The sequence below is a fragment of the Camponotus floridanus genome, unplaced genomic scaffold (assembly GCF_003227725.1).
Source record: "Camponotus floridanus strain SB8 unplaced genomic scaffold, Cflo_v7.5 scaffold285, whole genome shotgun sequence".
NCBI classification, from domain to species: Eukaryota; Metazoa; Arthropoda; class Insecta; order Hymenoptera; family Formicidae; genus Camponotus; species Camponotus floridanus.
The window spans coordinates 56,320-119,372 of NW_020229420.1; the positions used below are offsets into that span (position 1 = coordinate 56,320).

General features: G+C 38.6%; 1 protein-coding gene and 1 pseudogene across 1 annotated transcript; one reads left to right on the forward strand and one right to left on the reverse strand.

The window, feature by feature from the left end:
* The first annotated feature begins 35,642 nt into the window (after positions 1-35,642).
* On the forward strand, positions 35,643-36,239 carry LOC112638313. The gene has a single exon (XM_025409814.1). It carries the CDS (start codon positions 35,643-35,645, stop codon positions 36,237-36,239), a length of 597 nt encoding a protein of 198 aa, XP_025265599.1.
* Positions 36,240-39,795: 3,556 nt separating this feature from the next.
* LOC112638314 lies at positions 39,796-52,281 on the reverse strand (annotated as a pseudogene).
* Between the last annotated feature and the right edge of the window lie 10,772 nt (positions 52,282-63,053).

A 63,053-nucleotide genomic window follows, 5' to 3' on the forward strand; every position in this document is an offset into this window, starting at 1 on the left:
TAAACTCAAGCTAACGCAAATTCCGGTGCCCGGATCAAAAGAGTCAGCATAGTGCGACACCAACACACCGGTCGTCCGACCATACATACCTAAGAGCCTACGGAGAAACGTCTTCCAATACCTACACGGTTTATCACACCCAGGAATGAAGGCTACAGCCAAACTCATAGCGGAGAGATACGTATGGCCAGGAATCTAGCGAGACTGCAAAGAATGTGCGCGAGCGTGCAAAGAATGTGCACGAGCGTGCATCCAGTGCCAAAAAACAAAGGTGACCAGGCATAATCACACGCCGACTGGAATTTTTACGCAGCCAACGCAAAGGTTCCAGCACATCCACGTCGACATCGTCGGCCCTCTACCTATGTCCGAAGGATGCAGGTACTGCTGCACCATGGTTGACAGATTCACGCGATGGGCAGAGGCTATTCCAGTACCGAACATCACGGCAGAAACAATCGCCAGGCACATCTTCACGGACTGGCGGTTCGGCACACCAGCCCGAATTACGACGGACCAGGGCCGCCAATTCGAAGCTGAACTTTTCAAGGACCAGACTAACTGGCACTAAGCACATCCGGACAACAGCGTGCCATCCAGAAGCGAACGGAATGGTGGAGAGGTTTCATCGCCAACTGAAAGCCGCAATCAAATGCTACGAGACGGAGGCATGGACCCAAGTCCTACCCGTCGTACTACTCGGTATCAGGGCAGCCTGGAAGGAAGACGTGAACTCCACTCCAGCAGAGATGCTATACGGAGAGCCAATACGCCTTCCAGGACAGTTCTTGGACAGCAGCAATTCGCTCAGGCAAGGAGAAGAAGACACACTAGTAACAAGGTTGAGGAAGGCAATGATCCGACTTCAACCAACGGTCAAGCATCATGCCAGGAAGACCACCTTCGTCTTCAAAGATATGGAGACAGCATCACACGTATTCGTGTGACACGATGCACCAGCCGGAACTCTTCACTTGCCATACGACGGATCATTTGAAGTACTGAACCGAAGCGACAAGACGTACAAACTCCGAGTCAGAGACAAGGCTGTCAACATATCACTTGACAGATTGAAGCCAGCCTACATCTTGGATGACGGAACGCCAACCCACGAGGTGCCAAAGACGGACCCGGAAGCTACATCCAAGACGGCAAGAGCAGAACGAACAGTACGTCAACCAGTACGGTTCACAGCCAATTAGGACCAGTTCTACCACAACCAGGTGTACCCCTTAACCTAACCAGGGGTGTCCTGTGGCATTCTGCCATACGCCACACAGGCGTAACGGCGTACAGCGCCGAGCGCCTGAACGCACGGCAACCTAGGCGCGCAAACTAGCGCGCGGCAGCGCGAGCATACAGGCGCCGATCTTCGCGCAAGTGAGATCCGGCAGGACCCGTATATAAGGCCGACTGCGGAAGGCCGAAATCGAGTCTTAGCTCGCGAGTCAGCAAGAACGGATAAACTGCTCACAAGACGAACAAGCTCGAGTACTCTTTTGGAGTTTTTGGAACTCTCAATAACCGGCAGGTTTCGCGATACTGCGCCAGCGGAGCCGCATACCTCGGCCGACGTCGACGCCCCGATCACCAGGGCCCACCCGACAGCAGCCGATCTACGGAGGCGCCGAACCGGAGAGACAAGTTTCCTTCGAACTTCTGCCTGGAAGCTGCACCTGATAGACCTGGAGCCACCCAGATTCACCAGGCCTCCTCGATAACTTCTGGAAGTCTGGGACATGCACATCAGGAGGCCCTTTTCAGGGCCGTTTAAACCAATAAAATCTACAAATACAAACGGTCCTTTTCAGGGCCCATGTAAATATTGTAAATATACGTCGTTAAACTTTGATAACGTGTCATTACTCAGAGGTTCACCTACACACTCCTGCGGCCATGTTTCTCCTGCCGAATTCGAGAACACGCGATTAAGGCGGATACACAACGAACGAACCGCCATACTTATATATATAATTTATATATATATACATATATATATATATATATAAATTATATATATAAGTAACATACATATAAAATATATGTATATATGTTTTATTTAAAGATTTATTATTAACATTTATTAATTAGTCTTTATGAAGTACAAAATTTCTAAGACCAGGAAATAAAAAAATTAAATTTTTAAAAATCAATTTTATTATATTATGTTTTAGGAAAACAAAGTATATGGTATATGGAATCTTTTTTATAACATATAACATATATTATAGTATAACATATATTAATTTAATTATGATAAAGAAAAGGATATTTGATTCTGCCACACAGAAAATAACAGGTAAATAAAATTAAGTAAATCAATATCAGAACTAACAAACAATTTTATCAAATACTTTGTTCATAAATGACAAAAACATCCATTAAATTAAATGAGTTAATATCTATATGTGTATATACATACAAATATATATAAATACTTTTATCAATCTTTCTCTATCAATTTTTCTACTTTTCTCTTTTTAATCTATTCTCTTTTTTTACGAATCTTTTTCCTACCTCTTTTTTTCTCTCTTTGTTTGGTTTTCTCTTTGTCTTCTTTTTCTTTTCTCTTTTTTAAACCAGTTTCCAGCTTCTTTTATTCTAAATAAATAGCAAAAATGTTAATAATATATTTTTAATATTCTTTTATTATTTCATTTTTTTCTCTCTTTCTTTCATCTTTCTTTCTTGTATCTTTCAAAACGATCTCATTCTCTCTCCCGCCCTCTCTCTCTTAATCATATACGGGTGAGTTTTATTTTCCGTGTTAATCTTTATATCATGCGGAAAATTATCGACTGCATAATAAAATGATCGATACATAAATGTCAATTATTTGGATCGACCGTATCAGATGCTAGAATATAATGTGTAAAATTTAATTAAATTAAAAGCTGAAGTATGGATTTATTATTATTATTAAAGCTACAAATTTATTTTTATATTATTATTATACACATTATATTCTAACCTTTGATACGGTCGTTAAAAAGAATATTTATGTACCGATCAATTTATTATCCAGTCGATAATCTCCCGCATGATAAAATGATTGACACACGAAATAAAATTCAACCTATATATATATATATATATATATATATATATATATCCCTATACACATATCTATACATAAAAATATATACTTTTCTTTATTTCTTTTTCCTGTTTCTCTTTTTCAATCTCTCTCAACCTTCCTTGTAATCTTTTGCTATTATATGTTTTTCTTCCTCGTCAGATAACACGAATGAAATAAATCACAGCAAACTTGACAGTTAATTAATATTGCGGAAAGATGAAAATGCAGTTATTACCATAGTTACTACATTTTATATTAATTTTGTATCAGTTCTTGTGTATTTAAATAAAAATAAGAGAATTTAAAAATAAAATGTTTAGAAATGCCGAAAAAGCCGCAGGAAGCAACACACACTAAAATGCAAATTGTAAGTATGAATTTTTATTATATCTTTGTACAAATACATACATATACACGCACACAACCAAATATATGCAGGCACGCACATGCACGCACGCACACACAAAGACACACGCACACGCACGTACGCACGCAATGCAAACGCACGCACGCATACATTCACGCACGCGCGCACGCATTTACGCATGCACGCACGCAACATACACGCACGCACACATCCATACACAAACAACACGCATTTCAAATGCATATATACATTCACATGCAGAAAGAACGCACATGCACGCACGCACACACGTACGCGCACGCACACAAACACACAAGCCCGCACGCATGCACGCACGCATTTACGCATGCACGCAAACAATACACACGCACGCACACACACACACACGCAACGCATTTCAAACGCACATATACACGCAGAAAGAACGCATATGTACGCCACACGCGCACGCATACGCACACAACACACACACACGCACGCACGCATTTACGCATGCACGTATGCAATATACACGCACACACTTTCACGCGTGCGCACAGAAACACGCACACGCACACACACACACACACACACGCATCCAAAACGCACATATACATACACACTTAGAAAGAATGACTGAAAAATATTAAATTATAATTTTTTTTAGGAAGAAAATTTAGAGGAAATATGTCTCGCTATCGAAAATGAAGTGTTAAAAGTAGAGGTGGCAGACTTACAACGACAATTAGCAGCTGCGACCATAAAAATGTAGCAGCAACAAGACAGCTGCCACAAAGACAAACTTCTTTGCAAACATTGCAAACTCCGCAACCTCCACAACCTCCGCAATCTCCGCAATCTCCACAATCACTAAAAATGAGGCATCCAAAATGTCTCCGGAGAAGAATAAATGTTAGTATAAAAATTCATTTGAAGAAAAATATTAAATAATAATAAAAAATAAGATAAAGTAAAAAAAATAAGATAAAGTAAAAAAAAATAAGTATTAATATAAAAAAAAGGAATAATAGAGTAAATAATAATAATAAAATAATAATAATGCAAATTAGAAAAGGAAGACCGTCGGACTGTGACGTAGGATGTTTCGTACGAAAAATTAATTAACAGTTGAAGGCGTTAAAACAGAGCTGCTAAATTAAAAAGTGATTTAATAAACCAACCTCTGTCATCACAAAAAGATTATAAAAATACAATTTTAAAGACAAACGCACGTTTCGATCTTCTACAGATCCTTATCAATGTCATATAAATAATCAAGATATAAACTCTAAATTAAAACAAAGGAGGTCATAAGGACCTTATAACGGATACAAAAAATTGAACGCATGAATTAACGGTCGGTATAACGCTTGTTAGAAAACGCAATTTCTGAGAAAATGTCAAACAAAAAAAATTAATAAAAAATAATAAGAGACATGAAATGCTGTAACAGAGCACAGCTCACCTCAATATCACAAATATTCTATAAAAGAAAAGGCGTCCGAGATTCTAAGCTCCCTCGATGAAACCATCCAAATAATAAAAATTAATAAATTAAAGATGTCCATAGGAAAGTCGTGATGATAAAATTGATAAAAATAATCCATAGAGATAAATCACTCTGTCAAAGGAGCAACAAGAAATTGAAGTTGATAAAAAGGTGGTAGCCTGCAAAAAAGAAAAAAAAACAAGAATAAAGAGCAAGCTCAATCGAGACAGCATCTCTTGTACAAAAAAAGTTCACAACAATTTATGTGTCAATTAAAGCAATTGTTAAGGATTGTGTAAAACGTAAAGGAAGTACGTACTGGCCAAAAAGCAGAAATCGAAACGACGAAGCCAAGTCCAGAAAAATGGGAAGAAGTGGAAATCAAGAAGGTCGAGACTAGACTGGGTGAGAAATAAAAAGGATATAAGAGGAAAGGGATATGAAAAAAGGGGAAGGGGGAAAAAGAAAGAGAAAGGGAGGAGAATCGAGGGTAGGAAGAGAAGGAGCAAGGGATTTTTTTAAAAAAATGAGAAAGGGAGGAAAAAGGGAAGGGAAGACAGAGAGACGGGCAGACGTTTAATTACTAGAGTGAAAGAGCACCGTTCGAACATTAACAAATCGTTTGAAAATCTCTCTGTTATTTCAACACATAGATTGTTGGGACATAATTTTAACTGGGACGATACGACAATTTTAAATCAAGAACCTTCTTACAGAAGGCTAGTTTCCGAGATGCTACATATTTGCCAACAAGATAATAGTCTTAATATTCAGAACGTTGTTTGTTTGAACTTTGTTTCTCGACGATTCCTACACTGAAAAAAGAATTTAGTAGTAAACACTAAAATTTAATAACAATTACTAAATGATTTAGGTAAATAGTGCTAAATAAATGTGTGGTAATAGTTTACAAAAAAAATTGAGTAAATAAAATATTTAGTTTAGACTACTTAAATTAATTCATTCAATTACAAATTTTATTGGTTTAACAAAGCTTTAATAACTGTAACCAAATTTTTGTAGCAGAAAATAATATATTGTATATAATAATTATTATCACATATTTGATAATTAATAGTATATATTTAATAAGTATTATCACATATTTGATAATTATAACCAAATTATGATAACTAGAAATTAAAAAACATGGTAATTAAATGTTATAATTAAATGTTTGATACCAAAAAGTAATTTGACAAATATTATTTGATAAGTATTATCAAATATTTGGTAATTATAACTAAATCATGATAACGAGAAATTTAAAAATCTGGTAATTGTAATTAAATAGTTGATAGTAAAAGATAATATATTTGATAAGTATTATCAGATATTTGGTAATTATAACTAAATCATCTTAAGGAGAAATTAAAGCTGTGATAACTACTACTAAATGTTTAATTTAAAAGAACAAGCAATTTTATAATAGTTACCAAACATTTAATTACTAGAGCTACATATTTAGTTAAAACAAATGAGCAATTTATTTACTATCACTAAATATTTAATTGAAATAAATAATGATTTGGTAATTATTAATAAATATTTAAATAAATAATCATAATATTTTTAATATTATGATAAAAAGTGGTAAAATATGTTGAAATAAATTTAAGACACGTCAATATTGAAATATTGAAAAAGATTTATTATAATATTTACATAAGAACCGTTTTTTTAAATATTAAAATAACATATATTTATGTATATTTTTTTTTTTATAATTTATATTTTAGAATAAGTGTTTTAGCAGAACATTAATATTATCGCTAAGATATTATTTCTTAAACATCGAATATTGAAATAAAATATCGACCTTCGCCTGAGATATGAAAATTGCATGTTCTCACATTGAATTCTTTCGAAATATCAATTGTATAAATTTCATATGTGCTATTCTCACGTGGCAATTCGATTTCATAAGCTTTAAAATGAGTATCTAAACCTAAAAGTAATACCACTTTTTATATATAACATAAAAAAATTCTCTGCTCTTTAAAATAATACATTATTCCGAATGACAAATTATTTTCATCAGCATTAGAAATGATCACATATTTAGGTCTAAAGACAACGTTGTTATATCGAACCCATGCAACTTCCATTAAATTGTTATCATCTACTTGGGATACATTCGTAAAAATTGAGTTGAAACAAGTTGCCAATGTCTTCCTACGAATTCCTATAAATGTTATTAAATGCGCATTCGAATCACTTGATACTAAATCTTATTTCTGGACCTATTTCAATTATATCGTTAAGCCCTCTTTTACAAAGAAATCTATAACAAGAATGCAATTGCAATTTGATTGCTAATGTTAATGTTATATGTTTCCTTGATGTTACGATAAACGCATAATTCTTCGAAATTTTATGAAATCCCTCATATCGAATAGAAGATAAACTTTTAAGAGGTCCCATTCTTCGAATAATTTCTGGATAATGTACCATAAAATGAAATTTGGGTTTTAGATGATCACTGAATAATCGTATATACATTTCATGATGAGAAATTATTAACCCTTTAGGAAATTTATGTATGAAATAATTGTATCTGTTACGATATTAATAATTTCACAAAGTATAAGATAGAAATCCCAAACTTCATTATCATAAGGAATTAAATCTCCTATAATAAAAGTTAAATCAACAAATCATCGCAGACATTTCTGATGCTATCATTATTAGATATCCTTTTTTTGATCAATTTTTATCAATGGCATTTTGTTTCCCTTATCGAAATTTGATTGATGATTAAAGTATTTAATTCTTTCATTTAAATGTTCCATTGTGAAAAAATTCTCCGTTAGGAAATATTGTATTATTTTCGCAAGATCATATCTGCAAACACCTTCGAAAAGATCATGCATTATATCGCAAGTTATATTTATCGAGCAATCAAAATGAGGGATTTCATTGAATATACATTCTTCGTTTACACCGTATGCCAATTTTGAAACATCTTCGCAATAATTTTGTGGGGTACGTAATAAACTTTCGTCTTCGAAAGTTGTGTATTTGATTTTACAGCACGACAAATTCTACAAAAATAATCACTGGAAAAACTCTCATTGAAACCTAAAAGACCATTAAGTCCCAAATTATCACCTAAAAGTGCTATCATAACAAAATAAAGAATATGTTCATTACCATTTGTATCACGAATAACAATTCCTTCGTTACTTAAATATTTCAATTCCTCTATTACATATCGAAAACATTTTGCGTTCCCGAAATACATACGATCTGATGAATTTATCAGTTGTACTAAAAAAATATTTTCTAATAATGAAGCATATTGCGAAGGCAAAATTGCGATTGAGCAATAAGGTCCTCCTACTTTATAAATCCCTGCTGCAGATCCTAAAGGATTATTCATTTCGAAATCATCGTAATATAAAAACAACGGTATAAATGTTTTATTTGGATAATGCTCTCTAATAGATTTCCAAATAGTACCATCGCAAACACTTGTATATGTTTTAGCAGTGTATGTTGCAGCGATATTTGTTTTAAGAACGGATGATATTTTTCATAGTAACCAGGTAATTCTAAAAGGGTCTTTAATGTTTCACGCATAGGTGATTTGACCTTCACATTTTTGAACAGTGAGAATTGTGTTTTGCTCTTTTCTTTTATTACCGTAGTATTCTCCGATAAAGAATGATTGTGGAGAGATAAAATACTTTGATTTTTGGAGATACTGGAATCTTTTATATTCACTATCAATATTTTCCAATATAGATATCTTACAGTTATCAAAATTGTATAAATTAGAAGGTAATTGTGATTTTAATTGTTGAAGAAGATATTTAGAAACATTCTGAATTGTATCTCGAAACTCTTCTATAATTTTTTGAATTATTAATTGGGCAATAGGTTTCTGATATAATTGAGCGACGAATTTTAGCACACAATTTGTAATTCGTTAGATGAAATATTTTTTTTCAATTATAAAATTATTTGTATTAGTAATTACATTTTTTCTGTTACGTTTTCCATTTTAAATATTACAGACGTCTGTAATGATGAATTATCATCTTTATTATCAGAGTCTTGTAATTGATGTATTTCAAATGAACATNCCGAAAGTCCAGAATTTCTTACGAATCTACATATATTTTTCATGTATAATATATAAGGAGTTGGGGAACCTGCCATCTTGTTTTACCATATTTCATGGCAGCCCGCCATTTTGTGAACAACTTTTAATAGTACATCGCATATTCTTATGAAGCAATTTGCCAATGAATTAATTCACTTTTATTAACTTTATTATTTTATTTCATTTTAACAAATTAATTAATTTATTTTATTTAAAATTATATTGTATGACTCATCGTCGTATGACTCATCATATAATTTATTGAAATATTCTGTTAACGAACACCTGCTGTATGACTCATCATCGTATGATTCATCATTGTATGACTCATTTTTATTTTATTTTATATTCGTATGATTCATCATTGTATGACTTATCATAAAATTTATTATAATATAATTAAATTCATTTATTAAATTAAAATCTTTTATTAAATTGAACATTTGGCAATTTGAATTATTTTAATTTGAATTATTTTATTTTATTATATGAAACATTTTATTCAAATCAATTGATTTCTTGTATTTCATGAACTGTTGCCGCATCTGCGCGATACTTTACCGCTGCATCTGCGCAACTCTATTTTAATTATTTGCGATGGTATATAATTAACATGTCTCCTTATATGATCTTCTCTCTCTAATATGCTGGACTGCTTCATCTCTCTTTGATCTGCTATATGCGTATAAATATTTATTTGCGATAATACGTCACTCTATTGCAATATTCATTTTTAACAGGTTTCACTTAACATCAGCAATCGTGAGTATTCATCATACATCCCCATGGATAAATATTCGAATTCTAAATAACAATTTACCCCTAGATGGTTAGAGTCAGGCAGCGCAACTCGAATAATAAAAGATCCCTTATTCCTATACGGAATCCGGGCGTACAGAGACGCTCCCTCTTACGCGAACCCCGCGAACCAATCATCAGTCATCCGTCAGGCGACACAGAAACAGCCATAGAAATTGTCCAGGCAAGCGAAGACAATACAGTTACCCTTACTGAAAGTCCCCCTGATTTCCCTACTACATCGGAGATTCTCCCCGACTATCAAGAGTCAGAACCCGAGGAAGAAAACATAGAAATAACTAGCGACGTCCATAACGACAGCTTCCTCCTGGAGATTAACATCGGACAGCCGCACATACAAATACCTGTGGAGACATTTCTCGCCTGGGAACGAGAAGCCGAGATCAGACGGACTCCAGTTACGCACGATAAGCAGACGCAGTGCCCTGAAATCTCCCTTTCCCCTAGCCATGCGCCTGCATACTCTAGAGAATACTCACCAGTTTTGAATTCGCACCACAGATGGTATCTTCTCCCTGAAGAAGACCCTGAGCAGACATTAAACAATATTTTCTACGGCATAGACGAGGTAGATTAAATCCTTTATTTTATATTACGCGCCCACGATCAAAGAGAGAAGACCAAAGATTAAAATGTACTAGAGGATATTAAATAAATCTATATAAATTTGTACTTTTCCTAAAATAAAGTGAATCTTTATTTCTTAACACGCACGATCCACAAGCATAATCCTTCGGAAAGCAGATAAATCCAGCGATCCAATCAAAGCAGTTAGGTCCAGAGCTCCCGGCGATCCCGAGGTATAGCCGGCATTGCGCAGGTTGCCTCAAAAGATAAATTGGGAGACGCACTTCGCTCATCTGTATGGTAAGCCCAGCAGGTCTGATCCTAGAATCAGAGAGTGAGGGAATAGTTACCGAAAACTGGAGAAGTAAGACGTAACAACGGACAGTAATTCGCTCACCGGTCTTACTGTAACACATTAAGTCGCAACTGCATATCATTTCATTCCTATCAAGTATTCCGTACGAGATCACGCACTGAGAGAGCTTGCGATACCCCCGCGGGTATGTGCCGGCAAAGTTCAATCGCGCTTACCCGGTTTTACAAAATTCGCGAATCGAAAGCGCGATCCCGAACAATTCCGATAATTCTTATGTAATCGTAGCATGTCATATAGCGACAAAAGCTAACAAATTATTGGAGTAAATTACACTGATCGCTGACGACTTTTTTTGATAAAACCAAGCTTCGAATGTATGATAGCCTACCCGGCTGTGTAATGTCTATTGGTGACTAAAAAAAATTACTTTCATTGCCGTTGCCTAAAAATAATATAATATTTGAAAAGCTTCAACTTGATAGCATATGCTGTGGCTTTCCTTACACTACTATAAACTATAGCCTTAGAAGGAAATCCTTATAAGGAAAAATATTTCAATAATATGAAATGTACAAAGCAACATTTTTTTTAAATTATAGCAGAAAGTAAATTGCCTTTTCTAAAAAATGATAAATTATTCATATATTTTAAATTTGACATATATCTTACATTTATCATATCTGATCAAGATATTCCAATGAATATCATTAAAAAAAGACGCTTCAGTACAAATCTCATTTGCATATATCAGGGAGACGAAAAAAATATATTATGGTTGCGTCTGCAAATGGACGATGAAATCCATTATATTATCGATATAAATCTATTATTTCGATGCTTTGGAGACAAAGAATGTATTATGAAAATATTTATATTATTTATAAATTTTATGACATTACATCAATTTGCATAAAACATTTTATATTGTTAGCTTTTGATTATATCGATTTAACAAACGTCGTGCATAAATTATAATTTGTAGAAAGTTATATGCAAATATCTTTTTTATTGTATATACAGAATGTCGCAGAGTACTATACACATATAAGCGTTTGTAAGGAGCGCAGTAAATTGAAGAAACAAATCCCAGCATTTTACAATTTTCGCAATAATAGAAAGAAATAAAATAAATAAATTAATTATATAATAATATTAAATAAAATCGATCGAATGTGTATCTACATATGTGTGTGTGAGAGAGAGGGAGAGAGAGAGAGAGAGAGAGAGACAAAAAGCTCGGCAGTTCGAGCTATTGAATGATTCAGTGTATTAGGCATTTTGTCGGCGCGCGGCAAGGAGAGGGACAGCGCGGCGCAGCGATGACGTTGTAACGATTGACAACGGCTTGTCTCTCTCGCTGTTTCTCTCGCTGTTTTTCTCTTTGCCACGTGCCGACGACATGTCTAATACGCTGGCTCATGCAATAGCTCGAACGGCCGAGCGTTTCTCTTTCTCCCACCCTCTCACACACGCACGCACGCACGCACGCACGCACGCACGCACGCACCGCACGCACGCACGCACGCACGGCACGCACGCACGCCACGCACGCACGCACGCACGCACGCACGCACGCACGCACGCACGCACGCACGCACGCACGCACGCACGCACGCACCGCACGCACGCACGCACGCACGCACGCACGCACGCACGCACGCACGCACGCACGCACGCACGCACCACGCACGCACGCACGCCACGCACGCACGCCGCACGCACGCCACGCACGCACGCACGCCACGCACGCACCACGCACGCACGCACGCACGCCACGCACGCACGCACGCACGCCCACGCACGCACGCACGCACGCACGCACGCACGCACCGCACGCACGCCCCCCCCCCCCCCCCCCCCCCCCCCCCCCCCCCCCCACGCACGCACGCACGCACCCGCACGCACGCACGCACGCACGCACGCACGCACGCACGCACGCACGCACGCACGCACGCACGCACGCACGCACGGCACGCACGCACGCACGCACGCACGCACGCACGCACGCACGCACGCACGCACGCACGCACGCACGCACGCACGCACGCACCACGGCACGCAACGCACGCACGCCACGCACGCACGCACGCACGCACGCACGCACGCCGCACGCACGCACCGCCACGCACGCACGCACGCACGCACGCACGCACGCACGCACGCCACGCACGCACGCACGCACGCACGCACGCACGCCCACGCACGCACGCACGCACGCACGCACGCACGCCACGCACGCACCGCACGCACGCACGCACCGCACGCACGCACGCACGCACGCACGCACGCACGCACGCACGCCGCACGCACGCACGCACGCCACGCACGCACGCACGCACGCCACGCACGCACGCACGCACGCACGCACGCACGCCACGCACGCACGCACGCACGCACGCCACGCACGCACGCACGGCACGCCAACGCACGCACGCACGCACGCACGCCACGCACGCCACGCACCGCACCACGCACGCACCCGCAACCGCCCACGCACGCACGCACGCACGCACGCACGCACGGCACGCACGCCACGCACGCACGCACGCACGCACGCACCGGCACGCACGCACGCACGCCCCCACGCACGCACGCACGCACGCACGCACGCACGCACGCACGCACGCACGCACGCACGCACGCCACGCACGCACGCACGCACGCACGCACGCACGCACGCACGCACGCACGGCACGCCACGCACGCACGCACGCACGCACGCACGCACGCACGCACGCACGCACGCACGCACGCACGCACGCACGCACGCACGCACCCGCACGCACGCACGCACGCACGCACGCACGCACGCACGCACGCACGCACGCACGCACGCCACGCACGCACGCACGCACGCACGCACGCACGCACGCACGCACGCACGCACGCACGCACGCACGCCACGCACGCACGCACGCACGCACGCACGCACGCACGCACGCACGCACGCACGCACGCACGCACGCACGCACGCACGCACGCACGCACCGCACGCACGCACGCACGCACGCACGCACGCACGCACGCACGCACGCACGCACGCACGCACGCACGCACGCACGCACGCACGCACGCACGCACGCACCGCACGCACGCACGCACGCACGCACGCCCACGCACGCACGCACGCACGCACGCACCACGCACGCACGCACGCACGCCACGCACGCACGCACGCCCACGCACGCACGCACCGCACGCACGCACGCACGCACGCACGCACGCACGCACGCCCACCCGCCCACGCACGCCCACGCACGCACGCCACGCACGCACGCACGCACGCACGCACGCACGCACGCACGCACGCCACGCACGCACGCACGCACGCACGCACGCACGCACGCACGCACGCACGCACGCCCACGCACGCACGCACGCCCACCCGCCACGCACGCACCCCCCCACCACGCACGCACGCACGCACGCCACGCACGCACGCACGCACGCACGCACGCACGCCACGCACGCACGCACGCACGCACGCACGCACGCACGCACGCACCACGCACGCACGCCACGCACGCACGCACGCACGCACGCACGCACGCACCCGCACGCACGCACGCACGCACGCACGCACGCACGCACGCACGCACGCACGCACGCACGCACGCACCGCACGCACGCACGCACGCACGCACGCACGCACCACGCACGCACGGCACGCACGCACGCACGCACGCACGCACGCACGGCACGCACGCACGCACGCACCGCACGCACGCACGCACGCCACGCACGCACGCACGCACGCACCGCACGCACGCACGCACGCACGCACGCACGCACGCACGCACGCACAATGAGCGCTAAAAATTCTGTAACGATCAAATATCTCAAAAATAAATTTTTTTAGAAGAAGATAACTTTTAGGATTTAATAAGATATATTAGCTGATGGAGGTTATTTGATCTCAGAATGACTTTGAAAACTTTGCATCAAGATCAATATAGAAATCTTAAATGGATACCCTTATTGGATATTTTTAATGGATATCTATAATAGATATTTTTTATTGCATATTCTTATAGCTAACGTAATGTTTTTAAAAAGTTATTCTATTTTAATGAAAACTTGTCGAGTTAAAAAATATCAAATTTAAGAGTATAAATTTAATATACAGGGTGAGCCATTTTAATTTATCCACCCCAATAACTTTTTTATATTTGAATGTACAACAAAATGTTTCAAATAAAAGTTGCTTGACTTCGAGGGGGACAGAAGATGGGTGGCAAAAATTTAACCTTGAATAGTCATTTGAAAGTCGTATAAAGGTTACCTTCAATTTCTTAAATGAAACCCCCTGTTTTTCATTCCATATTCTTGTAGCATATCTCGAGAGCTTTCTAAAACACTATAATTAAGTACCTTTTCATTAAGTACTTTTTGAGTTATAAGGCTTGAAATAATTTCTTAATTTTACATAAACGTTAAAATATCTAGTAAACCATTCATTTTTCGATTTCTTATCTTAATACTTTTATATACAAAATAATGAGAGGAATTGGTGTAAAGAAAATACACAGTTGTTTTTAAGAAAAAATATGGAATTGTGAATTGCAAATTACATATTTTTTCTTAGAAACAACTATGTGTTTTCTTTACACCAATTGATTCCTCTCATTATTTTGTACATAAAAGTATCAAGATACATTCAAATATAAAAAAGTTATTGGGGTGGATAAATTAAAATGGCTCACCCTGTATATCTCCCAATATTAAATAAGTCATAACTTTTTTTCACTTCAGAAACAATATTTATCTAAAACATTTTGTTGAATGTTTCGAACTTTCGTTTTTAATTAAGAGCCACGGTCACATCAAGTAATAGAGCAGTAACGCAGCAATAAAGACGGATCTACAATAAACGTAGTAAGCCTTAAGCCGTAAGAAATTAACCAATCATATTCGATTATTTCTCTCACATTTAATTGTGATTGATAAATTTCTTATAGCTTAAAGTTTACTACACTTATTGTGGATTGTAGATTCGGCTTATAAGTGAATAAAAACTATCGATTTGCTTACTGTTTACGTCTTACTGCTTACATTTATGTATGTGTCACTAGCCTAAAGCCTGTCAGATTATGCGTTAAAGATTAAAATTGAAAATTGAAAATTGTTTGACTAATCAAGACAAAGAAATAGGTTTTTTGTTTTGATTAGTCAAATTTCAATTTTTAAGCTTCAATATTCAATTATAGTTTAGTACAGACTTAATATGATTGATTTGAATGATATTCAATTTGTTCTTATTTTCAAGATCACCTTAAATCTGTGTTCGTCTTGACGCTAAAAGCTGAAAAACGATGTTGAAAACGTTTGATTGACTAATCGGAACTAAGAAATTTATGCTATGATTAATATAATTTAGCATATAATAATAATTTTTAAAAACCACCCCTTGGGGGTGAAATCCAATATTTCAGAAACGGTGCACTACAAAAATATGAAACCTGTACTATTAGTTTTGACTTGTAGAAAGACTAATTAAGCGTATAATAACAATTTTTAAAAATAAAAAAGATTATTTCTAAAAATAATTTACTAATATTTTTCTCAAAAAATAATTTACAGAAAGTACATAAAATTTGACAAAAAGATGTGAAGTCCCTCTAAAAAACCTTGCGAAGATAAAAAAAATTCACCAAGTACATAAAAAAAATTTTGCTTTGTATGCAACAAAACGTTTAATTAAAAAATGTCCTTAAAAATAATTTACAAAAATTTTTCCTCAAAAATTAATTTGTAGAAAAAATATAACATTTTACAAAAAGATGTGATATCTCTCTAAAAAAAACTTACAAAGGTTAAAAAAATACGCCAAGTACATAAAAATATTCTACCTTATATGCAACAAAATGTTTAATGAAAAAAGTCTTTAAAAATAATTTATAATAATTTTCCCTTACAAAATCATTTTTCAAAAATACAATACTTTAACAAATAATTATCATAAAAGAATATAAAAAAATGAAATATCAAAACTAAGTAGGAAATCAATAATTATCATTAGTCAAGTACTTAAGAGCAATTTGTAAATTTGATATAATATTTGCCATGAAATCAATTTTACATCGTAGAAATATTATACATAAATTCTCCTTAAAAATTAAAATGCATTTTATATTTATTCAGAGAAACTTGATTTTTAAAATATTTAAAATCAACATTAAATTAGAATTAGGATCCTTTTCATTTCTAAAACATTTTTTATATAATGTATATAATTTAAAAAAAAACGTTATACGCAAGTTTTAAATCGCACAATCTTTAAATCGAAATAAATTATGAAAACTTGGCGTGTCCGGATCGTAATCAAGTAGATTTAATATTTCATTGTATAATGTCTACGATTTAACATTTTTACTGGAGATATATTCGTTTATAATGTAAACGATTGAATCTGAATCATTTTTTTCTACAATCAAAATTAAAAAAGTTATGAGGTTGGAACTTTTAAAATGGGACATATATATATATTGTGACGTGGCCGTCCCGTCGCGTCTATCCGCCCCGGCAATTTTGACGGGGCGGGAGCCGAGTGGCCGCGCCAAGGGTCTAGAGCGAGAGAGAGAGCTACCGTATTCCCCGGAGAGACGAGCGAATTAGAGTAATTGTGTATCCGATTAATTGTTTTTTTTTTGTATTTCTTTTAATAATTGCGTCGAGTCTGAGGCACCTCACCACCGAACACCGAAGACCTGGGGAGAACAGCATCACCTCCCCACGACAGCGAGGAACGACAGCCAAAGGACATTTCTGAGAGCGGAGGATCCTGTCCCGGAAAGCCCGGCACCATGGGTCCGGACAGGGGAAGACAGCATAGCCTCCCCCTCGACAGCCAGGAATGACAGCCGCGGCGATAGCCATCCTCCTGGAGAGGATACGTCCGGGAAGGACCTCACCCGGGCCATATAAGGGCCCGCGGCCACATTCAAGTTTGGCGCTATTTCGCGCGGGGCGCGATAATGCGTCGCGTGGCGCGCGAGGCGCCAGGACCTCGCGCGTGTCGGCCGCTAATTGGCCAGGGGTCCGCGCATCCCCCTGCGCGGCCAACGACCCCGCTATCGACCCTGGATCGAGAGATCCAGGGCTCACTTTGTCGCAGCCGCTCGACTCGTATAGGCGAAGAAGTATATTATATACTGTGTTGTCGTGTGGGCTCGAGACGATACCGAGGACGAGACCGAGGATCATCCCCGCAGCCGGGAGAAGACTTCATCGGTGAGGTTGCCCACGAACATTGCGTACCGCGTAAATAATTGTGTCCGCTCGCCGGCCGTTCTGTCGCCGTCGCCATTACGGCTTATCGCGACCGCTCGAGCCTTCTGCCGAGTCGGTCGATTTTGGTGTATTTCGGGCGACCGGAGACAAGCGACCGAGAAAGCGCGGACACTAGTGACGGAAGTGCGATCGTAGGGTAATTCTCGTCTCTCTCCGGGTATCAGAGTGCGTAATACGCGTAGCATTCGACCATTGGGTATCGACCGCGTGCGTCGTAAATCGCGAGAAATGCGTAGTTCGCACGGGCTGTCGTTGGTTGTCGAAGCCGCGTCTCGCACTTCTGAAATATGTCTCAGAGCGAGCCTGTGGAAGTAATTAATCGTGATTAATGAGTCTTCGTGTATTCTAATGGTCGTTCGTGAATCTTGTGCGAAACTGAGTATTAGTGTCGCGTTTATTGTGTGCGTGTGAGTTATCCGTCTCGCAAGAAGGAACGTAATTCCTCGAAATTGTCGCGGTGTGCGGGTATCGCACGATTCTAAGTATTGAGATCTGAGGTCGGGAAATTCCTGGCGAATATCGCGGTTATCGAAGGAGGCGCGGTGCGGGGCTGTCGCCCGGTCTTCCTTATTTCCTTGAGACGAGAAGATACTTAATTCTCACGCTGTCGAAGGCATCGGGGGTGTGACACGACATTGTCGTATCGCCCCGATTGCCAGAAATATTTGAGTTGCGAGCGTCGCCGAAAAAGGCGGAAAAATCTCCGACCGCAGCCGGCTATCGAACTTCGCCGGTATCGTCCGCCCATCGTATGCGAGATCTCTCCTCGTGGAATTGATATCTCTTCGCTTATTGCGTAACAAATCGGCCGTCTTATTCCTGGGTTGTCGACTTCGAGTACGCTCGGAGGAAATTGCGAGGTACACAGCTAATTAGAAAGATCTCCGCGAGGCTGTCGAAACTGCGCATGATAGGCAGGTATTATCGCTCTCTCTCTCTCTCTCGCGTATGATACGACCGTTAACGAGAATTCGACATATCAAGGGTCCAAGAAATTATTGTTCTCAGGAGCTTCGACTTCCGGAAGCTTTCGTAATGGACGCTCTTTGGTAGACCGCCGTAGAATATCGCGCGTTTTTCGAGCGTTTCGCGAATTATTGTCGGTGCACGGCTAGTACCTTATTTCTGCTTCTATTCGGTATCGACTGTTATTTCTTTTGTTAATCAATTCTCTTATTATTTCCTTCTTAATAAATTTGTTATTTATTTTTACTAAATCTCGCGTTCTTTATTTGACTAGCGATCGTCTGTAATTTCTGTGTTCGTCTTTGTCTGTTAATTTAGTAAGCTCGCTCAATCAATTGACTTTTTCTTCCAAACCCCGCCCCTCTACCGTTAGGCGAGCTAGCCAGCCCGTGGTGAAGCGGGCTGTCGTATTCTTTCGCGTTTTCCGAAGAATTCGTGAAAATTGGTACGTGAGAGACCGTACCTGGCGCCCAGTTCTGAGATAACGAGACGGCCTTCGCTCCGCCGCGGCTCGCGCGTGGACACCCTCCATCCCCGTCCCGCCGATCGCGAGTACATAAACCCTTGTGTTTTTGACGGCGCTTCCGCTCCCCCGCGAGAATAAAACATTTAGTATTGAAAAAGCGTCGCAAAAATTTGGCGCCCAACGTGGGGCCACGTTTCAAAGAAAATATCGCGCATACGCTACGTAATTTTGTTTGTTAACATAGGTCAGGTCGCGAAAGTTTAGCGTAGAGCCACGTTGCAAAATTCGACATAGAGCAACGTCGCAAAAATTTGGCGTAGGTTTCGTAGCAAAAATAAATCCAATATTACGACGGAGATTATTTTGCGAAATTTCAAGTTTGAGAAAAACAAGGACTTCGCGTTAAGTAAGAAAAAGTTCGGGGAGCTTGTGCGAGCTAAAATTATTTATTGAGTTCGTTCAAAGTCATTTTTTCTTTTCGATCGTGTATTCGTTTCGTGCGTGATTATTATTTTCGTTAGTCGTATATTCGTTTCTTGTTTGAGTTAGACTTTCGTTGGAAATTTCTTTTGCCAACTTTCGCATATTTGTTGTCAGTTCTAGGATATTCGAACAATAACGGCTTTGTTTCGTGTTTTCGAGCTGTCGACGGTTATCATAGTGTTGTCGAGGCCACATCTGGCCGAGTTCGAACATATTTATTTTGTTCAAGTTTTTCTGTCGGGATCGTATGAGTCAAGTCGATCCAGAGGACGACTGGATTTTCGTATTAAATCGCGAACAATTATCCGAAGAATTAGAGCGGCGGAAACTTCCAACGGAAGGAAGTTATTCTATTCAGACCGCGCGCTTACTGCGTCGCGTAGGTAAAGAGCGAACCTTTAAAGCACTTGAAATGTCGGACGAGGAACTTTTGGAGGTCCCCGTAGACGCGATGGCTAGACCGGATAGCCCTATGGATCAAGCGAGATATCGCGCACCCTCAGGCTCTCGCGATACTCCTCGCTCCGAAGGTCGAGATTTTTCGCGCGACCATAATGGAAATTCCGCAATGACTGCGTATAACGTCATGCGGAAGTGGAACCTGAAGTTCTCGGGTACGAAAGGGGAGGACGCGGAGGCGTTTTTGCTGCGCATTGAGGAAGGTCGCGAGTTAGTTCCTGTATCGGATGAGGATATTTTGCGTTGCTTGCCTTTTTTTCTGACGGGCATGGCTCTCTATTGGTTCCGCAGTAGGCGTAATAGGCTGTCGAACTGGGCTGTCTTTAAAGACGCGTGGAGAACGCGCTTTGGCGACCCAGATTTTCAGTACGCTCTGCGCGAAGAAATAATGAGAAGGACTCAGGGTGAACATGAGCCTGTTACCGATTATTTTACGTGTCTGAGAACCATGCTAGATAGATTATCGCCGCCGTGGACGGAATCGGAGCAAGTCAGCTGCGCGTTTAGGAACTTATTACCGCGACTCCAACAATCTCTTCGTCGCGATGAGGTGCGAGAGTTAGATGCCTTGGAAAATTTAGCGACTCGCGTCGAAGCCAGTCATTCGCTATCGCAACGATATCGGGCTCCTCCGACTCCGGAGAAATCGTTGTTCCCCGATCTCGCTTATCACACGCCGCGTAATACAAAGCCGGCGACCCGAGGCCGCGAGACCCTGGCCGCGTTAAGCACTTCGGAGGAAGGGACGGAGGCCAAATCAAGGTCACGACGGAATAAGAATCGTACAGCTCAAGCCGCGACCGGGACGGAGGCCGCGACGAGTAGTTCGTCGTCGTCAGGGGCGACAGCCGTAGAGTCGACAGCCACGCGTAATTCCACGATCAAATGCTGGAATTGTGAGGGTGTCGGACACATCTCGCGAAATTGTAAAGCCGCTCCGCGGAAACACTGCTATCGTTGCGGTCGAGCGGAGGTAACTTTACGTACGTGTCCGGACTGTTCGGGAAAAGAATAAAGGAGTCGAATAATGGGGGGGACCCGACTCCTGAACAACCCCAACCCCCTGTTCGTGTCGTTAATTGTCAGGAATTCTCGTTTAGTGCTTTTGGTTGTCGTGACATTCCGTCTATGTTATTTGTTCAAATTAACCTATTAGGTAAAGAAATTGGCGCCTTAGTGGATTGTGGTTCGACTCGTACGTTTTTGGGCTCTAGCGTAATCGAATTAGTAAAGAAATCGAATGTGAATTTTCGAAAGTCAGATGGCCGACGAGTCGTTACGGCAACCGGCCAGACGACACGGGTTAGGGGGGAGGTGGATCTTCCTTTTTCGTTGAATAATAGAACTCATAATGTGAGAGCGTATGCGTTGCCGTCATTAGCTAGTCCGTGTATAGTAGGGCTAGATTTTTTAAGTTTATTTAGCATGACGGTCAATTTTTCGCGACAAGAATGGTACTTCGAAAATGAGCCAGCCAAGGTGTATCGCTTTCAGAATCAGCCGTTAGATCCCGTTTTTCATTTGAAGGTTATTGAGAATACTGCCACTCGTAATTTAAGTAGCTCTTTCGTGTCGATAGGTGAGAGCGTAGCGGAAACGAAATTAGACGATGATAGGCCGGAAAATGGGCTGTCTGTCGCGAAAGCGACGCGTAATCGCAAGACAAAGAAAGTTCGGTTGTCGAAATCTGATCCGCTTATTTGTTGTGGTTTAAACGAATTATCGTCGCGCGAAGATCAGATATTGGCGAAGTTTCTAAAGAAACATATAACAGGCGATCCAGATAAACCGGGAGCGACGAATTTGACGGAACATAGGATCGATGTAGCCGGACATCGTCCAATTAAACAGCGATATTATCCCGTTTCGCCGAAAATCCAAGAAGCTATCTACGCGGAGGTAGATAAAATGTTAGCGGCAAAAATAATAGAACCGTCGAAGAGCGAATGGTCTAGTCCGATAGTTATGATCAAAAAGCCGAATGGTAGCTATAGATTCTGTCTGGATTTTCGAAAATTAAATAGCGTTTCGAAAAAGGATGCGTACCCGTTACCGTACATGAACGCCATCCTGGATAAATTGCGATCAGCAAGTTATATTTCGACGATCGACTTAAGTCAGGCGTATTTCCAGATTCCGCTGGAAAGAAATAGTCGCGAGTTAACGGCATTTACGGTACCGGGGAAAGGATTATTTCATTTCACCCGCATGCCGTACGGGCTCACCGGTGCCCCCGCGACATTTCAGCGATTGCTCGATCGACTTATAGGTCCCGAGATGGAACCCCACGCTTTCGCTTATTTAGACGACATCGTGGTCGTAACGCGTACTTTTGACGAACATTTAATTTGGCTAAAGCGTGTATTAGATCGGATTAGAGAGGCAGGTCTAACAATAAATCCAGATAAGAGCAAATTCTGTAGATCTCAAGTTAAATATCTCGGGTTTCTAATTCAACAGGAAGGGCTTAAGGTAGACCCTGACAAAACCGCGCCGATAGTCGAGTATCCGCCGCCGAAAAATATAAAGCAGTTAAGACGGTTTATTGGAATGGCGTCTTGGTATCGCCGGTTTATACCACAATGTGCAACTCAGTTAGAACCGCTAACTCGTCTCCTCCGAAAGAATTTCTCTTGGGAGTGGGGGGATGAACAAAGAAATGCATTCGAAGCAATCAAATCGCGCATTACGTCACCGCCTACGCTGTCGTGCCCGAATTTCGGACTACCGTTCACCTTGCAGACGGATGCGAGCTCGGTTGGTCTAGGAGCGGTCTTAACGCAGGAATCGGACGGCGTAGAACATGTCATCGCGTTCGCGAGTAGGGCGCTGTCGGAAGCCGAAAAGAGATACTCCACGACAGAACAGGAGTGTTTGGCTGTCGTTTGGTCCATCAAAAAGTTCAGACCGTACCTCGAAGGGTATAATTTTAAAGTTATCACGGACCATAGTAGCTTGAGATGGCTTCACAACTTAAAGAATCCGACTGGCCGTTTAGCGCGATGGGCCTTGGAGCTCTTAGAGTACGATTATAAGATCGAACACCGGAAGGGAGCGTTGCACCATGTTCCCGACGCGTTGTCGCGCATGTACGAGGATACCGCGGAATTATGCGCTGTAGCGATTACCGGAGACGCTTGGTATGATGCACGCGTTCGAAGCGTGGAAAACGAGCCGCGTAAAAATCAGGGCTGGAAAATTAATAACGACCAGCTGTATTTCCGAAAACCGAGCGCCGTCGTTTCCCAGGTTGTCGACGATCTCGAGCAATGGAAATTAGTCCTGCCGAGAGAAGCGCGCGCGAACGTTATCAGAGAGGCTCACGACACCCCACAAGCCAGTCATCTCGGAGTGGAGAAAACATATCAACGGGTAGCGACGCGTTATTTCTGGCCGCGAATGTTTAAGGAAGTTGCCGGTTATGTTCGACATTGCGATGTTTGCCAACGGACTAAGGTGGAACAGAATTTGCCGATGGGTTTGATGGGGCGTAGGGCTGTCGAGACTCCGTGGACGGTGGTCGCCACGGATATTATGGGGCCGTTTCCGCCGAGTAAGAACGGGAACGCGTACATCTTGGTCATGCAAGACCTGTTTACTAAGTGGATTGAATGTTGCCCCCTGCGAAAAGCGACCGGCAAAAAGATCCGCGAGCTCTTGACAGAAGTAATCGTAAATCGATGGGGCGCGCCGCGAGTGCTTCTGACGGATAATGGCACTGAGTTCATCAATCGCGAACTGCAGGCTTTTGCGGAGGAGCACGGCATAACTCACACGACTGTGCCTCCGTACCATCCTCAGGCGAACCCTGTGGAGCGCGTGAATAGGGTAATTAAGACAATGATAACGGCCTTTCTGGAAAGCGATCACCGCGAGTGGGACCTGCACTTGGCTGAGTTCAGATTCGCGTACAATACGGCGTACCATACTTCGCTACAGGCAACCCCTGCGTTCTTAAATTTTGGTAGGGAACCGCAGCCGATAAATACCGTGCGTGGAAGGCACGAGCAGGCTGTCGAAGTCGCGGAGACAAATCCCGCGAGTTGGAAAGAACGCATGGGGAGGATAACAGCTTTACGCGAATGGATCATCGAAAATTTAGAAGCTGCGCATGAAAAGCAGTCGCGATACTATAATCTGCGAAGGAGAGATCAACGATTTGCGATTGGCGAGCGAGTTCTGAAGCGGCAACATATCCTATCGTCGGCTGCTCAGAACATATCGGCTAAGTTAGCGACAAAATTCCACGGCCCGTTCACTATCGCGAAAATCTTATCGCCCGTGGTTTATGAGTTACGTGATGACGCGGGTAGATCGTTAGGTAAGGTGCATATAAAAGATTTAAAATTGTATAATGTACCGCCTCCTACTCTTCCCTTAGGCAATTAACGAAAAGAGAGAAAGAGAAGCGACGATGTCTCGCAGGTTCCTGGAGCAGTACAGGGACGTATTCGAGGCTGTCGACGATGCGCGTCCAGGGTTCTGGACGGCGCTAGCCGAGGAGGCGCGGCAGATCATAGAGGGCCGCACAACCACCCGAGGCGCCGTAGTGCGCGAGTTCCCGGCCCAATTGGAAATCGGGATACAGGCTGTCGTGGCGACAAGGGACGCTGAATCCCAGGTGGCTATCGGGAGCCGCAGTGAGGTGGCGGTACAAGTATCGCCGAGGCACCCCGAGCCGGACTCCACGTCCCCAGATGGGCGGGAGACTTCTTCCCCCGCCCGGGAGTGCGTGGGTCCGGTTACCGGGCCCTCTTCTTCCTCCTCATCGGTTCCGGCGGCGTCGAGGCTGCTGGAACTGCGGCTCCAGGAGGCATGTAGCCGGTGCGTGCCCCAAGGCGGAGAAGAGGCTTTTCTGCTTCCGCTGTGGGACTCCGGGAGTCACCATTAAAGCTTGCCCCAATTGTCGCGAGGAATGGCGGGTGCAAGGCCCGTATAAAGAGGGAAAGGGCCATGACAGGCCCCGTCTGCCGAGCGGTCAAAGGACCCGGCAAAGGGATCGCCCGAGACCCTACTGAAGGCTGTCGTCGCGTTGCCTGCGGGCCGCCTCCAGGCTATCGACCCCCCTGTTTATCAGGCGAGGGACCTGTAGGATTCGTCTTGTTTTTTTTAATAAACCTCTTTCTCAATTGGTATTCGGCGTTGTTTGGGTATTTTTCCTTTCTTTCTTCCTTTTCACCTAACTCTCCCTAAGTAGGTTAGCGTAGGCGACGGAGCAGTCGTCCCGTAGCAATCCCGCGAAGTAAGGCGCGGTATAACGGGCCCGGAACCCTAACAAGAGACAATATCGCGACGTAAGCTCGAAGGAGGCCGGGTTAAACGGCTCTCTAGTCATTATTGAAACCAATTCCGTATCTAAAGTTAATTTTTTTTTGTTCGATTGTTTTGTCTGTTCTTTGTCGTGATTCCTCGACTCCGGGGACTTCGGCCGCCCGAACGGGGGCGAGCGGACGGTGCGGTCCGCCTTAGCGGCCGCCGTGGGTAGTCGAAGCTAATGGGCTCTCTCTTGGCATGGGGGGATGTGACGTGGCCGTCCCGTCGCGTCTATCCGCCCCGGCAATTTTGACGGGGCGCGAGCCGAGTGGCCGCGCCAAGGGTCTAGAGCGAGAGAGAGAGCTACCGTATTCTCCGGAGAGACGAGCGAATTAGAGTAATTGTGTATCCGATTAATTGTTTTTTTTTGTATTTCTTTTAATAATTGCGTCGAGTCTGAGGCACCTCACCACCGAACACCGAAGACCTGGGGAGAACAGCATCACCTCCCCACGACAGCGAGGAACGACAGCCAAAGGACATTTCTGAGAGCGGAGGATCCTGTCCCGGAAAGCCCGGCACCATGGGTCCGGACAGGGGAAGACAGCATAGCCTCCCCCTCGACAGCCAGGAATGACAGCCGCGGCGATAGCCATCCTCCTGGAGAGGATACGTCCGGGAAGGACCTCACCCGGGCCATATAAGGGCCCGCGGCCACATTCAAGTTTGGCGCTATTTCGCGCGGGGCGCGATAATGCGTCGCGTGGCGCGCGAGGCGCCAGGACCTCGCGCGTGTCGGCCGCTAATTGGCCAGGGGTCCGCGCATCCCCCTGCGCGGCCAACGACCCCGCTATCGACCCTGGATCGAGAGATCCAGGGCTCACTTTGTCGCAGCCGCTCGACTCGTATAGGCGAAGAAGTATATTATATACTGTGTTGTCGTGTGGGCTCGAGACGATACCGAGGACGAGACCGAGGATCATCCCCGCAGCCGGGAGAAGACTTCATCGGTGAGGTTGCCCACGAACATTGCGTACCGCGTAAATAATTGTGTCCGCTCGCCGGCCGTTCTGTCGCCGTCGCCATTACGGCTTATCGCGACCGCTCGAGCCTTCTGCCGAGTCGGTCGATTTTGGTGTATTTCGGGCGACCGGAGACAAGCGACCGAGAAAGCGCGGACACTAGTGACGGAAGTGCGATCGTAGGGTAATTCTCGTCTCTCTCCGGGTATCAGGGTGCGTAATACGCGTAGCATTCGACCATTGGGTATCGACCGCGTGCGTTGTAAATCGCGAGAAATGCGTAGTTCGCACGGGCTGTCGTTGGTTGTCGAAGCCGCGTCTCGCACTTCTGAAATATGTCTCAGAGCGAGCCTGTGGAAGTAATTAATCGTGATTAATGAGTCTTCGTGTATTCTAATGGTCGTTCGTGAATCTTGTGCGAAACTGAGTATTAGTGTCGCGTTTATTGTGTGCGTGTGAGTTATCCGTCTCGCAAGAAGGAACGTAATTCCTCGAAATTGTCGCGGTGTGCGGGTATCGCACGATTCTAAGTATTGAGATCTGAGGTCGGGAAATTCCTGGCGAATATCGCGGTTATCGAAGGAGGCGCGGTGCGGGGCTGTCGCCCGGCCTTCCTTATTTCCTTGAGACGAGAAGATACTTAATTCTCACGCTGTCGAAGGCATCGGGGGTGTGACACGACATTGTCGCATCGCCCCGATTGCCAGAAATATTTGAGTTGTGAGCGTCGCCGAAAAAGGCGGAAAAATCTCCGACCGCAGCCGGCTATCGAACTTCGCCGATATCGTCCGCCCATCGTATGGGAGATCTCTCCTCGCGGAATTGATATCTCTTCGCTTATTGCGTAACAAATCGGCCGTCTTATTCCTGGGTTGTCGACTTCGAGTACGCTCGGAGGAAATTGCGAGGTACACAGCTAATTAGAAAGATCTCCGCGAGGCTGTCGAAACTGCGCATGATAGGCAGGTATTATCGCTCTCTCTCTCTCTCTCTCGCGTATGCAACGACCGTTAACGAGAATTCGACATATCAAGGGTCCAAGAAATTATTGTTCTCAGGAGCTTCGACTTCCGGAAGCTTTCGTAATGGACGCTCTTTGGTAGACCGCCGTAGAATATCGCGCGTTTTTCGAGCGTTTCGCGAATTATTGTCGGTGCACGGCTAGTACCTTATTTCTGCTTCTATTCGGTATCGACTGTTATTTCTTTTGTTAATCAATTCTCTTATTATTTCCTTCTTAATAAATTTGTTATTTATTTTTACTAAATCTCGCGTTCTTTATTTGACTAGCGATCGTCTGTAATTTCTGTGTTCGTCTTTGTCTGTTAATTTAGTAAGCTCGCTCAATCAATTGACTTTTTCTTCCAAACCCCGCCCCTCTACCGTTAGGCGAGCTAGCCAGCCCGTGGTGAAGCGGGCTGTCGTATTCTTTCGCGTTTTCCGAAGAATTCGTGAAAACTGGTACGTGAGAGACCGTACCTGGCGCCCAGTTCTGAGATAACGAGACGGCCTTCGCTCCGCCGCGACTCGCGCGTGGACACCCTCCATCCCCGTCCCGCCGATCGCGAGTACATAAACCCTTGTGTTTTTGACGGCGCTTCCGCTCCCCCGCGAGAATAAAACATTTAGTATTGAAAAAGCGTCGCAATATATATATATATGTCGCATTTTAAATATATATATATATATATATATATATATATATATATGACAGTCCTGAAAGTAATCATTTTTTATATAAAATAATAGGATACTAAAAGTAAACTCGTGTCCAAAGTAATCAGATTATACAAGATTTTGTCCTTATAGTAACTGATAACTGTAACTGATCTGCATATACATATACACGTACATATACATATATGAATAAATATAAAAAAGAAAGAAAACATAGATGGATTTTATATATCTTAATTTTTTTTCGATGCCCAAGTGCAAAAGTTAAACAAATTAAACATTAACACTTGATATGCATATGACTTTTTTGCCAAATAGGAGAGGAATTTATTTTTTATTACAACTCAATGCGATTGAACATAATTACTTATATGAACCAATTCTTAAAGTAACTAGCACCAATTGACTAATTAGAGAGCCCTGTGTTTAACTGGTTAATGTGTCCCTGTCTTTAACTAATATGTCCAATTGAACTTAATCCACTAAGTAAGTTCCCAAAGTAATCCTTGCTTATATACCTTTATTTTGGGGACAGTCCTCAAAGTAATCATTTTGTATATAAAATAATGAGGTCCTCAAAGTAAACACTTGTCCCCAAAGTAATCAGAATATATAAGATTTTGTCCTCAATATAACCGATCTGTATATATATATGTATATATATATATATGTATATTATTTATATTTATATATATACTTATATATATAATTTATATATATACATATTGCGACGTTTCTTCAATTCAATTTAAGTGATTCGCGACACTCCTCGAGATGTGGGAGGGGAGCGTGCGCGGGGGAGCGAAAACGCCATAAAAAAAAATTAGCGAAATTAATGTACTCGCGCTCTGAGGAACAGGGATGGAGGACGTTCTCGCGCGAGCCGCGGCGGAGCGGAGGCCGTTTCGATATCTCGACAAGTTGGGTGCCAGATGCGGTCTTTCACGCATCAATTTTCCACGAAACGTCAAAGAACGCGAAAAATAATAGCCTGCTTCGCCACGGGCCGACTAGCTCGTCTAACGGTAGAGGGGAGGGATTGTTAGAGAAAGTCAATTGATTATGCGAGACTTCACTGATTCAAAATGCGACAGACTCAACGACAGATCGACAATCACGAGAGACTAACACTCAAATAAATTACGCGATTTTAACAAAGAAATATAACACATTTATTAGTAAAGAAATAATATAAAAGAAAAAGGTAAAAATAAACTTGAATAACAAATCAGATTGAAAACGGTTCATAATAAATTTAAACGAAATACGAAAGCGAAATACACAATCCAATTAATCCTGGCACGAATAATAAAACGTTATTCAAAGCAAATATCCGCTCGAAATCGACAACCAAAACGAGAGCGCTAAGATAATCCTGTTGTTTATCCATCCCGTTTTTATGGCCGGAGTTCGCTGAACTGAGCGAGACTTTTCAGAATACAAGGGATTTTCGGCACGGAAATATTCGCGGATAATATTCACTCAAAAGGGTATCGCAATTTCGACAATTAAATCGACAATTTATCGCTACGGACTTTTCCTCACAATTTCCCAGTTCGCAATACAAAACGACAGCATAATAATTCGACAGCATAAGTAACCATAGATCGAAAATACTTAATACTTTTGCGAAGACGGATCACGTATGCGACAAACGAACGATATTTTCGATATTCGATAGCCGACGGCGGTCGGAGATTTTTCTCCGTCGACGTTTCGCCTCTTTCTTCCGCGCAAGCAGCTCAGATTTCACTCTCGGTACTTTGGCGATTATTTCGCACCGCGACAAATTCGACAGACACAGATTATCATTTATTACGCTCTATATATTAGACGGCGTAATAAGCGCGACAAAGACGCAAGTACTCTATTAATATTTATTACGCTCTATCCGACGGCGTAATAAGCGCGACAAAGACGCAAATACTCTAACGCACACAATACAATAAAATACCATAAACGCCTATACGTACTCTTAACAATCGACGACGACATACACGCAATCAGACATAAAAAATCGCCCTGAGATAATTTACGGAATATTCCACGCGGCAACGACAGCGGTACGACAACACGGGCGGTATACGCTTTCGCGATCCTTCGCGCACGCGGTTGATATTCAGCGGTCGATAGCTACGCGTAATGAACACCCGAAACCCGGAGAGAGACGAACGTTGCCTTATCAATTTAATGCCTACGACGCGAGTGTCCGCTTTTCCTCGGTCGCTTGCCTCTGATCGCCCGAAAATTCAGAAAATATCGACGGCTCGGTACTGAGCCGGAACGATCGCGAAACCCAAAAATGGCGATGGCGGCAGAATGGCCGACCCGCGGACCGAATCGCGTATGTGGCTCACAAATAAGAAATGGGCAACCTCATCGATACTTCTCCTCGTGCTGGGGATGTCCTCGTTCTCTACGGATGTCTCAACGGCGACAGACCCAAAGAGTTCGACAACGACACGCTAATCATGAAGCGACTTATTGCAGAGAGCGCCAGCACCAGAGTGATCCCTGAATCTCGCGGCCCGGGGTTGATAGCGGCGTCAATGACCGCTTGGTGGGGTGCGCAGCCCCGCCAAGGGTCAATCGGCTCGCGACACGCGAGAGATCCTGGCGCCTCGCGCCATACGCGGTGTCCTGGCACCTCGCGCGAAAATAATTTAATTCGAATTTTCTGCTGTCGCGGGTCTTTTTACTAGGGCCCGATGGAGGCTCAGCTGTCGCGGGCCTCTTTACTAGGGCCTGATGGAGGCTCGGCTGTCGTCCTCGCCTCTGCGGGGGAGGTAGCGCCGAACAGCCCTTTGCTCGGTCCTGTTAGAAAGGGGGCGAGGTTGCCTCCTTGGCGTCCGGTTGCTTGATTTTCCGGGCGCTATTTCTTCCACTGTCGGTCGCTGTTATGCGCCATGTCGCCGGTCACCCGCAATCCTTCGCTGCCCTCTCGCCCTCCGAATCTTCTCCGGTGGGTTGCCCGAATTTTGCTCGTTACAAAAAATAATACATAAAATTAGTAACGCGAAAAACATAATGATTTAGCTCGTCTCTCCGGGGATCTCGATAGTGTTCTCTCGATGTAGATTCTGGCGCGGCCGCTCGGCCCGCGCCCCGTTAAAATTATCGAGGCGGATGGACGCGCAACAGGTCGGCAACGTCACACCATATATATGTAACGTTCTGCCATACACCACACAGGCGTAACGGCGTACAGCGCCGAGCGCCTGAACGCACGGCAACCTAGGCGCGCAAACTAGCGCGCGGCAGCGCGAGCATACAGGCGCCGATCTTCGCGCAAGTGAGATCCGGCAGGGCTCGTATATAAGGCCGACCGCGGAAGGCCGAAATCGAGTCTCAGCTCGCGAGTCAGCAAGAACGGATAAACTGCTCACAAGACGAACAAGCTCGAGTACTCTTTTGGAGTTTTTGGAACTCCCAGTAACCGGCAGGTCTCGCAATACTGCGCCAGCGGAGCCGCATACCTCGGCCGACGTCGACGCCCCGATCACCAGGGCTCATCCGACAACAGCCGATCTACGGAGGCGCCGAACCGGAGAGACGAGTTTCCTTCGAATTCCTGCCTTGGAAGCTGCACCTGATAGACCTGGAGCCACCCAGATTCACCAGGCCACCTCGACAACTTCTGGAAGTCTGGGACGTGCGCATCAGGAGGTACACATCGCCAACTGGACACTGGGCAGTACCAGGAGCCCTTTCCCGCCTCTGCCACCTTCACCACCTGGCAGATCCACCAAGGCGACGCAGACCGCAGCGACGAGCAGAGTGCACCGAAGCACCCAGGTGACGCCTCTACCTCCGGCGACCACCGAACAAGGCACGCAGTCGAACTCGGACTGGGAGACGTCAACGCAGACCGCAGCCACGCAGACCGAGCCAGCGGCAGTGGATGAAAACAACAATCGTCCTAGGAGTAAGGTGGACATTAATAACAACCGTCCGAAACTCCAGCTCCGTTATACGAAGATCCTGCCAAGCCTATCTTACAGGGAGCGCCTGTAATTTAAACGGCCCTTTTCAGGGCCATCAAAAATCTACAAATACAAACGGTCTTTTCCAGGGCCCATGTAAATATTGTAAATATACGTCGTTAAACTTTGATAACGTGTCATTACTCAGAGGCTCACCTACACTCCTGCGGCCACGTTTCTCCTGCCGAATTCGAGAACACGCGATGAAGGCGGACACACAACAAACGAATCGCCATAAACTGGTGACCAGCCGACGTTCAGGAGAGAGTGAAACATGCCGAAGAAGGAGAGCACGATCATCGTAGATGATGACGACACCAGCGTTAATCGAGTGGCAATGCGCATCCCACCATTCTGGCCGGAAGATCCGGAATTATGTCACCAATGACGACATAAGATACGGATACGTCTTATCCAAGTTAGAGCCGCGACAAGCAAGGGAGATAAAAGACGTCATCACCTATCCCCCCTCCAGCAACAAATATGCTGCTATAAAGAGCGCACTCGTACAGCGACTGACAGATTCGCAGGAGCAGCGGATCCGATAACTGCTAGAAAGAGAGGAGCTTGGAGATAGAAAGCCGTCGCAGTTCCTCCGACACTTGTCTACGCTGGCAGGGACTACCGTATCCAAGGATTTGCTGCGAACGCTATGGTTAGGGCGTCTTCCCGCACAAACGCAAGCCATATTAGCCACCAGGAAGACAGACAAACTCCAGGACGTAGCAGAGCAGGCAGATAAAATCCACGAGGTAAACTGCAGAGTCCTCGTCTTGGCAGCAGAGCATCCACCAGTACCTTCCACCAGCAGTCCGCAGAGCACGTGGGCAAGCCAGATAGAAGCACTCACACAACAAGTGGCTACCCTGACAGAACAGCTGACCAACATGGCCAAGGAGTTGCGGAAAGGACGCAGTCGAGCAAGAAGCCGGTCAAGGGGTAGACCATGCAGCAAGACTCCCGTCAAGGAGGGTCTATGCTATTATCACAGACGATTCGGAGCAGACGCTCGACCTTGTGCACAGCCGTCCACATTCGAAAAAAACGAATAGGGCACTCATTGCTGGCGGCAAATGAAATCAGCCCGACACCAAGCCGCCTATACATCACGGACAATAACACAAAGATAAAATATCTAGTGGACACTGGATCGGACGTAAGCGTCTTTCCACGATCTTCCACCAACACCAAAAGACGACCAGAAGCATACGAGCTGTTTGCGGCAAATGGCTCACCGATAATTACATACGGCTCAATCACGATCAAGCCGGATTTCAACCTGAGGAGAGCATTTCCTTGGAGGTTTATAGTAGCCGACGTGGGTCAACCTATTATCGGATCCGACTTCCTCGCGCACTACGACTTGCTACCGGACATGAGAGGGGGCAAGCTCGATGGAAAGACCGGATTAATAGCCGCAAGCACAAAATGCTACAAACAGGTCCTATCAATCAAAATCGTGGTAGAAGAAAGCGAGTTCCACACGCTCGTAAAGGAGTTCCCGAATATCACCAGACCGACACAAGCCAGGAAAGTGATAAAACACGGGACAGAGCATCACATACAAATGACGCCAGACCAACCGGAAGCCTGCAGGCCAAGGAGATTAGCGCCGGACAAGCTAAAAATAGCCAGAGCAGAGTTCGACCTACTTCTCCAAGAAGGCATCATACAACCATCAAAAAGCGCATGGTCATCACCTCTTCACATGGTCCCGAAGAAAGATAACACTTGGCGGCCATGCGGAGATTACAGGCGACTAAATGCAAGGACCATTCCAGACAGATATCCGATACCGCACATTGAAGACTTCGCGCAGACGCTCCACCAAAAGAAGATCTTTTCAACGATCGAATTGGTTAGAGCGTACAACCAGATTCCAGTGCGACAAGAAGACATCTCGAAGACGGCCATAACAACACCGTTTGGTCTCTTTGAATTTAGATACATGCCATTCGGACTACGCAATGCAGCACAAACATTCCAAAGATTCATCAACGAAGTTCTTCATGGCCTGGAATTCTGCTATGCGTACATAGATGACATTCTGGTGGCATCAGCGGATAAAGAACAACACGAGACGCATTTGAGACAACTATTCGCACGACTCAACGAGTACGGGGTTAGAATTAACCCAGCCAAATGCACGTTCGGATCAGACACAGTACGTTTTCTGGGATACTTAGTCACAAAGAAAGGAACTCAACCCTTGCCAGAAAAGATTACCGCCATAAAAAGCTTCCCGCAACCAACGACGGTGAAGCAGCTACGACAGTTTCTTGGGATAATCAACTTCTACAGAAGGTTCATTCCAAAGGCTGCGGAAGAACAGGCAATCTTGAACGATGCTTTAAAAGGACCTAAAACGAAAGGGAAAACGGTCGAGTGGAATCTGGAGCGCGAACAGGCATTCGAACAATGCAAGGAGAGCCTAGCGAGAGGAACGCTCTTAGCTCATCCGGATCCAACGGCTAATCTCGCAGTAATGACCGACGCATCAGCAACTGCAATCGACGCTGTGATTCAATAGAAAACGACGAACGGATGGCAACCTCTGGCATTTTTAAGCAAAAAACTGAGTACCGCACAAGTAAAATACAGCCCATACAACAGGGAATTACTAGCCATATACATCACCATCAAACACTACAGGCATATGCTAGAAGGAAGAGTATTCACCATTTTCGCGGATCACAAGCCATTAATATACGCATTTAAGAAGGATCCTATGCAGAGCTCGCCAAGACAAGCGCGACATCTCGAGTTCATAGGACAATTCACGACGGACATACATAGAAGGTAAGGACAACACAGTAGCCGATACATTGTCACGGGTAGAAACCGTACAAACGGCCGTAGAACTCGACACAATAGCACAAGAACAGAAGGACGACGAGGAATTATAGGAACTTCTGCAATGCAAAGATAAACTCAAGCTAACGCAAATTCCGGTGCCCGGATCAAAAGAGTCAGCATGGTGCGACACCAACACACCGGTCGTCCGACCATACGTACCTAAGAGCCTACGGAGAAACGTCTTCCAATACCTACACGGTTTATCACACCTAGGAATGAAGGCTGCAGCCAAACTCATAGCGGAGAGATACGTATGGCCAGGAATCTAGCGAGACTGCAAAGAATGGGCACGAGCGTGCATCCAGTGCTAAAAAACAAAGGTGACCAGGCATAACCACACGCGGACTGGAATTTTTACGCAGCCAACGCAAAGATTCCAGCACATTCACGTCGACATCGTCGGACCTCTACCTATGTCCGAAGGATGCAGGTACTGCTGCACCATGGTTGACAGATTCACGCTATGGGCAGAGGCTATTCCAGTACCGAACATCATCGGCAGAAACAATCGCCAGGCACATCTTCACGGACTGGCGGTTCGGCACACCAGCCCGAATTACGACGGACCAGGGCCGCCAATTCGAAGCTGAACTTTTCAAGGACCAGACTAACTGGCACTAAGCACATCCGGACAACAGCGTACCATCCAGAAGCGAACGGAATGGTGGAGAGGTTTCATCGCCAACTGAAAGCCGCAATCAAATGCTACGAGACGGAGGCATGGACCCAAGTCCTACCCGTCGTACTACTCGGCATCAGGGCAGTCTGGAAAGAAGACGTGAACTCCACTCCAACAGAGATGCTATACGGAGAGCCAATACGCCTTCCAGGACAGTTCTTGGACAGCAGCAATTCGCTCAGGCAAGGAGAGGAAGACACACTAGTAACAAGGCTGAGGAAGGCAATGATCCGACTTCAACCAACGGTCAAGCATCATGCCAGAAAGACCACCTTCGTCTTCAAAGATATGGAGACAGCATCACACGTATTCGTGCGACACGATGCACCAGCCGGAGCTCTTCACTTGCCATACGACGGACCATTTGAAGTACTGAACTGAAGCGACAAGACGTACAAACTCCGAGTCAGAGGCAAGGCTGTCAACATATCACTTTACAGATTGAAGCCAGCCTACATCTTGGATGACGGAACGCCAACCCACGAGGTGCCAAAGACGGACCCGGAAGCTACATCCAAAACGACAAGAGCAGAACGAACAGTACGTCGACCAGTACGGTTCACAGCCAATTAGGACCAGTTCTACCACAACCAGGTGTACCCCCTAACTTAACCAGGGGGGTCCTGTGGCATTTTGCCATACGCCACACAGGCGTAACGGCGTACAGCGCCGAGCGCCTGAACGCACGGCAACCTAGGCGCGCAAACTAGCGCGCGGCAGCGCGAGCATACAGGCGCCGATCTTCGCGCAAGTGAGATCCGGCAGGGCCCGTATATAAGGCCTACCGCGGAAGGCCGAAATCGAGTCTCAGCTCGCGAGTCAGCAAGAACGGATAAACTGCTCACAAGACGAACAAGCTCGAGTACTCTTTTGGAGTTTTTGGAACTCCCAGTAACCGGCAGGTTTCGCAATACTGCGCCAGCGGAGCCGCATACCTCGGCCGACGTCGACGCCCCGATCACCAGGGCTCATCCGACAACAGCCGATCTACGGAGGCGCCGAACCAGAAAGACAAGTTTCCTTCGAACTCCTGCCTGGAAGCTGCACCTGATAGACCTGGAGCCACTCAGATTCACCAGGCCACCTCGACAACTTCTGGAAGTCTGGGACATGCGCATCAGGAGGTACACATCGCCAACTGGACACTGGGCAGTACCAGGAGCCCTCTCCTGCCTCTGCCGCCTTCACCACCTGGCAGATCCACCAAGGCGACGCAAACCGCAGCGACGAGCAGAGTGCACCGAAGCACCCAGGTGACGCCTCTACCTCCGGCGACCACCGAAGGCACGCAGTCAGACTCGGACTGGGAGACGTCAACGCAGATCGCAGCCACGCAGACCGAGCCAGCGGCAGTGGACGAAAACAACAATCGCCCTAGGAGTAAGGTGGACATTAATAACAACTGTCCGAAATTCCAGCTCCGCTATACGAAGACCCTGCCAAGCATATCTTACAGGGAGCGCCTGTAATTTAAACGGCCCTTTTCAGGGCTGTTTAAACCAATGAAATCTACAAATACAAACGGTCCTTTTCAGGGCCCATGTAAATATTGTAAATATGTCGTTAAATTTTGATAACGTGTCATTACTCAGAGGCTCACCTACACACTTCTGCGGCCATGTTTCTCCTGCCGAATTCGAGAACACGCGATTAAGGCGGACACACAACGAACGAACCGCCATATATATAATATACATATATATATATAAATTATATATATAAGTAGCATACATATAAAAAATATATGTATATATGTTTTATTTAAAGATTTATTATTAACATTTATTAATTAGTCTTTATGAAGTACAAAATTTCTAAGACCAGGAAATAAAAAAATTAAATTTTTAAAAATCAATTTTATTATATTATGTTTTAGGAAAACAAAGTATATGGTATATGGAATCTTTTTTATAACATATAACATATATTATAGTATAACATATATTAATTTAATTATGATAAAGAAAAAGATATTTGATTCTGCCACACAGAAAATAACAGGTAAATAAAATTAAGTAAATCAATATCAGAACTAACAAACAATTTTATCAAATACTTTGTTAATAAATGACAAAAACATCCATTAAATTAAATGAGTTAATATCTATATGTGTATATACATACAAATATATATAAATACCTTTATCAATCTTTCTCTATCAATTTTTCTACTTTTCTCTTTTTAATCTATTCTCTTTTTTTACGAATCTTTTTCCTACCTCTTTTATTCTTTCTTTGTTTGGTTTTCTCTTTGTCTTCTTTTTCTTTTCTCTTTTTTAAACCAGTTTCCAGCTTCTTTTATTCTAAATAAATAGCAAAAATGTTAATAATATATTTTCAATATTCTTTTATTATTTCATTTTTTTCTCTCTTTTTTCATCTTTCTTTTTTGTATCTTTCAAAACGATCTCATTCTCTCTCCCGCCCTCTCTCTCTTAATCATATACGGGTGAGTTTTATTTTCCATGTTAATCTTTATATCATGCGGAAAATTATCGACTGCATAATAAAATGATCGATACATAAATGTCAATTATTTGGATCGACCGTATCAGATGCTAGAATATAATGTGTAAAATTTAATTAAATTAAAAGCTGAAGTATGGATTTATTATTATTATTAAAGCTACAAATTTATTTTTATATTATTATTATACACATTATATTCTTTGATACGGTCGTTAAAAAGAATATTTATGTACCGATCAATTTATTATCCAGTCGATAATCTCCCGCATGATAAAATGATTGACACACGAAATAAAATTCAACCTGTATATATATATATATATATATATATATATATATATATATATATATTCCTATACACATATCTATACATAAAAATACATACTTTTCTTTATTTTTTCTTCCTGTTTTTCTTTTTCAATCTCTCTCAACCTTTCTTGTAATCTTTTGCTATTATATGTTTTTCTTCCTCGTCAGATAACACGAATGAAATAAATCACAGCAAACTTGACAGTTAATTAATATTGCGGAAAGATGAAAATGCAATTATTACCATAGTTACTACATTTTATATTAATTTCGTACCAGTTCTTGTGTATTTAAATAAAAATAAGAGAATTTAAAAAATAAAATGTTTAGAAATGCCGAAAAAGCCGCAGGAAGCAACACACACTAAAATGCAAATTGTAAGTATGAATTTTTATTATAACTTTGTACAAATACATACATATACACGCACACAACCAAATATACGCAGGCACGCACATGCACGCACGCACACACAAACACACACGCACACGCACGTACGCACGCAATGCAAACGCACGCACGCATACATTCACGCACGCGCGCACGCATTTACGCATGCACGCACGCAACATACACGCACGCACACATCCATACACAAACAACACGCATTTCAAATGCATATATACATTCACATGCAGAAAGAACGCGCATGCACGCACGCACACACGTACGCGCATGCACACAAACACACAAGCCCGCACGCATGCACGCACGTATTTACGCATGCACGCACACACACACACACACACACACACACACACACACACACACACACGCAACGTATTTCAAACGCACATATACACGCAGAAAGAACGCATAGGTACGCATACGCGCACACAAACACACAAGCCCGCACGCATGCACGCACGCATTTACGCATGCACGCAAGCAATACACACGCACGCACACACACACACACACACACGCAACACATTTCAAACGCACATATACACGCAGAAAGAACGCATATGTACGCACACGCGCACGCACACGCACACACACACACACGCATACAAAACGCACATATACATACACACTTAGAAAGAATGACTGAAAAATATTAAATTATAATTTTTTTTAGGAAGAAAATTTAGAGGAAATATGTCTCGCTATCGAAAATGAAGTGTTAAAAGTAGAGGTGGCAGACTTACAACGACAATTAGCAGCTGCGACCAAAAAATGTAGCAGCAACAAGGACAGCTGCCACAAAGACAAACTTCTTTACAAACATTGCAAACTCCGCAACCTCCACAACCTCCGCAAGCTCCGCAATCTCCGCAATTTTCACAATCACTAAAAATGAGGCATCCAAAATGTCTCCGGAGAAGAATAAATGTTAGTATAAAAGTTCATTTGAAGAAAAATATTAAATAATAATAAAAAATAAGATAAAGTAAAAAAAATAAGATAAAGTAAAAAAAAAATAAGTATTAATATAAAAAAAAGGAATAATAGAGTAAATAATAATAATAAAATAATAATAATGCAAATTAGAAAAGGAAGGCTTTCGGACCGTGACGTAGGATGTTCGTACGAAAAATTAATTAACAGTTGAAACGCAAAACAGAGCTGCTAAATTAAAAAGTGATTTAATAAACCAACCTCTGTCAGCACAAAAAGACTATAAAAATACAATTTTAAAGACAAACGCACGTTTCGATCTTCTACAGATCCTTATCAATGTCATATAAATAATCAAGATATAAACTCTAAATTAAAACAAAGGAGGTCATAAGGACCTTATAACGGATAAAAAATTGAACGCATGAATTAACGGTCGGTATAACGCTTGTTGGAAAACGTAATTTCTGAGAAAATGTCAAACAAAAAAAATTAATAAAAAATAATAAGAGACATGAAATGCTGTAACAGAGCACAGCTCACCTCAATATCACAAATACTCTATAAAAGAAAAGGCGTCCGAGATTCTAAGCTCCCTCGATGAAACCATCCAAATAATAAAAATTAATAAATTAAAGATGTCCATAGGAAAGTCGTGATGATAAAATTGGTAAAAATAATCCATAGAGATAAATCACTCTGTCAAAGGAGCAACAAGAAATTGAAGTTGATAAAAAGGTGGTAGCCTGCAAAAAAGAAAAAAAAAACAAGAATAAACAGCAAGCTCAATCGGGACAGCATCTCATGTACAAAAAAAGTTCACAACAATTTATGTGTCAATTAAAGCAATTGTTAAGGATTGTGTAAAACGTAAAGGAAGTACGTACTGGCCAAAAAGCAGAAATCGAAACGACGAAGCCAAGTCCAGAAAAATGGGAAGAAGTGGAAATCAAGAAGGTCGAGACTAGATTGGGTGAGAAACAAAAAGGATATAAGGAAGAAAGAGATATAAAAAAAGGGGAAGGGGGAAAAAAGAAAGAGAAAGAGAGGAGAATCGAGGTAGGAAGAGGAAGGAGCAAGGGATTTTTTAAAAAAATGAGAAAGGGAGAAAAAAGGGAAGGGAAGACAGGGAGACGGGCAAACGTTTAATTACTAGAGTGAAAGAGCACCGTTCGAACATTAACAAATCGTTTGAAAATCTCTCTGTTATTTCAACACATAGATTGTTGGGACATAATTTTAACTGGGACGATACGACAATTTTAAATCAAGAACCTTCTTACAAGAAGGCTAGTTTCCGAGATGCTACATATTTGCTAACAAGATAATAGTCTTAATATTCAGAACGTTGTTTGTTTGAACTTTGTTTCTCGACGATTCCTACACTGAAAAAAGAATTTAGTAGTAAACACTAAAATTTAATAACAATTACTAAATGATTTAGGTAAATAGTGCTAAATAAATGTGTGGTAATAGTTACAAAAAAAATTAATTGAGTAAATAAAATATTTAGTTTAGACTATTTAAATTTAATTCATTCAATTACAAATTTGATTGGTTTAACAAAGCTTTAATAACTGTAACCAAATTTTTGTAGCAGAAAATAATATATTTAATAAGTATTATCACATATTTGATAATTATAACCAAATTATGATAACTAGAAATTAAAAAACATGGTAATTATAATTAAATGTTTGATACCAAAAAGTAATTTGACAAATATTATTTGATAAGTATTATCAGATATTTGGTAATTATAACTAAATCATGATAACGAGAAATTTAAAAATCTGGTAATTGTAATTAAATGTTTGATAGTAAAAGATAATATATTTGATAAGTATTATCAAATATTTGGCAATTATAACTAAATCATCTTAAGGAGAAATTAAAGCTGTGATAACTACTACTAAATGTTTAATTTAAAAGAACAAGCAATTTTATAATAGTTACCAAACATTTAATTACTAGAGCTACATATTTAGTTAAAACAAATGAGCAATTTATTTACTATCACTAAATATTTAATTGGAATAAATAAATGATTTGGTAATTATTAATAAATATTTAAATAAATAATATTTTTAATATTATGATAAAAAGTGGTAAAATATGTAAATAAATTTAAGACACGTCAATATTGAAATATTGAAAAAGATTTATTATAATATTTACATAAGAACCGTTTTTTTAAATATTAAAATACATATATTTATGTATATTTTTTTTTATAATTTATATTTTAGAACAAGTGTTTTAGCAGAACATTAATATTAACGCTAAGATATTATTTCTTAAACATCGAATATTGAAATAAAATATCGACCTTCGCCTGAGATATGAAAATTGCATGTTCTCACATTGAATTCTTTCGAAATATCAATTGTATAAATTTCATATGTGCTATTCTCACGTGGCAATTCGATTTCATAAACTTTAAAATGAGTATCTAAACCTAAAGTAATACACTTTTTATATACAACATAAAAAAATTCTCTGCTCTTTAAAATAATACATTGCATTATTCCGAATGACAAATTATTTTCATCAGCATTAGAAATGATCACATATTTAGGTCTAAAGACAACGTTGTTATATCGAACCCATGCAACTTCCATTAAATTGTTATCATCTACTTGGGATACATTCGTAAAAATTGAGTTGAAACAAGTTGCCAATGTCTTCCTACGAATGAGTGTTATTAAATGCGCATCCGAATCACTTGATACTAATCTTATTTCTGGACCTATTTCAATTATATCGTTAAGCCCTCTTTTACAAAGAAATCTATAACAAGAATGCAATTGCAATTTGATTGCTAATGTTAATGTTATATGTTTCCTTGATGTTACGATAGACGCATAATTCTTCGAAATTTTATGAAATCCCTCATATCGAATAGAAGATAAACTTTTAAGAGGTCCCATTCTTCGAATAATTTCTGGATAATGTAACATAAAATGAAATTTGGGTTTTAGATGATCATTGAATAATCGTATATACATTTCATGATGAGAAATTATTAACCCTTTAAGGAAATTTATGTATGAAATAATTGTATCTGTTACGATATTAATAATTTCACAAAGTATAAGATAGAAATCCCAAACTTCATTATCATAAGGAATTAAATCTCCTATAATAAAAGTTAAATCAACAAATCATCGCAGACATTTCTGATGCTATCATTATTAGATATCCTTTTTTTGATCAATTTTTATCAATGGCATTTTGTTTCCCTTATCGAAATTTGATTGATGATTAAAGTATTTAATTCTTTCATTTAAATGTTCCATTGTGAAAAAATTCTCCGTTAGGAAATATTGTATTATTTTCGCAAGATCATATCTGCAAACACCTTCGAAAAGACCATGCATTATATCGCAAGTTATATTTATCGAGCAATCAAAATGAGGGATTTCATTGAATATACATTCTTCGTTTACGCCGTATGCCAATTTTGAAACATCTTCGCAATAATTTTGTGGGGTACGTAATAAACTTTCGTCTTCGAAAGTTGTGTATTTGATTTTACAGCACGACAAATTCTACAAAAATAATCACTGGAAAAACTCTCATTGAAACCTAAAAAACCATTAAGTCCCAAATTATCACCTAAAAGTGCTATCATAACAAAATAAAGAATGTTCATTACCATTTGTATCACGAATAACAATTCCTTCGTTACTTAAATATTTCAATTCCTCTATTACATATCGAAAACATTTTGCGTTCCCGAAATACATACGATCTGATGAATTTATCAGTTGTACTAAAAAAATATTTTCTAATAATGAAGCATATTGCGAAGGCAAAATTGCGATTGAGCAATAAGGTCCTCCTACTTTATAAATCCCTGCTGCAGATCCTAAAGGATTATTCATTTCGAAATCATCGTAATATAAAAACAACGGTATAACTATTTTATTTGGATAATGCTCTCTAATAGATTTCCAAATAGTACCATCGCAAACACTTGTATATGTTTTAGTAGTGTATGTTGCAGCGATATTTGTTTTAAGAACGGATGATATTTTTTCATAGTAACCAGGTAATTCTAAAAGGGTCTTTAATGTTTCACGCATAGGTATGATTTGACCTTCACATTTTTGAACAGTGAGAATTGTGTTTTGCTCTTTTCTTTTATTACCGTAGTATTCTTCGATAAAGAATGATTGTGGAGAGATAAAATACTTTGATTTTTGGAGATACTGGAATCTTTTATATTCACTATCAATATTTTCCAATATAGATATCTTACAGTTATCAAAATTGTATAAATTAGAAGGTAATTGTGATTTTAATTGTTGAAGAAGATATTTAGAAACATTCTGAATTGTATCTCGAAACTCTTCTATAATTTTTTGAATTATTAATTGGGCAATAGGTTTCTGATATAATTGAGCGACGAATTTTAGCACAATTTGCAATGTCGTTAGATGAAATATTTTTTTCAATTATAAAATTATTTGTATTAATAATTACATTATTTTCTGTTACGTTTTCCATTTTAAATATTACAGACGTCTGTAATGATGAATTATCATCTTTATTATCAGAGTCTTGTAATTGATGTATTTCAAATGAACATCTAGCATCTAAGTGTTTTTGTAATGAAAAGAAAGAAGAAAATATTCGATAACATTTAGGATTAATACATTTATATGTCATCTCAAATGGACGATATGATTTTAAATATTTAATATATGCTCGAGTATTTCCGAAAATCTTTTTTAAACAAATTCGACAATCCATTTTTGGCTAAAGCAATCTTTTAAAATACGATGTTAGTATTTAAAAAATTATTATTTTTAAAATTATTATTTAAGCGTAATATTTTATGTTTTAAAAAGGCGCAAGAAAATTAATTGTTACATATGTCAAAAACAAATAATAGAAGTTAATACTAAACTAATAAAACCTAATACTAATGAGAAAAAGTTCGGTATATATATATACAGGGTCTACCAAAAGTGTGGAAACCCCTAAATATCTCGGAAAATATACGTTTTACAGAAAAGTGTTTCCAACAAAAGTTGTAGGGTTTAAGAAGATCTATATACTGATTCTATCAGTTTGACCTTGGATGGCGTCGTCAAGGTCAGGTCAAGGTCACATTGACTTTTTTAAATGACACCCCCTACATTTGATTGCATATTCTTATAGCTTAATTCAAGAGCTTTCCAAAACACTATAATAATGTTCATTTTTATTAAGTACTTTGCAAGTTATGAGGGTTGAATGATAGAGTAGCGCCGGTATTAACATTATCCAAGGTGTACTACATGGAGGTTACTCGCTCGGATTTGCATCTGTTGTGTGTGTGATCCAGCTAACTAAGGCAAGATCGATTCCTCAACATATCCTCATATTTCGCTGAAGTCAAATTGCCAAAAAATTGCTCCATAAAACGTGTATGAAACGTCTCGTTAGTTCCTTCATTTACCGCTATGTGACGCACTACATGCAGTCTAACTCGCATTTAAAATTCAACTAAGAATGTATAAAGCTATCAAAGAACGAGCACCTTCTAACTTCAGCTTTGAGCAAGCAGAAATTAATTGTTATCGTCCAAATACAACGTACGATTAATTAAAATTAAACGTTTTAAAAATGGCTGGCGACTTGTCGGAACGTGAAAGAATCACTATCCTCATGATGCGTGGATGGGGTGATAACGAAAGATCGTTCTCTGATGTCGTTCGATTATTTAATGACACGTATCCGAACCGTCGAATTAATAAGTCCACTGTGTTAAAAACAATAGAACGTTTTAGACAAACTGGTAGCGTAAGAAATCGCTCTAAGTCAGGAAGACCATTGTCTGCAACCAACGAAGAAAAACAACTTGATGTTCTGCAGACATTTATTGAAGATCCCAATTCTAGTGTTCAGAGAGTCGCTCAAACTCACGATATTGCTCCCATGTCGGTTTGGAGAATTTTAAAGAAGAACAAGTTCCATCCATATAAATTGCAATACGTTCAAGAATTGCAAAACGGAGATGAGGAGCGTCGTATACATTTCTGTGAAAGAATGATGGCACTAATAGATGTCCGGCCCATCTTCCCTTATCAAATTGTTTTCACAGACGAGGCAACTTTTACCTTAACGGGAGAAGTTAATAATCAAAATTTTCGTTTCTGGTCAGATGAGAATCCGAATTGGGTGCGGGAAACTCACACACAACATCCACAAAAAATAAATGTATGGTGCGGAATAATAGATGGCTATTTAATAGGGCCGTTTTTTTTTGAAGAATATTTGAACGCTCAAAGGTATGAGAGATTACTTGTTGATCAAATAATTCCAGCCATACAGAATACTTTTCCAAATAATTTCCAAGAAATATGGTTTCAGCATGATGGAGCTCCTGCTCATTTAGGTGCAGGACCACGTCGTATTTTAAATGAGACTTTTCCGCTACGGTGGATAGGAAGAAGGAACGGAAATGAGGGAGGAGAGGATTGGCCACCTCGGTCACCAGATCTAACTCCTCTTGATTATTATCTATGGGGATATCTGAAGAGTAAGGTTTACAGAACAAAACCTAAAACCATTCACGAATTGATACAGCGAATAAGGGATGAAATGGCTTTGATACCTTTTGAAACGAATCGTAAAGTCATTTCTACATTCTACCAAAGATTAGCATATTGTCAGGAAGTAAATGGCAGCCACTTTCAGCATTTACTTTAACACATTGAAACACATTTGCAATCGTTTGGTGCAACCTAACCTGATCTCTGTATACACGCACCGCACGCACGCACACGCACACATTTCGAACAATTATTATGATAAATGAGCATCCACAAATTTATTTACTGTTTACTATGTCGATTGCTTTCCAGGTCTTTAAATGCTCGATTGTAATTTGGTTGGGTCTTTGCTTTTGCTGACTGGATCCACGACCGATCTTGCCTTAGTTAGCTGGATCACACACACAACAGATGCAAATCCGAGCGAGTAACCTCCATATAGTACACCTTGGATAATGTTAATACCGGCGCTACTCTATCATTCAACCCTCATAACTCGCAAAGTACTTAATAAAAGTGAACATTATTATAGTTTTTGGAAAGCTCTTGAATTAAGCTATAAGAATATGCAATCAAATGTAGGGGGTGTCATTTAAAAAAGTCAATGTGACCTTGACCTGACCTTGACGACGCCATCCAAGGTCAAACTGATAGAATCAGTATATAGATCTTCTTAAACCCTACAACTTTTGTTGGAAACACTTTTCTGTAAAACGTATATTTTCCGAGATATTTAGGGGTTTCCACACTTTTGGTAGACCCTGTATATATATATATATATATATATATATATATATATATATATATATATATTATACAATAAATAGCAATCAATCAATATTATTAAATAAAAAGTAATAGATTTTCAAATGAGCAAATGATACAAACAAGTTGTGAAAACAAGTTTTCAGACTTATACACAATGAAGACTAATCTCTTTTTATTTTATTTAATGCAGTGCACAGAAAGGGAATGTTCTCATTCCAAATTGTATGGATCTCATAAATTCTCCACTGAATTAGATACCACATATTTTCACATTCTTTCAGATAACACGCATTAAATGTTACAAAAATCTTGAAAAGTACATCCAATGCTTTTAATACCGTCGGCATAGAATACAATGTTGTATCGAGCCGAATGTATACATTGTCGATTGCAGTTATTTCTGGTCTAACGATGATTATAAAAGATTGCATCGTAAGGTTCATTTGACACATTTTATTTTGTTTGTCCTGACATATTTTTTCAATATCGCCAGGTACCTAAAGTAAATTACAAAACGTAAGAAACCTCTAATTATAAATATTAGTTTAACTTTAACAAATCTTTTTAAAAAACTGAAAAAGCGCCCAGTAAAAATATCTATTGGAAAAATACTTCTATATATACATCATTGTCTCTTGATAAAATATCAATTTCGATTTTTTTTTATTTCGAATCTGGAACGAGAACGGAGTTTAACTTACTTTACAGTGTATTAGAATTCCTTCCTGACTTTCCGAGATTGTAGGTTTTCACATTCTTTTCTTGTTCCCAATTTTAAAAGTAATTTTACTTAATTTAGGAGCTACAACACTTGTTAAAAGCCATATTTGAAGGGCTGTTTTCGAATCTATAAGGAAATCAATAGATATGTATTAATAGAAGAAATATTAAGACACAGAGTGTCTAATAATAACCATATATATGAAACATATCTGTATGTGTGTATCATTTTTATTACAAATTAAAATAAAATTTTTAATGTACGAATATTTACCTAAGTTTAAATGCTGTGCATTCATTAAACTTTCATAAATGTTCCCTCCTGCAGATAAATTTTTTTTAAAATAAATGAAAAATTTTTCAAAATTTACGTTCCAAAATTTCAATAACTTTTCTTTATATTGAGGAAATTTTCAATCAAAATCTCTTTCAATCTATAAGAATAAATACAAATTATTATACCTACGTGAACTTAGCACCTTAATAAATTATTAATAAAGATTATTAAAGATTTAATACTCAAATTTATAATATTTTGTTTGTAGTTGTTTGTAGTAGTAAAAGGGTACCCTCAGTTAACAATGGTGAAATGCCCTCAATTTTTTTTTTTTTTTTTTTTTGGTAAAAATGTCTTTTTTGGGCCTCAAAATGAAGGGTCAACCAGGTCCTAGGTCCCAAAAATTTTTTTGGGCCTTATAGGGCCCAAAAACATCATTTTTTGCGTTTTATTTTTTTTCTCGCGTTCTAATCATCGGAAAAATTTGAAAAAATTCATGAGTATATATCTTTTGATTACTTTTTTGTGAAATTTTTTTGGAAAAAATTGGAGTCCAACATAATCTCGAAAAAAATTATTTAATATTTTAAACACGATTTTGACCAGCTTCCAGTTTTGGAACGGTCAGAATTCTTTTTTTCTCTTGTAGAACGGAAAAAAATACGTCGAAAATGTATTTTTTCAGATTTTTTCTAGTGGTGCGCCATGTCGAAAAATAATAAAAACCAATAAATCGTCGATTTTTCGACGTTAAGGCATCATTCCCCAAACAGTTATTTGTTTTTATCATTTTCTGATCATCGAAAAAAGTTTAAAAAATTCATGAGTACTCTAGAAGTTATACTATTTGAATAGAATTTTTTTGAAAACGATTTAGGGTCAACATAATCTCGAAAAAAAATTTAATGTTTCTAACGCAATTTTGACTATGTTCCGGTTTTAAAACGGTCAGAATCATTTTTTCTTTGTTTGGATCAGAAAATAATACATTATACACACACAAAAATGACACACATGATTCGACGATAGGTCAATGTACATTACACATGGAGACTCTAATGGCACTACCTATCCAAACATCATTCAAGCAAAGGTAGCGACAAGTAGCGTACTTCCAGTAAAAAAAGGTTTCTGGTTCACACCACTCGAGGTTATTTTTTTTGTCTTGTCAAATGATTTTTTTGACTATTCGAATTTTATTGAATTCAATTTTTATTAAATAAGGATTATTAAAAAAAGATTTTTTACGTATGCAGGCTTTGCCCTGTATGTTGACTAATGTTTAGATAGGTAGTGCCATTAGAATCTCCATGTGTAATGTACATTGACCTATCGTCGAATCATGTGTGTCATTTTTGTGTGTGTATAATGTATTATTTTCTGATCCAAACAAAGAAAAAATGATTCTGACCGTTTTAAAACCGGAACATAGTCAAAATTGCGTTAGAAACATTAAATTTTTTTTCGAGATTATGTTGACCCTAAATCGTTTTCAAAAAAATTCTATTCAAATAGTATAACTTCTAGAGTACTCATGAATTTTTTAAACTTTTTTCGATGATCAGAAAATGATAAAAACAAATAACTGTTTGGGGAATGATGCCTTAACGTCGAAAAATCGACGATTTATTGGTTTTTATTATTTTTCGACATGGCGCACCACTAGAAAAAATCTGAAAAAATACATTTTCGACGTATTTTTTTCCGTTCTACAAGAGAAAAAAAGAATTCTGACCGTTCCAAAACTGGAAGCTGGTCAAAATCGTGTTTAAAATATTAAATAATTTTTTTCGAGATTATGTTGGACTCCAATTTTTTCCAAAAAAATTTCACAAAAAAGTAATCAAAAGATATATACTCATGAATTTTTTCAAATTTTTCCGATGATTAGAACGCGAGAAAAAAAATAAAACGCAAAAAATGATGTTTTTGGGCCCTATAAGGCCCAAAAAAATTTTTGGGACCTAGGACCTGGTTGACCCTTCATTTTGAGGCCCAAGAAAGACATTTTTACCAAAAAAAAAAAAAAAAAAAATTGAGGGCATTTCACCATTGTTAACCGAGGGTACCCTTTGCAGTTAAAAGTCTTTTTAAAATTATTTTTAATGTTCACTTCCTTTAATAAATATTTTAAATGAAAAAAATCATATGCTTTATTTCTGTGCTTGAATCTTATTAGCTCATTCTCTATTATTTATATTTTAAGTATAGTCTTATTTAAAAATAGTCTTATTTTACCATAAAGTCTTATTTTATTATATTATTTCAAAATAAAGACATTTACCAATATATAAGAAGAATTCAATTTCAATATAGGCCACTTTATAAATAAGTCATTAACATTTTTGTATATTTTACTAGCGCAATCTTCAACGCGTAATATATATGATCCCATTTTTCGTTAACTTCATTCTGTGGTTTTTGGTTATGGATCAACCAAATTCTATGTTCTTCTGCGATTTGTTGATCATCAGCTGAGAAGAATTTAAAAAATTAATATTTATTGGACCAGTTATATATTTTTCAAAAATTTCATGATAAATCTTAATACAAAATATAAATACCTTGGCTTACAATAACATTTTGTTCAATGTGATTATTATTTTTCAACTTGTCAGCATAACGGATAAATTTTAATGCGTTACGAAATTTATCGACCAATTTTTCTCTTGAGATATCAGCTTTATCAATTTTTGAATATTTTTTTCGTATAGGTGGCATATAGTAAGTTTCTTTACAATCTTTTGGAAATAACTCAATTATTTCCTCTGTAATTTTAGCAAAATCTTCGTTTTGAAGTGTTCTTTAAAAAAAGAAAATTTAACATGTAAATATCACGATATAGAGATATAGTAAATGTAGATTATTGGATCCCAAATGAAAAAGATATTTTAATAATACATAAAAGATAAAATATTGTAAAGTGACAGAATAAAAAATTATAGACAAAATAACATATAAATATACCTGATATTTAAATTCAAAAAGTATGATATAACACATTATATCACATAAAATGGATTGGCATTGAGATGTAATATTTCCTCCATGTTCATTTATTAGTATCAGAGAATTACTGAAAGCTGTTTTTGATAATATTTCCTTTAAATTAAATTCCACTGTTTTTAAATTTAGTCTTCTTTTCTCTACAGGTGGTTCATGGTAATATTTCTTTATTTTCGACTAAAGAATTATTCAAATTTTGACAGTTATCGCTAATCTTCTACAATAGCATTCTCAGGTTTTGTTGGAAGATTTATTAAATCAACAAGAATTGAATTATTTATATTATCATTCTCTGTCTAAAACTTGAACAATCAAAGTCGACTATTTTATTGCGAATCTGTAAAAATAATTCAATTTTTATTATTTTTCCATTTTATAATTACGCTGATTAAAAATAGTAGCAAATAGAATCAGTTTAATTACATAATAATTAATATAAAAAATAGAGAAAAAATATATAAATAGAGAAAACATACATTGTATTCATTGAAATGTCTGCGTAGTTTCAATCGATTTAAAACGTTGGGAATCAATTTATTGAAATCGGACGAATTACATTCGTTTAAAAGATCGCCCAAATCATCTACACTTTTAATATCATTCGCTACATAAAGAAAATATAAAATGTTAAATATAAGAAAATCTCAAATGTAAATATAAATGTATATCAAACTTCAGTGTAAATAAAATAAGAGAAAAAACGAATTATACATTTATATAATAAATTATAATTTATAAAAATGTATTAATTTATTGTGCACAACAAATAAGATTCAAAAGATACGCGTAAATCAAAAATATCCAAGGTTAAATAATAAATAAGATAATAAATAATAAATAAGATAATATTATAGTTAAAAAGAAATTTTTATTTGAAAAGAAATAATAAATTAGAATTACCTTGAAAAATATCACAGAGATGAGGCAATTCCCAACTCTTTAAAAGAAAATCCATTTCCTCGAAATGTTTCGAAATATCCAATTTTGAGCAGAATTAGTCATCGCACATAAATGCGTACAATAATCGATGCGTATAATAATCGGGGCGATTACTTCGGAAAATGCTCGAACGGATGTTATGGATGAGATCGTGGCAACAAGACCATCTTTTGTTTCATAAAAAAAAAATAAAAGAAAATAAAGGAAGAAAAGATCGATGACAGAAAATGAATGTTGTTTCGCTAGCGAAACGACGTAACGCACTGAATCGAGCGAAAAGAAGCTTTAGGCATATCAATGGAAAGGAGGGTGAGGGGGATTGAATATTCGTGTAACCGACAACATTCTGTTTTGTTTCAGCTTTTTCTACACAGCTCCGATCTGTGTTTAGAAGCTTCTTTTTGCTCGATTCAGTGCGTTGCGTCGTTTCGATAGCGAAACATCATTCACTTTCTGTCGACAATCTTTATACGCATCGATTACAGCAGCAGAAATGTCTGCGATGATTTGCTATTTAACTTTTATTATAGGAGATTTAATTCCTTATGATAATGAAGTTTGGGATTTCTATCTTATATTTTGTGAAATTATTAATATCGTAACAGATACAATTATTTCAAACGTTCAAATAAATTTCCTTAAAGAGTTAATAATTTCTCATCATGAAATGTATATACGATTATTCAATGATCATCTAAAACCCAAATTTCATTTTATGGTACATTATCCAGAAATTATTCGCAGAATGGGACCTCTTAAAAGTTTATCTTCTATTCGATATGAGGATCTTCTATTCTATTCGATGTTTCATAAAATTTCGAAGAATTATGCGTCTACCGTAACATCAAGGAAACATATAACATTAACATTAGCGATCAAATTGCAATTGCATTCTTGTTATAGATTTCTTTGTAAAAGAGGGCTTAACGATATAATTGAAATAGGTCCAGAAATAAGATTAGTATCAAGTGATTCGGATGCGCATTTAATAACACTCATTCGTAGGAAGACATTGGCAACTTGTTTCAACTCAATTTTTACGAATGTATCCCATAATCATAGTGCGCAGGCATCGAACTCACACGTACGCTTACACTCACATGTCCGCTCAGCTGTCAGCTGTAGTTGCGTGCTGCTGGCGTACGCAGTCTGGTAACAGCGTGCGAGAGCTAAGACGTTTTAATAAAAATCTTGTGTTTGCGTAGTAAATTAACAGAGAAAATGAAGTGTACTCTGCAGGAATATACGGATATGATTGTAGCCTACGGACTAGCGGGAGAAAATACTTATCGTGCGGCCGCAATTTACATGGAATCATTTCTCGGGCGTGCACGAAAACCAAGTGGCCGTACAATTTTACGTGTTGTGCAATAATTATGTGAAACTGAGTGTCGTGCATAATATCGGGATAACCGGTCCAGCAGTGTGTCTTCGTGTACGAGATGAAGAAAGGATTCTTGAAGAATTTTATCATCGTATCACATTATCAACGTGTGCAATACATTTTATCGAAGGATTTTCAACCACGAATCAATTTTTGTAAAGGTACTGTTCATTAATTTTTTACATTTACGATATATTCAGCGTATAGTAAATGGCATTTTGAGTAATTTTTAAATTGAGAGTGGAATAGGCCTATGGGGAAAACCACTATAAAAAAAGTGCACCATGCTATCTACCGCAAGGTGGTGTGGAAATGATAGCGCATCATTTTCTCGCCACAAAAGGGGGGACGGGTCATTTTTCGGCGCGGTATTGCGATATATCGCAAACCACCATCATGTCTCGGAGAGCGACCCGCTTCGAGAGCCCACCGCTTCGCCGCGCTCGTAGTATCGGATTACGGTGGGACGACTCTCGTCGCCGCGCGCTTTTACTCGCGCAGATTGGCCGATCTTTTTTATTTAATATTTCGTTAATTATTGCGACAATCCCAAAACAATACAGGTCATTCCTTCTTAATTCGAACCAACCTACTTCTTTATTTCATTAAGGTCGAAAATTGACGGACACCCTGTAATTACTGCCAATTCGGTAATAATTGCTAACTATTTTACACGACTATCTTATCAAAATTTGTTAATAATTACCAATTATTTTATCAAACATGTTGACTGAACTAAATCATTTATCATGATAGTTATCAAATATCTAATAATCTTAAATTGAATCTAATAATCTTAAATTGATTTAGTAATATTTACAACATATTTAATAACAATCATTAAAGATTTTATGATAAATATTAAATATTTAATAATTGTTACTAAATTGTTTAATTGATTCAACTGCAAACAAAATTTGTTTGAAACTAGATCAATTGAAGATTTAGTAATTATTATCAAATATGGTAATATTTATCAAATATTTAATTAAAATTCACAACTAAATATATTTGATAATTATTACTAATGAATTTTTTCAGTGTATCTTCCTATCATTAATAAATGTCGCTCTATTAAAAAACCCCTTGCTCTTTTGCCCCCCTCTTCCTAATTCCTTTGCTCTGTTACAGCATTTCATGTCTCTTATTATTTTTTATTAATTTTTTTTTGTTTGACATTTTCTCAGAAATTGCGTTTTCCAACAAGCGTTATACTGACCGTTAATTCATGCGTTTAATTTTTTGTATCCTACTTTGGATCCTTTTGTGTCTTAATTTAGAGTTTATATCATGATTATTTATATGACATTAATAAGGATCTGTAGAAGTGCGTCTGTCTTTAAAATTGTATTTTTATAGTCTTTTTGTGCCGACAGAGGTTATTAAATCAATTTTTAATTTAGCAGTTCTGTTTTACGTTTCAACTGTTAATTAATTTTTCGTACGAACATCCTACGTCACGGTCCGAAAGCCTTCCTTTTCTAATTTGTATTATTACTATATAGACTGTTAACCCTCTTTATTTTTAATTTTTAAAATAATAATAATTAAATAAATCTAATAATAAATAAATAAAAATAATAAATAATCATAAAAAATAATATAATAATAAATAATATAATATAATAATAAATAAATAATAATAACAAATAATAATAATAAATAATGAATAAATAAAGAATAATACTAATAATAAAGTAAATCTAGTAATAAATAATATTAATAAATTATAATATTCGAACATAAGATATAATAGTAATATTAATAATAATAATATAATAATAATGATAGCAATATTAATAATATAGGAGTAATGATAAAAATATTAATAATAATAAATATAAGTGAAATTTATGTAAAGAAATTTATAAAAATATAAATAAATATAAATAGTATAAATAATATAAATAATATAAAATAATAAAAAAAATATAAATAAAAGAAGTAAGAATAAAAATATAAATAATATAAATAAAAGAAATAATAAAAATATAAATATAAATTCATAAATAAATAAATAAATAATAAGGACAATATTAATAATATAATAAAAATGCGAGCAATATTAATAATATAATAGAAATAATAATAATATAAATAGAAGAAATAATATAAATGAAAGAAATAATAAAAATATAAATGTATTAATACATAAATCAAATGTAAATACATAATCCTTTAACATATTATATATTAATTAGTAATTATTAATTTTTAGTAAAATATAAAACTGCTCGATGGAATCGAGGAGGTCGTGGATGAAATCGCGGACGTGGAGGAGGAAGAGTAACATTATATTTTAACCCTTTAAAGACGGAACGGACACTTTTTTTACATCATTTTCGGCGCTAAATCTATATATGAAAATGACTCGTGAAAAATTTGTGAAACAATGATTTTGAAAGCTTAGAATCTCAGCTTTCGGATACCGTTGTCAGATTTGACCTATAAAATTTTTGAAAAAAGTTACAGGAGATTATTTGAAAAAAACATGAATTTTTTCAGATTCTGTCTCAGATATTTCATTCATTTTGAGCTCGAAAAAGATCTTTGAAAGGATCGCAATCACGCTTAAGAGTGTTATGTGTATCTATGCTAAAAAACCCTGTAGCGTAATTTCAAAAATTCAAGATGGCGGATTCAAGATGGCGATTTAAAGTTGAAAAAATCATGAAAAATGCATTTTTCTTTGATTTTTCGATGTGTATCTTGCTCAATCTTGTAAATAATTTTAAATTTTCGACTTTTTGACCTTGAAAATCAATATTAGTAATATTAAACGTAAAAACAAGTAAATATATTTAAAAATAACTATTATATAAATAAAGCTTGTGGGGCATATTTATGGACGTGTACGCTTATTTATCATACGTATACGAGAATTTTCGTCAATGTAAAAAAAATATAAATATATATGTGTATATATGTACAGATAATGCGTGTTGTCATTTCATACGTTCTTTTGCCGCCAATTTATTTGACGTTGTCCGATTTTCACCATGTGAAGGTAAACGTATAATGGAAAATCTTTTTTCTTTTTTTTAATTTTTAATTTTTTAATTTTTTTTATTTTTTTATGTATATTTATTTTTTATATATATTTTATTTTATATATATTTTATTTTTTATATTTATTTTTTATGTATATTTTTATGTATATCGTTCGCTGCCTCCAGGAGGAATCTACGCGAAAATAATAATGACATTATGGTCACGAGAGCCGACAAGGGTCAGATTACTGTCGTTATGGACAAAAAAGATTATTTTGACAAGATGGATCTGCTGTTGAGTGACCAAACCACATATAAAGAATTGAATAAGGATCCTTTGAAAAGACTGCCCAATAAGATCAACGAGTTAGTCAAATCATGGCGCAAGAATAATTTGATTAATGAGTTGACATACAAAAACTTAAATTGCACGAACGGTAATTTACCGCGTTGTTACGGTCTGCCGAAGATCCATAAAGATCCGGTTTTCCGTTGAGAATTATAGCATCTGCTTTGGGAAGCCCGGTATATAATATTTCCAGTTACATCCACAATATTCTGTATAAATTGATAAAGAAACCAAATTCATACATTAAAGATGGTTGACCCTTTGTCGAAAACATCAAGAATACTGCTATTAATGAAGACAACATTATGATTTGGATGTAACTTCGTTATTTACAAACGTCCCAAAAGAGTTGGTTGTAAATGTCATAAGAAAGCGCTGGAACGATATTGCAAAAAACAAAAAATTTAACTTATCTAAATTTTTATATGCAATAGAAACGATTTTAGATTCCACTTGCTTTTCGTTTAATGGACGTTTTTATGAACAGATCTTCGGCACTTCCATGGGTTCTCCGCTTTCATCTATCCTAGCAGATATGGTGATGGACGATCTGGAGACAATGTTTAAATTCATTGAATTTTACCGTTCCTATTTATTACAGATTTGTGGACGATGTTTTTGCAATAGTGCAACGCACAAGAATTGACGAAATTTTAACTAATTTTAATAATTACCACGAACGCTTGAGATTTACTTACGAGATGGAGATTGATTCGTCGATTAGTTTTTTAAATGTAAAAATCATTCAGTCGGGAACTAGACTTATTACCAATTGGTTTAGGAAACCTACATGGTCTGGGAGGTACATTAATTATTATTCGAACCACCCGCTAAAATATAAAATTAACACTATCTATAATTTAGTTGACCATGCTATTTTATTATCTAATGACTGCTTCAAACAAGAAAATATCAAGCTAGTATATGACACCTTAATCAATAATTGTTTTCCAGAATATATTATACATAGACATATTCAAAAAAGAATTAATTTTTTAAATAATCGCGACCACAATGATACTGTTGATGTGAATCCTACTCGTTTAGACAAGACTCATTTTATTACAATACCATACGTAGAGAATATGAGTCATCTGTACGAGTGATCTGTACCGTCTTTTGCGAAACAGTGGTTTTAACGTCATCTACAAAATAACAAAAAAACTAAATAATTTAATTAGACGCGGTAAAAATAGCTTACATAATAATGACAAGACAAGTGTTGTATACAAATTAAATTGTAAGGATTGTAATTTATCATACATTGGGCAAATAAAAAGACATTTACGTACGCGAGTGAAAGAACATTGTAATAATATAAAGTTACACGAAACTAATCATTCGGTCATTAGCAAACATAGATTGGAATCCGGACATGATTTTGACTGGTCGAAACCCAATATTTTGCATAATGAAAAGTATGTTCGAAAGAGAGAGATTGCTGAGATGTTCTTTATCAAGAGATTTAATAATCTGATCAACCTACAGAAAGACACGGATAGTTTAAACAACATTTACGACAAAATAATAAAGGTCACGTAGTTTCGTTTTTCCTCTGATTGTGTTTAGTTTCTTGACGAAGTCTCACACGGACGCATTAGTTTCTCTCAAATTCGAATCTAGTTAAATAACGTTTTTTCTTAATGTGACTTGTGCAGTTTTACAAGATTATCGTCTATGCCTGTCTCCTGATTATTATTACATCGGTAAAAAATTGTTCACACTTTAATTCGTTGTGCGTACTATGTATTCAAACCGTTAATTAATTAATTAATTTATTTATAAATCTTTTCCAGTATATACTTGATAAGGACCACAACCATATGGTCGAAACGTCGTATTAATAAATAAATTTTCTGGCTAGTTTGGTCGACTACACTTTTTTCAATGATCCTTATATTTTAAGTAATTATAAGTAAGATAAACTGAGTGTCGATTATTTCTCTCTCCTGAAAGTCATCTAGCTTCTTTCTCTAATTCACAAAGAATCCTGCCCCACATACTGAGCTCTGGGTTATCGAACCTTCTCGTTATCGTGGCGCGGAAAACCGTGCCTAGTGCCCAATTTCGCTCTCCTTTGGGGAGACTCGTAAGATACTGTACGTTACCGTATTTTTTAAGATACCGCTTTAAGAACTTATACATTTAATTCTCGTATCGGGCAAAGCTTGCACGCTACTTCCTCGGGATTGGTGTTCTCGAGGTGGGCCGCGGCGTAGCACACTTCGTTCTTGTTAGTTGCCGAATGTAAATAAAGATGAAATGATTCATAACCCAGTCAAACTTGATATGACATGATATTTAGCAAACAAATGCATTGCATGTATTATTATATATTTACAGTATATTTGCTGACATCGAAAGAATGTGTTTTGAATGCAGCTATATGTCTGCTTCTACATGCAATTAGTAAACGAAATTTCAAAAGCAAACGGTCTGCAATATTGATATATTATATTGTCTACACATGTCAGCAATATGACAGCAATGAATGATTTATCATTATATCTTGAGCATTATGATGCACACATGACAGCAATAAGACATATATAACGATTTCCATTTGTTATTGCATATATGTCTTCAAGCTATGAAGTTTTTTAATTGTAACTCCTTACTAACAAAGTGTTGACAATATGAAATTGTCACATGTTTACGACAGCTTTTCCACAAAAAGATGTGTAGTTTTCGAGATTGAAATATAACTTTATATAATAGATATTTATTTTTAATTATTACATTTGCAAATATTATATATATTATCCCAGATAGATTAAGATATATATAAATTTAATTACAACTTTATATTAATCATATTACACGTAAATGTAACGTAATTACAAAATAAGAAAATAAAAAGATAAACATGAATAAAATTAACAATATTTATTTAAAGAGATAATTTATCATAAAAATAAAATATAAAATATGAATTATTGCTAAATAAAGTTTATGTAAATATGTCTTTATTTTTATAAATATAACAAAAATTTTCATTTAAAATTATTGTATCCATTATAATTATATTAGTTTAGCTGAGATTATACAGGGTGTCCGGTCTATCATCTGACAAAAAAAAACCAGAAGTAAATTTCGCTAAACTGAACTAAAAAAGCTTTATACCATTTTGCAAATAATCACGTAAAATTTCGAGATATTAATTAAAAAATATCGGCGAATAAGCGCGCGATCGACGTGATTAGGCAGTTGACCATTCCAGCAAGAGCGGAGTGAATCGTATTTTTGCAATATTTCCACGCAGTTTTGTTAGAAATTTTATTCATTTCCTATTCAAATAATTATTTTTCATGTACAAACCATTTTTGAAATTTAAAAATCAATGTAATTCTCATTTGAAAAATAATTATTTGACTAAAAAATGATTTCAATTTTGTACCAAATCGCGTGGAAATGTCGAAATTTGACGTGGTTGTTTGCAAAATGGTATAAAGCTTTTTAGTTCAGTTTAGCGAGATCTATGATTTTTTTGGCAGATAATAGGCCAGACACCTCGTATACATGGAGAATTTCAAACAAAACTGAAAAATCTTTAATGCATTTGAACTTACAAAAAAAATTAGTAATAAATTTCAAAGGGAAAAATATGATAATGAAAAGATTATTTTTCTTTAGGCCAATTGTAGGTTTCCAATTTTTTAATGTAATCCGTACTTTATAATATTATTATATCTTATACTATCTTAAACTATCGACTTTTATTTTTATTAATATCATCGTGACTTTTATATGTGCAATGTAAACAGAAATCGATTTATGTAAAAAAAATTCAGATTCTATATATTAAAAATACGGATATGCGTGTATGTGTATGTTTGGTGAATTATAAAATCGAAAATAATGATCTTGAAAAAAATTATCTTTTCACTGTATTAATTATCACCTTTAAATTAACAACTTAATGTAATTTTTTGAATGTTGAAATACATTAAAGATATTTAAGCGTTTTGTTTTAAGTGTCCTATGTTATATGTGTGCAATAAAGTATAAATGTCTAAATAAATAAATAAATATAAATATGTACACATATATTATTGGATTTAAAGGAAAAGAAAAACAAATCGAGAATTGAAAATAATTCAAAGAAAATAAAATTCAAAAATAATATTACGGGTCAATGAGCCGGAATCGCGTATCATGTGGCGACAAACTAAAAGATAGCACCTATACGTTACTTTGGCAAGGATGGACAATATAGTAGAAATAACGTATGAATTAAGTGCAAATTTATTAACATAATATCAAACGTTTCTGCCCATATCGAGCTCTCTTCAGTGAAAAAATTATATAAATGAATAGTAGTAAACGATAAAGTCGAGCAGAATTAAAATTAAAGACATACAAATTGATATAAAAAAATTCGCAAGTGCAAAATAAGTACAACAATATCAGTAAGTCTGCGTACGTGTGCAGACATGGCACTCATAAAAATTATAACAGAATGTGAGTTGCGTATACAATGATATAATATGTCTGTATAACGTGTGCAGACATAACGCTCAAAAATTATTATCGTAAAATGAAGAATTGTTAATAGGAAGTCGCTGGTATATAACTTATCAAAGAGCTCCAAAAATTGTAACGGATCTGTGTACATGTGCAGATATGACGCTCACCTTCGCTGTTGGAATGTTTATAAGAAAGGTCCGTTTCTCGAAACAAAAACATAGTAAAAACTCAGGAGATTTCGTCTTCAGATGTAATGAGTTATTAAATTGCGTAAAATCCTGAGAATTTCCGTAGGCAATCTGTAATAATTATAAACAAAGGAGCAATAAGTCTAGCACATATAACCACAGATGTGATAGAAAAGTATAGAGTAAAACGCACAAAAGTCATAATTTAAAAATAAATAAAAAATAATATCATAGACAAGTCGTTACAATTTTGAAAACAGAGGTGGTAATTCAAGAACAATTATATAAAGAAAAAAGAGGCGATACAGATTCAAAATTAAAAATAATGATTGAGAACGATTGAATATAACAGAAAGAGTAAAGAAAAATTACTGTTAAAAAATTCGTATAATAATGATATCATGAATAAAAGCTGCAAAAGGACGATGGAAACAAAGACAAAGAAAAGTGAAATAACGCTCACCGAAACTGCTGTAAAAGATAGTATGGAAGAGCAGATAGAATAAGGCATATCCAAAATATACGGAGCGTCGAATTATGTGTGTCGAAAGATCGCAAGGTAATGAGACGCGTATGCCGAAATATCGAAGCTGGCTGTTGGCAAGGGAGAGGATGGATAGGTAGCGTAAACGCGGATGGAAGTGGGTCGGGAGCCAGGGGAACGGGGAAAGCGGGGAGCAAAGGGAGGGAGGAGAGGAACAGAGTAGAGGTAACATAAATGAAAAATTAAGTTAATTATGAGAAGGGAAAAGCACTAATACTTTTTAAAATGGGAAAGTAAGAGTTATTTAATTTATCAATATCATCGTCTTTTATATTAATACTGTGAGCTTGTTTTTTGATGTGTAGCATTTCAGAAATTAATCTCTTAATATAGTGCGGTTCATTATCTAATATAGAGATATTCTGCCAGTCAAATTCATGGCCTGCTAATCTATGTTCAGACACGACAGTCAGATTAGCTGAGGGATTATCTATGTTAGATTGATGTTCTTTAATACGAGTTCTCAGTTGTCTCTTGGTTTGTCCACCATAGGAGACATTACAATCTAGACAATTAATCTTGTAAACCACATTGGACTTATATTCATTAGATAGAGAGTCTTTTTATGCACTTTTATAAACTGATTTAATCTATTGAGGATAAGAAAAGCTAAGTTTTTATTGAGTTGATGTGACAGAGGTGTAAATTTGGAATAAATATTTTTTATAAACGGAATCACGAAATAGGATGGGGGGAAGAATCAGGTGTAGAAGGATGAGAAGGAGGAGAAGAAGGGGAGGAGATGACTGGATTTCGAGTAGAAAGAATGAAATTGCGGATTCTATTATCAATGACACTAAATATAAAATTAAGCGGATAACTGTTTTCAATTAAAATTTTGATGACGATATGAAAATTCTTTTCATGGAAAAGTGGGTGAGAGATATGGAGCACTTCAA

Bases quoted from the DNA above. Each gene is read 5' to 3' on its own strand.
- LOC112638313 (XM_025409814.1), top strand. From the start codon at position 35,643: ATGGGCAGAGGCTATTCCAGTACCGAACATCATCGGCAGAAACAATCG.